The sequence below is a fragment of the Rosa chinensis genome, chromosome 6 (assembly GCF_002994745.2).
Source record: "Rosa chinensis cultivar Old Blush chromosome 6, RchiOBHm-V2, whole genome shotgun sequence".
Classification (NCBI taxonomy): domain Eukaryota; kingdom Viridiplantae; phylum Streptophyta; class Magnoliopsida; order Rosales; family Rosaceae; genus Rosa; species Rosa chinensis.
This window is the reverse complement of record NC_037093.1, coordinates 20,832,125-20,904,213: the sequence shown is the minus strand read 5'-3', so window position 1 is coordinate 20,904,213 and position 72,089 is coordinate 20,832,125. Positions and strand designations below refer to the sequence as shown.

Genomic DNA, 72,089 nt, shown 5'->3' with positions numbered 1-72,089 from the left:
TTGATTGGTGTTCCATGTCTCTTCATGACGATTACATTTGCGTAGCTTGAAGGTCAAGGCTTTAGCCTTGGAGCTCGTGGTCATGATCCTTAGAGGTCGAGGCTTCTAAGCTTGGGGGTCGAACTCTTGGTCTTGGGGATTGAGACTCTTGGTTCCTTTGGAGTGTGCTATTCCAGTAGTGAGGTCGTGATATGCTTTTCCCTTGCCATCCAAGATGGTGAGTTAATCACATGGTGACCGTCCGAGACTTAAGAGGTGGAGATCCAAGGTTAAAGACTTGGAGTACCAAAGTGAGGCATCTCACTAGTCATGATTATTTCCATCTTAGGGTTATCTTTTCTTTCTCGATGAAAGGTTTAAGTGCGTTGAAATGTCAGAGTCCTACGTGGACTCTTTGACATTTCAACGCGTACCACCTGGAATGGGTTGAAAAGTCAAAAGTATTTGTCGAACCAAATTATGACATACCAGGCATTGCTGCAATGAAACAAGGACCCGACTTGTTCTCATGTTCTTCATCGAGCTTGTTATAGAAGCCAGGCAGTGACCTAAACACCGTGTTGAAATCGTTCCGGGGAAGGTCATTCAAGAATGCTTGGAGGGATGGCGGGGGAAGGTTGAGCTTCCGAAACGTGTTCTGGATGATGGCTATGATGTCTGATACTACCAGTAGGGTATTGGGTCCCGAAGAGCATCCCAAGTCCGCTATTTTCAGGCACTCCGGGAAGAGAGTGCTGCAGAGCTCCTCTATGCTTGCATCCACTATAGGCTTCACCGTCGAAATCACAGCTCTCTAAAACAAATTGAAACAGCTAGGACCATGTTAATCTTTTTCATAAAGAAAATAAAATTGAGAGAGAGAGACTAACTTGAAGAAGCGAGTGGTTTGCGTAGCTTAATTTGCCATCTCCGCCATTCATGTGAAGAACTTGCTCTACCTCCATTACCTCTTAAACTCTATGTTTTTGATTGGTTTTCTCTTTCTGTTTTGGTACATATTTCAACTAGAACACTCGCATATTTATAGCGGCAGAATATGCAAGCTAACATCAGACAGCTTAGCTCAACTGGTAGGACCTGATCCATGTTTTTAACATTTATTAATATTTCATAAATAATTTATGTTTTTCTTTTGTTGGGAAGCCGAAATTATGTTTTTCACGTGTACTAGGAACAATTTGCTAAGCTATCACATTAGCTTGATTGATTTTACTAATTTCGACCTTATACGTACGTCGAACTTGAAATAGAACACAATCTAAAGTCAAGGACAATTTATTCAGAAGCTATCACATCTTCTTGAAGTCCTTTAATAGAGAATTTTTTGTTTAAACTTTTGTATCAGTATAACTAGAAAATTGGCCCGTGCTTTGCCACGGGTTTTGTTCTTGTAAAGAAATTAGAATGATCAAATAAAGGGAGGCTATGGACAGGAGATTATGGCTGTATGCATATCAAATAAAGTCCATATCAATTCAAAGCCCACACACCGAATAACAAAACTATTAAAAGATAGCAGCCTGTAATTAAGAAACAATTGAAGGGCAAAAACGTCTTTTCATATATATGGCAGACGTGTAATCGTGGTAGAAGATCAGGGGTAAAATTGTTATTTTACTGTTACATGAACAGTAGTAATAGTAAACTCATCTTTATTAGAAAATTTACTGTATCTAGTAAATTAGGAGTGAAAAGTAAATCAAGGGGATGGAGGGTTTTGATTCCTCCATCTTTTTGTCACCAAAAATTCCTAACCTTATTGGCTTTGGTTGTTTGCTATATATATGATGGATTGTGCTATTCAACAAGGTTTTATAACTTGATAAAGCTGTTAATATAGAGAGATATTCTCTGCCGGTGGTAAAGTTCTTTAATTCTTACAGCGACCGGAATTTTTTCACTGTGGGATGGTTCCAGATTGAGGAGGACTATGCAAGTACTCAAATTGTCGACATTAGACTACTTTATGTTTATGGTTCTTATCGTGTTAATGGTTTAATATCAAACCGTACTATTAAAAATTCATGTTCTTATCATGGTGGCCCTATACAGAATCAAACTAATAAACCTCATACCAAATTCTTATAATTTCATTTGTGTTCGTGTTCCTGTCGTTTGCAATTTTGCCCCGTCTAGTCCGATCCTAGAATTTATTTACTACTCTACTCATAATCACGGGCTGACCCAGTATGTACCAACTGGGGGCTGGTGCCATCACTAGCCTTTCTCCCTAATGCAATTAATAGGTATGCAAAAGTTTGCACAATTATTGACATAGGCGCCCCCCCCCAAAGCCTAATCTCTTTTGGTTAAAATATAGTCTTCATCCCACTATATAACCCATGTTAAATATTCATAATTAATTACATTTAAATATGTAATCTATAATTATTATTTTTCCTCAATAAATAAGAATTTTTTTTTTATATATATATACGGACTTATCAATTGAAATGTAATTAATATTTAAAGTTTAAATGTGGTGTTTAACTAGTAATTACTTCTATTATGTTTTTTTATTTTTCATTACGCCCCAGTATAGATAGAATTCTGAGTCTGCCACTGCTCATAACGCACTTGTTAGAGCAAGTTCACCCGTTGGGTCACCCACTATTAACTACTTTTTAGTAACCACTGCAAGTGGCCTAGTGGTTCTTGCCTAGTTGAGTGTGCTCCCCAACCTAGGTTCGAACCCCAAAGCTGTCAAAGTGGCCAGGCACTGTGCTGCAATGCACAGTTGAAATGCACAGTTAAAGCATTTTACATGCGCCGAAGGGGTTTATCTTAGGCCTAGGAAGCCTTTGGGTTCCCCTTGACAAAGTTAAAAAAATTACTTTTTAGTGTTATTTTCACCCTCTAAGTCGGGCACAGTTTCCAAACAGACCTGGGTCACTTTCATGACCTACAAACTGACCCGGTGACCCAGGTTAGTTTGAAAACTGTGTCGGTGACCTAGAGGGTGGAGATAAACACTAAAAAATAATGAATAGTGAGTGTCCCGGTGCAACGGGTGAACTTGCTCTTATAATCTTTCATAGCCTATGTGGTGCCACGTATATCTGGTTATGCATGGAAGGGACCAGATTCCAGCTTTTAACATGAGATTTTTGTAAAATAACGTAGGCCATCTCTCTCTTTCTCTCTCTCACAACTTCTAAGGCCAATAGCAACACAGCGACGAAAATTAGTAGTGTAGTTGTCATAAAAAACAAAAAAATTAAAGCAAAATTAATAGTGCAGTACTCCACGCCAAATAGAACAAGCTCCCTTTTTCTGCGCTTTCTGCTTTCAATTTTGACAATTTTAGTTCAGGTTGTTCTAGAGGTTTCTGTTTGTAATCTCCTTTTCCTCCTCAAAAAAAAAAAAAAAACAGCACCAGAAACCAAATTAGAACCCAACATATAGCATAAACACGTCTGTTCGATCTGCTAAGTTGACTTCTTCTAGTCATCAAATGCAAGGCACTGATACTACTTGATTATTAGAAAGCCATGTAATTGAATAAATAAACAAACAATAGCAATATACGTAATAAACTCAACGAACCAAACAACAATAATATGTTAATTAAAGCCCTCTTTTTCTTTAGCTGAAAGCCTGAAACGAAAAACTTTTCAAGGCAGATATATTGAGGTCCAGACTTAGAGTCAGAGGGATGCATGCATTATCCATATTCAAAAACTATTAGTAAATAGTAATTAACAATTGAGAAGTAATAATCAATTAACTACGGACAATTAAATAGGTTTTTTGTCTAGTAGTAATTGACAATGATATCATCCAGATGTAACAACAAATAATAAATAATCGGAGTAGGAGGTAACAAAACTCTTCACGTAATTCATTTATTAAGAGACAAAAATAGGATAAGTAGGCAACTAGTAAATGTACGTACTTATTATTGGTCCCATGGAAATGTACGTGTAGCATCACCTTTTTTTCATTTTAATTTCTGAACACACTTATGTACATGCATGCAGCTTTTTCAAGACTTTAATTTTTTGTTTTTGGGACTTTTCAACTTTATTTTCGTGGTAATAAATAAATAACTTTATTTTTATGGTGTGAACTTTGTTAATTAGCTGATCATGAATTATAAATTGATTGAAATGATTAATAATGTCAAAGATGGTTGTTTTTTTTTTTTCGAAAGTAATGACAAAGAATAGAGCGGAGCGGAGCTCCGCTTTGAAATTAACATGTGAAGTTCGAGTTTTTGGTCACTTTTCAGTCGCACATCCACATCTCGACTGTTCAGTTTTTAAGTACTAGTGTATAGATCATCTCTGCAAATTTTCAGCTAAAATGATGATCGTTAAGGCATTGATAACTGCCTTAAAGCTAGTACAGTTCAGGTTGATAGATTTAGTCCGTCCATTGGTTTAAGTGAGTTAGATACCTTAACGATCATCAATTTGGATGAAAATTTGTAGAAATGATCTATACACTAGTACCTAAAAACTGAACGGTCGAGATGTGGATATGCGACCGAAAAGTGACCCAAAACTCGAACTTCACAAGTTAATTTCAAAGTGGAGCTCCGCTCCGCTCTATTTATATATATACGTATATATATTTATTTATATAGATCATATCCAGAGTGAGGCCTCACTCTGAAATTAACATATCCACACCACACACACACACATATATAGGGCCTTCTACTAAGGGATCTATTTTTTTGGTCATTTTAAGGATCCCTTGTGGGACCCACTTTTTGATCACATATCAACATCTCGACTGTTCAGTTTTTAGGTTCCAATGTGTAGATCACTTTTGCAAATTTTTCAGTCAAATTGATGACAGTTAAGATATCGAACTAGATTAAATCAATGAACGACCATCAATTTGGTTGAAAATTTACAGAATTGATCTACTCATAGAGACCTTAAAATTGAACAATTGAGATGGCGATATGTGACCAGAAGTTAGTGTAATAAGCAATCTCTTAAAATGACCTAAAAAATAAATCCTTCACTAGAATGACCTTACATACATACATACATACATACATACATACATATATATATATATATATATATATATATATATATATATATATAGTCCGTCTCAGGAACGGACGTCCGTTCCTTAGCTAAGGAACGAATTTCCATATTTGACCCACCTTTTGATCACATTTTCACATATTAACCGTTCAGTTTCTAGGTCCTAATGTATAGATCACTTATGCAAAATTTCATCCAATTTGATGATCGTTAAGGCATCCAAAACTGCAATTTTCCATTATAAACACGAATGGTTCCGGTTTGACAGATTCGGTCCGTTCGTGTAAATTGCAGTTTTGGATGCCTTAATGATCTGATTGGCTGAAATTTTGCTGAATTGATCTATACATTAGGACCTAGAAACTAAACGATTAAGATATGAAAATGTGATCAAAAAATGGGTCAAATATGGAAAGCGGGTCGTGTCAAGGAATTACGTATGAGATCACTATGATTTGACACCGTCTTTTTAGAACACACATCGTATTTCGTTAAGGTGTAGAAATTGAAAAAAAAAAAACAAGTCAACAAACACACTTTATTCAATATTAACCTTTATTATCATCACGATAATCAATAGCTAAATGGTTTCCGATTGAGTTGAAATTTTGCATGAATGAACAAAGAGTGGTATCCTAAAAGTTGAACGGTTTGGATTATCGAAATCTAATTGCATAGGGGGTCACATACTAGACGGTACATACTGTGTAATTTAATTTTGATAATCTAAACCGTTCAAGATTTAGATCTTCAAACATAGATTATACAAACAAAGCATTTAGATCTTTACACATAAATTGTATATTCAAAAATTTCTTAAACCAAAAATCATTTAGTTAGCCATTATGATGACATAAACCTTAAAACCTAACCCTTAATCCCTAATCCCTAGTCCCTAAACCCTAAACTTATAAATATTAGAGGGGCGGGAGTGCTCGGCTGAATCTTTCAGCAAAAGTTCAAGCGCCAATATAAAAACAAAAATGCGCCCAAAGGCTAAAAAGAAAAATCAATTAAAAAACCCTAAAGGTTCAGCATCTACAGAATAGAAGAAATGGGTCTGGGTGCTCGGCTGGGGTTTGGGGGCAAACGGAAAAGCTAGACTGCATGGGTGATGAAAAGGCTTCCTGATGGTTATCGGAGTGGAACATCTCAATCAACGAAAGCTGTAAAGTTCAATTTTGTGGAAAATTTCTTCATCTACAGATTACGAAGCTTATATTGAAGAATCTTGGATGGATTCTGATTCCTTCAATATTTCGTTGGATTTTCTCTATCACTGGAGAACCTATTTGGTATTGAAAGTTTGGTTTCACTTTAGTCCCTCCCTTTAGGTATATCTCTCACTTATTAGGTTCTCTATATAGTACACCAACAAATTCAATGTTACGGACTAGACCATTATCTTTAAGCAAGGATAAAGATATACCTCAATTCAATGAGTTGCAGTATTGCCTACAACATTTACCAAACATGGTTTCGATCAATGTCACCAAATCTTGCCTCTATTCAATTAGCCAGGTACGTCCCTTTCTGGATGATCTTTCAATTCAATTCAATTATGTTTTTGTTCTGTATTTCAATAGGTAACAAGTTCTTTGACCCTATTTCTAATGACCTCAAATACGTCAGCCAAATCAAAAGGGTAATCACGATTAAATCCACTTGAAGGTGTGGAAGACGGCTGGGCAACTAGCTTAACCTCGGAGATTCATGAAGTTGAGCCTGTGGTGAGATATTTGATATGTTTAATGTTATATTACTTGCATGTCTTTTTGGTTTTTTCATTTGTACGTCTTACGTGCAGAGAATTTAAGATGTTCTATAAACTTAGGAATACAAAATAGTTTTTGCTTGGAATATGTAATGTCATTGGGGAATTTATTTGGTGGGTTTTTGTATGGATAAACAAATGGGAAGCATCTGGTTCCTCCATTGCATCTCAAGTCTGCAGTAAATAGTGAGCAAGTTGCAATTGCCATAGATATAGATCCTGGGAGCACTACTAGTAGATTGGAAGATGAAGAAGATGATAAGGGTAATCCTATGGCATAGTTGCCGCCATCTTTTACCATTCTTTTTCCTAATACCAAATGCTTATTCAAGGTGTTTCTAACTTGTATTGAGCTCTTCTCTGTTTATTCCTTTGCAGTTCATGGTTTCAAGTCACTCACTACATCAAGAATGGTTCCTAGATTTACAAGACTCGTGAGTGACATGGTCGATCGCCTCTGGTAGGCATATGGAATTCTTTCTTAATTGTTTATGATGTAAATGTACCTAGACTTTGTGAATGAGCTAAATCAATGGTGCTTTTATTCATAGATTAATGGGTTTTCTAACTTTCTTATTCAATTGGCTCTGTTACTCCCTCTTATTGTTGATAGGTGTTGGAAGTTGGAACTTCATAAGAAGAACCGAAACATGATTTTCAATTAATGAGGTATAAAATACAAAGGCTTGTGTCCTTTAAATACAGAGAAGCTAGCTCATCTTCAATTCAGACATTTCTTACATTGCTAAACAGAACACATAGGTTGGAGTATTTTTTTTTCTTTTTCCTGTTTTGGTTACATGATTTCTTATACCACTCACAGTTCAGAATCTATATGGCATCAAATTATCTTGGAACATATCGTATTAATTACCAGGTATCTGATCATCAAAATGAATTATTTTAGAACATATCATATATATATATATATATATATATATATTTGTAACACTACCAAATATCAAATAGAAACAAACCTCGATTAATACCCACTAAATTTTTTGTATTGTCATTGACTTGTATGTTCAGATATTTGAAGCAATTCACACTAATTGAAGGAACAAGAATCACATACTAGGATAATTTATTGCTTGTATTCTTGTAGATAAGGGGAGCTTGCACTGGAAGGAGATCATTATTTGACAACAGGGGAGCTTGTGAGTCTCAGTGAGCAGCAGCTTGTGGACTGTGATCATGAGGTTTGCTCATAATTTACAATCTTATGTATGTTTATCCTTAAAAGTATTGAACTTTTTATCCGTAGAACCTAAACGCTGAAGCTTTAGCTAATTTCTTAACTGAGTTTAAGGCTTTAAGCCTAGCTAATTCGACAGTGGTAGAATCTGACTCTCCGTCATGTATATTTTAGTATGTTGCTGATGGAATATTAAGTAGATCTATGATGTATCGTTACTTCAAGATATTGAACTTTTCCAGATGATTGAGTGAGTGTACATTTTGACATTACAGATTTCAAGTTGGTTGGAATTACTTACTTTTTTGAAGTTTTTATCTGCACTCTGCATACGAAGATCAAACAGAAAGCATAATGTTGATTGATATGGTTTTTTGTATATCCTTTTCCTGCTTAAAATATGAGTCTCCTCATAATCCTGTTTGTTAGGACTTGGGTGCTTCTTTTTTTTATGTGTATTGGGATTTCAAGTAGGATTCACATACATTCATTTTATAATATCTGCAAAGTTTTCAGTACTGGTGGTAGAAGCTGTGTTTGTTTAGGCAGTTGGTTGCTTTCTTATCTCTAATGGATTGATGATGCACTATAGTTGACTTGATTGTTATGATGGCATGGCATTGTCTTATGAGCCTGTACATTTTGCAGTACGTGATCCAGAAGAATACGGTTCATGTGACTCAGGCTGTACTGGTACAGTTAGTGTGACTCAGGTTGTACTGGTGGACTAAGTCAAGGCTGGTGGTTTGGAGCAAGAGAAGGACTACCCTTAAAAACAGTGGGACTGATCGTGGTACCTGCAAATTTGACAAGAGTAAAGATGTTGCTACTGTATCTAACTTCAACATTCTTTCCCTTGACGAAGATCAAATTGCTGCAAATTTGGTCCACAATGTACTTTTGCCATTGAAATATAGGTTTGGATCGTTTCCTTCAAGTCTGAGAATAATGAACTACTAAGAGAGTTGTGTACTCTAGACCATATGTAAACCATATTTGCTGCAATATAAGTTTCTTTTGTTCCAAAATCCCTGTTATGTGCTTTTATTTCCTTTATTATTTTATTGAATGTTTAACTAGTCTTGAATAAGAATCCTCTTTGTAAAATAAAATAATTGATATGCATCGCCAACAGGTCCTATTGTAATAAGTAGACAACAGCAACAAAAAGAATATTTCCCCACTATAGACTTTAGATCTTATACCGATGAAAAAAAAGCTTTCCTCGTTGTTGAGTATCTTTAGCGAGAAAATTTTTCTCACTGAAGGATACATGTTACAATGAAATAAATTTCCTCGCTGAAAACAGCTTATAGAAAGGAAAAACTTCCTCGCCCAAAGCTATTTATAACAACGAAAAGATTTTTGTCCCAAAAACCTGAGTTTAATTCTTTTATTATTTATAGTTTTCAAATTATTAATTATCATTAGCGAGAAAATAATTAATTTAGCGATGAAATTTAGTTTGTCGGAAAATATATTTAACGACTATTTTCTAATCCTCAAACTTTTTTAACGAGAAAAAAAATATGAGTTTGGGTGAGGAAAAAAAATGTTGCTAAAGAATAACAACGAGACAAATTAATTTCATCGTGAAAAGAGTTTGGCGAGGAAATTATTTTTTCGTCGCTGAAGATTTTCTTGATAAGCATTCTCCGACGAATTGAAGACGAAAAAAATTTCCTCGCAGAAATACTACAACGACGAAATGTCGGTTTTTAGCGAGGAATAAGTTCCTCGTAAATGAGGTTTTCTGTTGTAGTGTGTGTCCATTTAATCAAGCAAACAACTAGCAATAACATACTGGAAAGATAACTGTATCACGAAGAAGCATCATTACAAATAACATAGTTTTCCCACCATGTTGCTACACGAAAACGAATCTGCCGACACTTCATTTTGTCATGTCACTAGAAGGTTACATCCATTTAATCAAGCAAACAACTCGCTGTCTTGCTAGGCCTGATAAGACACACTGATTGTGCATACCGGGACAAAACCCATGTGGCCATACCCAAAAGTGGATAGGGACTTATTGCGGGCATAGAGTCACGTCTTACTAAAATTAAATAACAATAAAACAAAAAAGTAAAATTGGTCAAGGGTCAAAGCCCAGGCTCAAAAATCAGCAAGCTCAATCCAAGTTAGAAGGCTGCAGATGTAGCACCACCACAATCTCACAAGCACTCTTGCCATCACACCATGGGCAGTAGCTCCACCACTACACCATGTGATCGCTAGTCGTCCCTCCATCCCTTCATCATCCACATCCTTCCAACAAGAAGCGCCGCCCCTCCCAACCGCCCCATCCTTATACCGGCTCCCAGCACATCAGCTCCCAATATCGCCGCCGCGCGACCACACCTCCTACCATCTATGCTCCAATCTAGGGTGGAGCGACTCCAGGGCTGTCCTCATTCTATCTAACTGCTGATGCCCTTCCTCAACAAGGCATGCAAGCAATTTGAACAATGAAGCCACTCCGCCGACTTCACTCTGACTGATCTCTAGTACCACCAACCACCAGACACGAGGTTTCTTCTAGCCAGTCCAACGACGCCGCCACGAGATCGTGCCTTTGGATTAAGCATACACTCTCCTCTGAAGACCAGATGTGTCTTTATGGTTTTGAGAGAAAAGTTTTTTCTTATTAATCACAATATTTTAAAACTATTAAAATTGCAGCTCTTTAACATAGTGATGAATGATGTACTTCAACAATTCTATGTATGTTTTCTAAAAAATACAATAATTCCGCATAAAATAGATGTATATATAGTACGTGTTTTAGAATATTGAAAACAAAGAGAGAATTGGGAGAATAGTTGTGTCTTTCATTTATAATTATATAGTACAAGTACATAATCTTTGAGTATAAGAAATCATATTCTCTCCTATTACAACTATAGAAAGTAATCATAGTTTGACAAGGCACACCAAAGTCAAATATCCTTCAACACTCACCATTGTGCCATTCAAACTTGATGTCATCATGACACCATGGCACTTCTAACGTTGCCTGGTTAAAAACCTTGCTTGAGTAATAAAACTCTGTGGGACAAAAACAACCTCGAGGAGGAGAAAAAAAGTACAACACGCCCTTCACTCTTCAAGATCAAACATGTAGACATCATGCCTCCCCCTGATATTGAGATCTCCCCTGATGCTACAATCATGGAAATTCAGATAATTTTCTCACTCCGATACTCTTCACATGCTTCTCGAAGGTGGATTTAGGTAACGACTTCGTAAAAAAATCCGCTACATTTTTTTCTGATCGGATTTGATTCACTTCAATCTTTAGAAGTGTTTATTGTTGCTAATTGTAAAAGAATTTAGGCAGTATATCATTGGTGTTGTCGCCCTTGATGAAACCGTGCTTTATGTGTTTAATGCAAGCTGCATTATCCTAACAAATGCACGTAGGTTCATCTGTGGTAGACTTCAAACCACAAGTTCTTCGAATTTGTGCAACTATGGACCTTAACCATATGCATTCACGAATTACCTCATGAAGAGCAATAATCTCTACGTGGTTCGAAGAAGTAGCAACAAAGGTTTGTTTTGTAGACTTCCAAGATATCACAGTGTTTCCCATGGTAAAGACATAACCAATTTGGGAACGACCTTTGTGAAGGTCAAAGAGATATCCTGCATCAGTAAAACCCATCAAAATGTCACCATCATTGTGACGGAGGAGGGAGGATGCCAGCCACCTACGGAAGTGGTGGCGGCGGTAGCGCCGTGCTCCCCTGCCTCCAACTGGGGGCGCGCGGTGTTGATGATGGCTTTTGGGTCAATGGAGTCCGATTCCATTCTTTCGTCATTCTTTTCTCTCTATAGGGATAAAACAAACTCATATCTATCATACCCTTTAAGTATATAGATATTGTCTTTACACCAGTCCAATGATATTACGTTGGCGTAGGATTACATCTTGCCCACAAGTTCACAACAAATGGGGTGTTCGGTCTTGTATTGTGCTAAGTATAATAATGCGCATATTGTACTTAGGTAGGGCACTTCTGCCACTAACACGTCTTCGTCATCATCCCTGGGATGAAACAGATCGCTCTTAGAGTCAAGACTATGGACGACCAAATGAGTGCTTACAGGCTTGACTTTATCAAAATGCCTAAGCATTCATTGACACAATATACAAGTTTTGAATCTACACAAAACCGTGTTCTCCCAAGGTCATTCATCTTAAACTTGGATTTCAGGTGTTCAACGGTTTCCCTTCACTCATTAAGGGTTTCAATTATGTTCATCAACATAAACTGCGACAATTGTAAATCCAGAACTTGTCATGAAAACGCGTGGGCATAGTTCATCATATCCTTTCCAATTAAGTAGTCACTTAGTGAGCATTGCATCCTCATTGCAAACGCACTTCGTGGTCTAGAGCCACTTGATTTTGATAAATGAAGTCCATTAGGGACCTTCATGTGTATTTTCATATCTAGATTCCCATAAAGGTACGTAATGACCATATTAGTAAGCTACATGTTCAGTTATTAGGAAACTACAAAACTGAAAAGGTGGTGGAGTGCAATGATATCCATTCCGGGAGAATATATCTCCTCGTAGTCGATTCCAGAGTGTCGTGAGAAGCCTTGCGTCATGAGGCGAGTCTATAGTCTCTTTTCTCGCATCACGCTTTCTAATGAAGACCTATTAATGTCAATAGGTTGTATGTTAGGAGGTACCGGCATCTCAGGCCCGAAATCCTTCCTCTTCGTTAGTGAATCCAATTCAACCTAGATCATATCTTTCTATTTAGGCTAATTTTCTCTACATTGATATTCTTCAACGAAGCATGGTTCGATGTCATTGGTCTCAATAATCCCACGTCCTCATGTACACTAATGTAGTTTGTAGAGATCTCTATATTATGAGGAATTGGTTCTAACATTGAGGCATTCCCCAATGATGTCTCTTGGACATAACCACAATCTAGAATATTCTTATGAGACGGATTTTGAGTATCAATGATCAATAGATTAGGGTGTGCCAAACTCACTCTATCCATCGAACCTATGGGTCTCATACGCTCTCTAACGGAACCCACGGCCTATGGCGCCAGTATCCATGGAACCTATAGGGTCCCAAATTTTGGTCCATGAAAACCCAAAAAGCCTCCTTCCCAATCCCAATAAGCCGAACAAGCTTGGGCCTCCAATTGTATTGAACACCCAGAATCTGGGTACCTAAACCTTCGCTCTGATTGAGAGGAAGCATATTATTCTCTGTCTCGAAGCACCACCGCCTCTCCGGTTTACCCCCATCCGCATCCTCTACAGTCACTACCAAACCTCAATTCATCACTTCACCTTCAAAGCCATGCGCATCCATCATTACACCTCGGTTCGAAGCTGTCTCACAATACCTAGGATCACTCCCTAAATGCCCAATCGCCCTCCCTGCCAGAACAGAAGCAATCCAGAGGTGAAGATTTGAGTTCAAACCACGCCGAATCGAGATTGACCCTCGATGCATCACCGCCTCCCGGCACACTCTCTTCATTAATAGCTTCAGCCACATATAAAATTTAAGTTTCCCTCATTTGATGGGTAATCGTCGGGAAAGCTGTTTTGATGGGTGATCGCCGGAAAGCACCATTGCTGGAAGGCTGGGATTGGACAGCGGGCGGTGGAGAGGGTTCCTCCACTTAGAAGGGAGACCGGCAACGGTCGCCGTGGTTTAAGGACCGAGCACAGGCGGCTAGATTTCGGAAGTCAAAGCATCGTGTTTTTTAAAAGGGTAAATTCCTCCTATGGTACCTGAGGTATTGCTACTTGGACAGTTTGATACCTGATGTATTAAAGGGACAATTTGGTACTTGAAATTAGACTCCGTTTGACACTTTGGTACTTTTGTTAATTTTTCTGTTAAATGTAAGGATAAAATTGACATTTAGAATATATGTATAAAAACATAATAAAAAAAACATGAGTTTGTGGGTTGATTTTCTTCATAATTTTATAGGTATGAATTAATGCTTATGGGTTATGTTGAAGGTGAAATATTCGAATTTTATGTTTAAGAAATATAGTAATCATATAGTGAACACCGTACCCATGAGAGTACTCCATTGAAACTAGTCTCGTACAACTAAATTTTTTTAAACATAAAATTCAATTATGTCAACTTTAACAGAACCCAAAAGCATTAATTCATTTTCATTTTCTCCTAAATGACCCAAAAAATGATGAAGACCTAAAATAATACCAAATAATATCATCACATTGTGTTTATGAAGAGGAGGAAAAATTCAAGTTTTGGAGGAAAAATCGGTGGATTCATAGAGAATGGTACATAAAATTCAAATATTTCACCTTCAACATAACTCATAAACATTAATTCATACCTATAAAACTATGAAGAACGGCAATCAACCTACAAACTCATGTTTTTTTTTAAATATTTTTATACATATATTCTAAATGTCAATTTTATCCTTACATTTAACAGAAAAATTAACAAAAGTACCAAAGTGTCAAACGGAGTCTAACTTCAGGTACCAAACTGTCCCCTTTAATACATCGGGTATCAAACTGTCCAAGTAGCAATACCTCAAGTACCATAGGATGAATTTACCCTTTTTAAAATGCAATTTTTTTTGTGCCATCTCAACACTGGAATTTAATTGTATTTTGAAGGAAGGGAAACTCATCCAATGTGAAGGCTTATTTGATTACTCGGTGTTAAGCACCATCACTTGACTCCGCTAAAGTTAATTGTGATTGATTTTGGTGATGGAGTTTTGCTTTGATTTTAAGATTGGTCATGAAAATGGAGAAAGGTTGTGCTAGAGTTTGATGCAAGGTAGTGATTGATCAATCAAAAAGGGTGATGGTCTCTGACCTTATGATCAGAGAACTCACGTAATGAAAAGCTGTGGTACAGCCTTAGACCACGTACTAGTATAAATAGCCTTTGAAAAAAAAATAAATAAATAAATAAAATCTGACATGTAAATTCTTCTCTAAATTTTTCTTTTCATAACTTCTCCACATTTTAGTTATCCTCCAATTTTTCAGGGGCCCTCTCTCTCTCTCTCTCTCTCTCTCTCTCTCTCTCTCTCTCTCTCTCTCTCTCTCTCTCTCTCCCCCCTCCCCCTACTTCTGAGGCCAATAGCAACGCAGCGACCAAAATTAGTAGTGTAGTTCTCCACGCCAAACTACATCAGCACCAGAAACCAAATTAAAACCCGGCCATATAGAAGGCACTGAGTTGACTTCTTCTGGTCTTCGAACACAAGGCACTGATGCTACTTAATTATATAGAAACCCATTATGTAATTAACTAAATAAATAAACAAACAAACAGTAGCAATGTACGTAATAAACTCACACGAATCAAACAACTCATCCAGACTGCCTGTAACTCGAGGAGTGAAATCACTCTCGGATAATTCTGCTCTGGATCTACCCCGACTGGATTGTCTGACCAAAGGTATCTTGATCAATCTTTCCTACTTCATTGGCTTTTTCCTGCAAATAGTGGATCATTCTCCAGCTATGTCTCTGCTCAACCTTATCCATATCCACACCATTTGTTCAACCTGCGCACGACTTGACCAACTGCACGTTTCGAAAACGGATTCCTCATCTTGATCGACTGTAGTTCCTACCGCTTGCGAGATAGCGATATGTGGTGAATCTCCAGCAGTGCCGGTAAGATCATCCATTGGTCGAGAAGAACAGGCTTTAAGTTCGAGCCTTGCACCAGTCGCCTCATCAGGCTTGCTAGGTTAAAAAAGAGAGGCATACTTGATTGAATTCGTTGGTAGGATTAGATGTGTCTTCTAGACGAGGATAGAGGCAGTCAAGTTCTTTCACTCCGTTGGCGCCTTCATGCACTGGTAGAGGAAAAAGGACTTCTAAGCTTCTTGGTTGATAGTTCGATGTAACTGCGTGACTTTATGGATCCCTGAGGGATGTAGCTAACTATGGTAGTCTGGATGCTAGCCAAGAGCGGAGGATAGGGGAATACCTTTCCTTGCCTGCAAGCTTTATTAGAATATAGCTTTATTCGCTCGGATAGCTAGATAGGTTCTGAAAGACCCCGGAATAGTGTGAGTTCTTCTTTGAGAAGTCCTAAGGTCCTATGAAAGCTTAAGACGCGAGGTCTTAGCCTCTTTCTTTTCGTTCTACCCTCTTCTACATAGCTGTATAGGAATCTTCTATCTTTCATACTAGTTATTTCTATCAAAGAAGACGGCAAGCATTTGACAATGAAGTTGCATGACCTTAGAAACCAGCCCTTCGAGCCGCTTCGCAACCTTGTTTTTGCTACGGAGAAGTAGGTGCCAAAGGCGTTTTGATCCCTCTTTCTTTCAGAACGGGGTGCTCATAAAACGAGAGAAAGAAATTGACAATTGTAAAAGAAATTTGCCCCATTGACAAAGCCCCGCGATAAGTGTATGCTTTCACTCTGCCCAGACCAAAACTGCTAAAGAGATTCGCCTGTCGGATAATAGTTCTGAGATTGATTCCTCTAATTCTGACAAGGCTAAAGCTAAGAATGCGAGGAAATATCTGAAGGACATCCCCAACCCCCACCAATTTGGCAAGTTCTTCTAAGGATTCTGGTGGTTCTAAGTATAAGGCAGCATATAGAATTATGGAGAAAGTTGTTGCTTCCCCTGCAGCTCAAGTGGACTTTACTGATGTGCAAGGGAAAGTCAAAGAGGGGCTCTGTGAGCAGTCTTCCTCCTCCTTATGGATTGCTCTCCGTGCTATTGAATTGATGTCCCAGGTCCCAAGTTCCATTGATGAGGCAGATTGGTGACTCGAATGGAAGCAGTTCAAGTTACTGAGACTGTGGATGAAGCCTCTTATTCTTTGGAGGCTATGAATCTTGCTTCATTGGTTCCAACGGACCCTAAGGTTTTTCCTCTTCTCTCTTTGGGTTGTTGAGGGTGCTGGAAGAAGGGATGCTTTGCTTGCCATCAAAGATTTCGGTAGATTGAATCATGTTGACATTCTAGTAATTCTTGAACCTAGAATTAGTGGTAGGAGAGCTAAAAGGCTAATTGCTGAGATTGCTTTCTCTAAGGCCGGAGTTTCTGATGCCACTGCGGGGTATTTGGAATCTGTGGGATAATAATAAGGTTGATATTGAAATTAGACAGTGTCTTGAGCAATCCATTACTATGTGCGTTACTTGCAAGGCTTGGATGTTTAGTGCTGGCAAGCCTTGTCATTAGAAGAGGCTTGAATTGTGGCAATCCGCATTGCAAGCTCTCATAACTTGCCTTGGCTTCTTGCTGGGTACTTTAATGACATCCTTTTCTCACATGAGAAGTCTGGAAGATCCGTTGACACGAAATCTGTTTTCCCGCGTGAAACGTCTTTTCATCCCTTGCTTTTTTTGAAACCAAATCCATTTTCCCGTGATTTTCAATACAAAATTGGTAGATGTAAGAGGTAAAACCTCGTACTTTTGATGAAAGAATTGGTGGTACTCTTGATTCAAAAAGTAGAAGAAGCAAGGCACGAGGGAGTTTACTTGCTCGACCATAGGTAGTTTACTTGCTTAGTGTGAGGTTGCGAAGCAAAAGATATTTTAGGCATTGGAGGATTTTTCTTTTTCTCTTTTCCTTTGTCTTTGGCTACTGGGGGTTGACGTTCGGGTAGTGTCTTCCCTTTTCTGAGTTGCATCTGGTCTACCATCTTAGGCTCTTCTTCTTATTCTGGTAAGTGAAGCTCTTCGAGTTGCTCCCGAAGCCAACCATGTTACAGGTGCTGGGTCCTGCTCGTGAAGGATCCTTGTAGAAATTTTGAGCAAGGACAATGTTCCCCTTATTTTTTCTGGACCCACGACTAAAAAGTGTTGCAGATCTCGCCGTGGTAAGGGCAGTCATTTAGATTGTCCGTCATGTCTGCCTGTTCAGGGACGGTGATTGGGGGAAGTTCTAGTCAAGCCCAATTCCTAGAGCATGGGCATCTAATTATTCCAGAAAAGACTAAATCAATCTATTTTGGGGTTCTGGACCCCTGGCCGGAGGAGAGTTCGTATATCTGGAAGCTTTCTTTTGCTGACTGGGACAAGGTGGGCCGAAAGCTCATGGGGAACCAGGATTCTGATAGTTTAGACCAAAGGTATCGCCTGAAATCGGGAATCCGCTTGGAAAATGCAGGAGGAGGTGGAGGCCCTTTATTGGAGCCTGGCCCTGCAGCTCAACCTGGGAAGTGCTATAATCAAGGTAGAAACCTCGCTGTCAACTGGATGCCCTAGCCCAGCGACAAAAGACTTGCATGCGGAGCTCAAGAAAACAAGAAAAAAAGTGAATAGAAAAGAGACAGGCGCAAAATACGCATCAGTAATGAGGGATGGGACGGCAGTTATTGAACACAGCCCCAAATCAACTTGACTGAGAGAGTCCGTTATAACTTCTCGGTGTAGGGACGCATCCGTGTGTACTTCAAATCACCGACGCGGTTAAACCAAACCATTTCAAGCGCTCCCATATACAATCCAGTTCTACATCTTAGCGCTGAACTAATGAATAGAAATTGAGCTTCACTTCGGAATGGCATCATTTTTTAAAAGTTCTAGCGTTGACAAGAGATGAGCTAAAGAGGTGGCCGGGCAGTTGACCAGACCCTACCACATACAGACAGCAAGCAAGAGCTGTGCCGGCTTATCTGGAAAATGAAATTATTGTCACCCCCAATGCTACTACCTCTTTGCGGAATGCTTGATCAAGAAAAGCAAGCAAAGAAGCAGCGGGATACGGAATATGAAGGGGCTGGGGGTAGAGCCAATAACCAATTGAAGAGTTACAGACTACAGTATAAAGCCCTCAATCATGCTCTTGCCAATGACATACATAGATTGTATATACTTTCTAGATTAAGGCAAATTCTGCGCTCCACGAAAAAACATCGGGGGTTCTTCCTGGACTTAAGGAAGGCAAAACGAAAAGTGCCCCTATGACTCTGGTTCTAGTGAAAGCGATGAAAGTATAGCTGTGCTCCAGTTTTTCGGGTAAAGGTTATACGGCGGTCAAGGCGACCTTATTAAAGATAACATTCGGGACATAAAAGCCTATGGTAATCTCGTCCTTAGTTGCCGAATCTAATGGAGGTTTCAATCCGACGGATCAACCGTAATTTGAAGGTAAAACGGGGGGATGGGAACTCCTACTCTGACTATTGTTGGTTGCGATCTCTAAGCGGGATTTTCAGTCATCTATCCCCTGAAGAACGAGTGTTAAGCGAGTGAAGTGCCCCATAAGCTATAAGGGCGAGCTATATGTTTAAATTCCGTGAGCCGCGATTGAACTGAACGTTCCAAGTGCATCCAGCAGGAATCGAACCTACGAATTTTCGCCCCGGTTGGTATAGGTTGGGCGCTTTAACCATTCAGCCATGGATGCAAAGAGACTCAGCGAGTGAACTAGGTTTTGCTATTCCTTCTCGAGCTTCTATTTCTTCCGTTAAAGGAGATTCGGGAAAAGATGGAATAGGAAGACGTGTTTCCAGAACAAACAAGATACGGGTTGAGAAGGGGGAGTTAGCAAAGTTAGACAAGATTGGAATGGGCATAGGAACATGTATTGATGTACCAGATCGGCTAATGCTCCCAGGTTGATGCGATGTATTCCACCAGTTGACTGAAGACTTTATTATTGGTATATCGATATGTTATATTAAAGCCCTCTTTTTCTTTAGCTGAAAGCCTGAAACTAAAAACTTTTCAAGGCAGATATACTGAGGTCCAGACTTAGAGAGAGGGGATGCATGCATTATCCATATTGAAAGACTATTAATAAATAGTAATTAACAATTGAGAAGGAATAATCAATTAATTACGGGACAATTAAGTGGGTTTTTCGTCTAGTAGTAATTGACAAAGTTATCATCAGATCCACAGTAACAACAAATCATAAATAATTGGAGTAGGAGGTAACAAAACTCTTCACATAATTCATTTATTAAGAGACAAAAATGGGACAAGTAGGGCACTAGTAAATGTACGTACTTCGTCTCTATTCAGAATGATAGGCTCTGGTTGTTTAGGGATCCCAAAAACACAAAAAGTCTCAAACTTCAATATTTCTTTCTTCAATGAAAACAAAACTAGCCGGTATGGAGTTGCGTGACTTAGAACCCCTTCCTAAATCCTAATCACCACCCACACCCGGCCGGTCAAGCTTATCTGCCATGTAATTGCCCTCTCCGAAGATATGAGAGACATGGAAATTAATCTGTTTTGACTTTTGACATGTGAATGCAATTTAGCCACGAGAGCTCAATAGAAAACAATATGTTTCTTCTTCCCCATCATCCATCTTTTTCCCTCAACCGCCTAAGAAACATCGTGTCTCAAACTTCGATTCTTCTTCTTCATGAAAATGAAAACTATATACCCTAGCCGGTATGGAGTTGCGTCACTGAAATCCCCTCCTCATCACCACCCATACCATAATTAACTTTATTTTTCCATGGATTATTGGTCCCATGGAAATGTACGTGCAGCATCACCTTTTTTTCATTTTAATTCCTGGACACACATATGTACATGCATGCAGCTTTTTCAAGACTTTCATTTGTTGTTTTCGGGTCTTTTCAACCTTTTTTTTTTTTTTTGAAAAGGGCTTGCACAGCTGCCCTTAGGCCTTGATCATTAATGAAACTTTAGAATACATGGGGGGGACATGATACCTGACCCCAAAATTACAACGAGCATAAGAAGGACAACTCGAGATAATAACGAGAATCTCCACACAAGTGTGTATTCTAAATAGGCACCAACTAGCGAAGAGTGCACTACTAGCTACTCTATTCGCTTTACAAATGCGGCGACATACTGGAAAGTAAATGCTTACTCGAAGCCATAATATACTAATAAAATCAGCTTTCCCACTATGTTGCCACCAGAAAACTAGTCCGATGACACTTAGTTTCATCTTGCCACTAGGAGGTTGCGACCACTTGGGAACTCGCCACCTAACTAGGGCAAACCAGGCACACAAAAGGTGTAGTCCGGGACAGAGCCCACGTCGCCCTACCACCACTCGGTAGGGACTTATTACCGGCATTAAGCCACCATTAATTAAAAGTAAAAAACAACATAAATAAACTTTAAAGCAATCTGGGCCCAGAAAAAGATTCCAAGCCCATAAGCCACCTAGCCCAGGCCCATGCTTAGGTCTGGGAGATGCACAGACCAGGATCCTCGCCTGGTTTTCCACCGCCGCCGTTCTTCCACCGTCAACACCCCTACCGCCATCGTCCGCCACCGGAGACACACAATCCCACTCCGATTTGGGGGAGAAAGACAGGAAGCCGCCGTCATAGCCCAGCAACTGACAAACCCAGCAGAGATTGTATCCCATGCCGGTGCCGAAATCCCACATCGCTGCGTCCCCCATCTTCGGATATGTCACCACCGATGCCGCCCGGAGCGGGTGGGCTCCGTGATCTCGCCCCAGAGACCGCTGCCTCCCCCGCCAAGCCACCAGCCACAACCAATCGATCCCACAGTCCCCGGTGTATCCACGCGAAACAAAACCCGAAATTGGCACCTCCCGATCTCCACATGGACCAGGCACACTTGAGGAGACCATCACCTTTAGCAATCAGACACCCCGTCCGGCAGCAATCACCACACTCCGGCGAGGCCAGAGGCCTGCCTCGGTGCGAGGAGCCACCGGACGAGGATAGAGGAAACGAAAAAAACCTAGCTTTGGAGAAGAGCGCGTGGGGCGCGTTTCAACCTTATTTTCGTGGTGTGAATCTTGTTAATTAGCTGATCATGAATTATAAATTGATTGAAATGATTAATAATGTCAAAGATACATTTTTTTTTTTTCGAAAGTAATGACAGAGATGTGTTAGTTGAATCTTAATTATACGTAAGATACTAACAAAGACTTTAGATTTGATTTGAATATCATATACTAGGCTTAACTTAATTATGACGTGAGCATGTATGAAAGCTGTCTTTGATCATATAGCTACACTTGCAAGATTCTAATTGTCATTCAGCTAAATGGTTTCACATGTGAGGTATGAAAAAATTGCAGCACTTTTTTTTTTTTTTGAAGGGGCTGGTACAAATAAATTGTCATTCAGTGAAAAATTACGGCTGCCCTCAAGTTTTGATTAATGAAACTAAATAATACAGGGAGAGACGTAGAGCCTGAACCCCACATTATAATAAACATCAAGAGAACATTCTGAAATAATATCAAGAGTCTCCACAAAATCTATGTATTCTAACATGCACCAATTAACAAAGAGTGCACGAATGACTACTCCATTTTCTTTGACATAGGTATGACATACCGAAAAAATAACTCTATTACGAAGAAGCTTCATTACAAATAGCACAGCTTCTGATTATGTTGTTGCACAAAAACAAATCTGACAACACTTCGTTTCATCCTGCCACTAGAAAGTTGCATCCATTTAATCAAGCAAACAGCTAGTTGCCACGCTAGGCCAGACAAGGCACATTGATTGGGCATACAGGGACCAAACTCACGTGGCCCTACCCAAAAGTAATGGGGACTTGTTGTTGGCATAGAGTCACGTCTTACTAAAAGTAAGTAACAATAAATAAATAAAACATAAAAATAAAATGGGTCAAGGGTCAAAGACCAAGCTAAAAAATCAGCAAGCCTAATCCAAGTTAGAAGACTGCAGATGTAGCACCACCACCATCTCGCAAGCACCCAAGTCGTCATACCACTATCAATAGCTCCACCACTACACCACGTGATCGCTGGTCATCCCTCCATCCCTCCATCATCCACATCCTTCCAACCAGGAGCGCCGCCCCTCCCAACCACCCCCCTTCTTCATACCAGCTCCCAACACCCCAAACCCAATCGAAAAACCTCCACTCTGATCTACACACATCAGGTTCCAATCTAGCCACCACCCACTCGTCACCACCAGATGACCACACTTCCTATCGTCTATGCTCTGATCTAGGGTGGAGCGACACTAGCACCACCCTCATTCTATCTAACTATCGTTGTCCTTCCCCAACAAAGCATGCAAGCAATCTGAATAGTGAATCCACTCCTCCCATAGGCGGAGCTAGCCTAGAGCGAGAAGAGTCAATTGATCCCTCTTATTTTTTAAAAAATCTTTAATTAGTCTTAATTATCTTTAAACCTTAATTTAAAGAAATAAAATCGACCATTCTCAATTTTTGGAAAATCCTTAATTAGTCTTAATTTTTAAAATTTAATACTAATTTATCGTAATTAGTCTTAATTATCCTTGAACTTCAATAGAATGAAATAATATTTTACACTATTAATACACCATATATATCCGATAAAAACAATATACTGTAAATAATAAGAAGCGCAGTGAATCGAAGCTTGCAACAACAATATACTGTAAATTTGGGGAAAGAAGGAGAAGGAGAGGACTTACAGTGAGTTTGATTCGCTGAAGACAGAAACTTTAGGCTCAATATGCTGTTGGGTTTGAGAGAGAGAGAGAGAGAGAGAGAGAGAGGCGGTGATAGAGTGGTTCTTGGTAGGCTTGCGAAGATGTGATTAATTACGCGAAATTGATGGTTACTCGGTTCCCTGTGCCGCTCATGTCAGTGGGGTTTTCACCGGATTGTATGACTAGGTTATAGGAACTTAGAATGGGATGATATATGCTGAGAGGAGGAATAACAAGGAAGATCTGGAGAGTGGTTCTGATGAGGAGCTTACCAAGTACGAAAGGAGGTTGAAGAAGCTGGGGTCCGGGAATGCTTTGGGTTTGGGGCGTGTGGCTGAGGAGCGAAGGAATCAGGTTTTGAAGACACAGAAGAGATCGATTGATGAGTTGAGGTGTTTTGAGTTTTGACGGCAGAGGAGGCTGGGAAGAGAGAAGCTGAGCATAACAAGACCCTATCTAGATCAAGGTAAACTCATAGAAAAGATGAGGACATAAAAGGAAAAAAAAGTAAATTTCATTTAATGAATCCTTGTTCACTCCGTGTTTTCCCAGAATCAACTTCCCAAAGCTGGTACTTGGGTGCTTCTCAATTTCAGCTTCTAGGAGAATCAATTTGGACCAAAAGCCACTTCTAGACATTTTACCAAACAGCATAGCATAAGCCCAAAAGCAGAAGCAGGTTCAAAAGCACCTCCAAAATCAATCCCAAACTAAGCCTCTATTATCCACCTTAAATATAATGCAATTTTCTTCCAAACAAGGACTTACCTTATTGAGATCTTCTTCGAATGGTTTCACCTTATTGAGATGCTCTTTGAAGTGTTTCATCTTATTGAATTACTCCTTCAACGGTTTCACCTTATTGAGATCTTTCTCAAAGAATTTTACCTAGATTCTTGACATGCCTTGTGATGACTCAAACTCTTTTAAAACATAATGCATGATTTCTGCATGTTACATCTAATAACTCGTGTTGGAGCTTTTGGTTGCATGGTAGGAAATAGATTAGATGTAGAGCATTTTACACCTATCATACATTCTAAGAAAGAGTATTAGGTTATGTTCAAATGTACTGAACTTACTTGAACATCTTTAAATTAGGTTAAACAAAATTTCATGTGTGATTGTCAGTGGTGGATTACATCTTCGGGTAAATTTCGCAAACAGTACACCAAGTAAAGGCCACTAATAATTCTTATACACAAAGTTTCAAAGCAAACATTTCGGTACACGAAATCTGAAACTCGACCCACTATCAGTACACGACGTCAATTTTTGACACCAAAATGTCCATTATGCCCTCAATTCTTTTTTTTTTTAATAAATTTTTTTTCTGTTATTTTTTTTTCCTTCGTTTTATCTCTTTCTTCTTTCTTCTTCCGGGCTCACTCCCTTGCTTCCAACGCCGCCTTCCTCACCTCGCATAACAGAAAAAAAAATGACTCGAGTCATTTATAAACGAAGGAAAAAAAATAACATAAAAAAATTATTAAAAAAAAAAAGAACTGAGGGCATAATAGATATTTTGGTGTCAAAAATTGACGTCATGTACTGATAGTGGGTCGAGTTTCAGATTTCGTGTACCGAAATGTTTGGTTTGAAACTTTGTGTGTAAGAATTATTAGTGGTCTTTACTTGGTGTACTGTTTGCGAAATTTTCCCTACATCTTCGTTAGCCAGCCTTTTTTTTTTTTTTTTTTTTCCTGCGATAGAAGAAAGAGGACACAAAAGCTTTCTAAAATCATTTTCTTAATTTTCAGCTTCTGTCTTTACTTTTGTCGATTTTTATTCCCATAACAAATCAAATCCAAACTTCTCGTGCATTCTAGTCTAGTGCATCTCTACAATTTATTTCGTAATTTTTAGATTAGTATAGCTTAGGTAATTAATGAGATTTTCTATTGCTGTTCAGTACAAACAATAGTCAATCTTGTGACTTTGTTTTAAATAATTATCTTAACTCAACCTTCTGCAGGAGACTCTTGCTTACTCTTGCTATAATCAAATCGAGGTGGAATCGGGATTTGTAACTTGAGGGGTTGAGATATGATATAAAACTTTTACCAAAAAATCCTGCAGAAAGTTTTCTTTAGACATTGAACAAGCAAGCAACTCCTTTTTATAAATTATTCTAATTGAGAGTTAATGATACTCAAAACCAAAAAGAGCTCTAACAAACGAATGAGATATTAAAGAAAATGAACGATATACTAATATCTGGGGAGATCAAAACTAATGCCATGCCTAATTCATAAGTCTCATTAAATTTTATTTTTTCCTTACATATTAATGACAGTCATTAAATAAATTCTTATTAATATTAGTAAATGCATAATGAGAGATTCGTTTTTCTTTTTGAGTAGCAGAAAGTTTTGATAGGAGTTTTTCTATTGGAACCTCCTAATTTACTCACTTGACCTCCTATGCTTTTTACACCTCCTATCAACTTTGCAAGTACTAAATTTACTCACTAAACCTCACTAAAGTTCCTCAAATAACCTCATTCATATAATTTGCAAACAAACTATTATTTTTAAAATAAAAAACTTAGTCATTTCAATGATTTAATTACTCTATAAATCATAATTACATATTCATTCCTTAATCAGATAACATAAATATCTTTTTCAATAAAAGCAAATCAAACACAAGGTATTGAGTTTCAAAAATTAATTTCTAATCAACAAGAAAATAACATGAATTATTATGCGGTTTTTTTTTTTTTTCTGTTTTAGCTGTGCAAAAAAAAAAAGATTAATAATTTTTTCTTAATGTTTATTTTATTTTCTTTATTTTTTGTATCTCATGATTAATTATTTAAATATTTATTTAGTTTTCTTAATACTAGCTCATTTTTTATTTTTTACAAATATAATGGATAGACTTAGATTTAGGTCATAATATGATTTATTTTGTTTTCCCTCACTAATATGAGTTCAATATGTTACATGATCTTTACATTTTTTTGTCACATGATCTTAATCATAGTTTTAATTCTTATTAAATATATATGAATACTTTAATGAGTATGTAGTGAAATTGGAAAATGAAAATAGATAAGGAGAATAATAAAGAATACAATCTAATGTTATTGAATTGGAAAGTCTAGAGAAAATTAATATAATATTTCTTTGGTATAATTATTGTCCTTAGTAGTCATTTGATAGTAGGTTATATATGTCATTTAATAATTCAAAATAGAGTGAGGTCAAGTGAGAAAATTTGGAGGTCCCAATAGAAATACTCTTTTGATAGGGCTGTCAATTCCGACACAACCCAATAACACGACTCGAAACCCACACGAAATAAAGCGGGTTCAACCCACACGATTAAAAAAGCGGGTCGGCCGTGGGTCAACCCGCCATGACCCATTTAATAAATGGGTCAGCCACGGGTCAACCCGCCAACACGAAGTAAACCCGTATAACCCGATTATGTAATACTTCTTTTCGAAATTTTGGATGTTTGGAGTATTTGATCATAGGATTAGACAATTTGAAATATTTTTCTTATAATTATTGGATTTAATTATTTATGAATATATATATAATTACTTATATTATTCGTCTTGTGGAGTGTTTAGTGAATCTAATATGCATTTTTAAAGTTAAATGGGTTGCATTGTTAACCCTTAAATGAGTCATTTTGTCTAACATTACACAACATATTTGTTAAATGGGTTAAGCGGGTTGGAAACGAGTAACCCGTTTAATAAATAGGTTGGGTTTGAGTTTAAATTTTTGACACGATTATTAAATAGGTTGGATTTGAGTTTGTATCTTGCGACACGAAAAATACCTTGACTCGACATGAACTCAACCCGATATGACCCATTGACAGCCCTAGGTTTTGAGTAACTAAAGGGAAATATTTAATTTTTTTATAATTCATTATTTTTTTTTTACCATATCAACAACTTGTTTTTTGTGAGTCGAACTCACGACCTCTTATTTACAAATGAGAGATCTATGTCACTAGACCAAATGGTTTTGAAAGTAATTCATAATTTTGAGTTTTCTTCTTTAATCGAATTTTTTACTTTCATAATAAAATGTATTATTTATTATTATTACTATGGGAGTGAAATTCATACCCTCCATTTTACAATCCATACTCTATGTTTATTTTTTTAATATATTAAATTTTATCTTTTTATAGTGTGAATGGTGAAACATGTGATGTTAAGATACTAAAAAGGAAAACTTGGAGTGTGAATTATAACCGGAGAATCTGAATTTTATTCCTCGTTACTATATAATACAAGAGTTTTATCGAGAAAAAAAAATCTGGGAGGGGACCAATTGCTTGAAAATCAAAAACCTAAACTTTCATATTATTTTACAAAATCCATTCGTAATTAATTGATTTGTTTAATACTTTAGGTGTGAAGAAGAGAAATTAGTTAGCTTATAATTTGAGCTATCATCTGCATCGATGTTATGTTCCATCTACCATGTCAATGATAAAATATGCTTTTGTCTTCCTTAATTTCTTGGTATCTATCGTCCTTGTCAATGGTCAAACTCGCCGACCAGCAAAGTTCACGGTTTATTTGCAGAAATTTTACCAAAAATCATTTGTTTATCTAATGTCGATAACATGATGTTTCCAGTATTTAAATCGAGAAGTCGTTAATAAAGGGCAAAAAAAAAAAAAAAAGCCAACGGAAGGTACCTATGGAAGCCAGCTATCAGTCCATTAACGTTTTCCAGCTCTTCTAGAAGCAGAGCGTGCTGATATCATAGAAGTCAGGGCAAACATGGACAATATGGAGACATGTTAAATACATCTAGGCGTGTAGCTAACAAGAGGGCGGTTTGACTTGCTATTCATTCAGCTCCACCAATCATTACTCTTAAGGGAGATCGATTCGTCCAGAAAAATTGAGCAGCCAGCCCAAAGACGTAAACCAAGGAGGGTGCTCACGATTCGTATTATCCACAGCCACAAGGATTTTGAGCAAAGCTGGTCTTGATCGATCTGCAACAATCAAGGTTGGTTAAGTTTGGATTTGAAATTACATAGCTGCAATAATTTGCTCATTTTGTTTTAATTATGGGGTCTGTGGCTCTAAATTTTGTTGGAGGAATCCCTTTTCAAGGGCTGTATGATGTTGTTAAGGTGGCCATTCATAAGAGTAGGAAGTTTAAAATCCATCTTTTAAATCTCGAATTCACGCTACGTTGTATACATTCACCGACTCTAGAAGAGATACGAAATAATTACGTTCGTTTAAATCTTCTAACCGATACAGTAATAGATCTTAAACAAAAAGTGATTGAGGGGAAAACGCGTGTGGGTGAGTTATCCGAGCTTAGCATTTGGAACATCCGCATTTGGGGCAATTGCTGCAACTGCATAGGGCCTGATTACGCAAAAGAACTTGATGAATTGGATAGGTCTCTTTGGAGCCTGTTAGAATTACTACAGTTGGAGCAAATGAGGAATATGACCGAGCTCTTATGTTTGGCAAGAGAGGCCAAAGACAGACAAGATGGTTTGGAGAAAAAACAAGGTGAAGTGTTGACGGGGGTACAGGAATTGGGGAAAAAAGTAGATGAATTATTGGCTACATTGAAGGAGCAGCAGGATGCGAGACAGAGAATTATACCGAACAGCATGCAACAAGCTCCATCATCAAGCGGAGGAGGGGCTACTAATCTTGCTCTAGGAGTAGTATTCCGAGAGTTGATTGATGCTATTGCACAAGTGAAAGTTGAGAACATGATGTTTAAACGCCTCCTCAATACATTCAAATCCACGCTATATTGCTTACAACCATTGATAGAAGAGATAGCAGAACATGGCAGGGTAGTGCATCTTCCAAAGCAAGAAGTGGAAAAGCTTACTATACAAATAGAGAATGGTGTACATTATGTTCTCAGGTCCAAGGTTCGTAAGAATGCCAACTACAAAAAGTATAAATACACCAACAAAATCCTCAGTTTGGATGAATCTCTTCAAAGGCTCTTCATTGAACTGAAAGGGCAGGTAGAAAGGAATGTGAAGGAGGCCATGGATTCTGCAAACAAAATAGAGATGGCGATCAAGAAAATTGAAGCTGAAGGTTTATGTGACGTGCAGCTGCCTGAACTTCATTCACATGCAGTTGGGTTTGATATACTCAACATGCAAGGATTAAGAGATGTGATTGAGGAGACTTTGTTGGACTCGGCAAGTGTTAGAGAGGAGACTGAAGGTTCATCTAACATGCCGCCTGAACTTCCTTCACTTGCGGATGGAGTAGATGTACTGAATATGCAGGGATCATTGGATCTTAGTACTACAAATATCCAGGTGGTGGTCACAGAAACAGAAGGAATAGGGGTTGTTGATGATTCAACAAGGAATGTACAGGAAACAGCGGATCTACTAGATGAAGAGCGTAGTGAAAGTGAACCTGCACCTCCTACTGTTGGGTTTGATGCACCGGATGTTCACGAAACAAGTGAAGAGCTGGTTACATTGGATAAGCAGAATGAATGTGGAATTGCAACAGCTGAACTTCTATCTTCATCGCCTGCAGTTGGATTGACATCGGCTTCGACAACCAATACAAAGGCGAGGCTCAAACAACATACAGTAGAGGTAATTTCAACAAAAAAAGTAAAGTGTAAATTATAAATTAGTAGTATGGATTTCATTCTTCATCGAAAAAATAAACTAAAGAAAGAAAAAAAAAAAAAAAAAAAAGACGAATTTTTCACATCTCACAAAAAACAAAATTAAGGATTACAGATTAGATGCTATTTTGTATTTTTTTATATTCTCAGTAAGTAGTATTTATCATCCTTCGATTCTCAATGAAACTACTTTCGTTTTTGAGTTTACTGAACCCCACTATACACTTATTGACACCCAATCAAAAACCTTAAACCATAAACACTTTATTGATCCTCAATAAACACTTCATTGATTCTCAAAAAATAAAAAATAAAATAAACACTTCATTGATAAACACTTTATTGATCCTCAATGAACACTTGAAGTGATAATAGGAGCTGCCCTAAATTTCACAATGAGATCTGTAGTGACCCTGTGGGGCCCCCTTTAGGAAATATCCTACCTAAAATTCAGCATAATTACCCTTAAAAATAGATTACCGGACCATTCAAATCAAACTCAACACTTCTAATAATCAAATCAAACCTCAAATCTTTCGGAGCCTACCTGCTCCCAATAATAACAATCAATTTTTAACTAAATTACATTGAGTCACAGCCTCTCAAATCTCAATAATAAACACACATATCTCAAATCAATAATCATAACTACCACCAATTCATCCTCTCTCTCCTAGTACCACAACAACAATAACGGCCACCAATCTATTTGTCTCTTTTCGTGCCTCATCTCCAACCATGGCGACCAGTTCATCCCTTCTCTACTGGTTCCACAATAACAATAAGGTCACTAGTTCATTACCTCTCTTCTGGTGCCACAATTCGAGACCACTAGTTCATCTCCTCTCTCTTAGTGTCTCGAACAACATAACACATCCAATCGAAACAATATCAAATTTAAAAACATAAAATATCTCAATCAATGGTTATAACATTCATAATTCAATAAAAATCCGAGAATTCATAAATCACAACCAAAATTTAATCCTAGCATTTATCCTTAATCACACCCAAGCTCAAATCTGAGACATTCATCAGGAATCATAATTTCAAATAAAACACAAATCTGAAGTATTAATAGAAAAATAGTAAATTAAATATGAAATCACATTCAAAGGAATCACAGACCATAATCTACACTCAAATCCGATACTCTTGTGGGAATAAATTAAAGTTTAACTAAATTCGAATTCAAACAGAAGCCCGAAACCCTAATTAAATATTTCGTCAAAAATTTTGAAAATCCGAATTCACATCGGAATTGGATCAAACTTCTAGGGTTTTGTCAACTCAATGATTCTAACAACCTAAAAAAAAAACACGATCTAACGATCAAATTAACATGACTTCACACCCGAATTTCTAAAACTTTGGAAATTCTCATCAATCCTAAAGTTCAATACTTCAACGTATACCTACCAAATTGTATCCACATACTCATAATAATAAGCTCTATCTAATGAGTGAAATTATGAAGTCAAAAGAGGCGACACGCGCCCCCACTCTGTAAGTGGTTGCGCGTGGGCCCTAAGCGCTACCACCTCAAACCACCAAATTGTGGATCGAGAACTATGCCAAAATGATCATTCACTATGCCAATAATACCTTCAAATGATAGATATCATCTGTCATTTAATATGCAAATTATCTGTAGTGTATCCAGCTGCAGTCTCTTATGGAATCAGACGACTGATTTCCTCCGTCGTCTGTCCTCATTCACACAATAGAAGTTTTGCAAGGCTCTGTCATCTGAACAACCCAACTTTGAAGGATTTGGGACTTGCTGTTGTCTGAAATTAAATAAGAACACATTTATATGTTATCTAAGGTTACCAAAATAAAGGCCTATTTAACAATCTATTGTTTGAATGCATTTTCAAAGACATTTAATTATTGATATAAGCTGAGAACAATGTTATTATGAAATCGAATTCTGTTGTGTGATAATTAAATGAACTTCACTTTTATGTTATTTGTTAGAAGTATTTCTGTTGTTTGATAATGAATTCAACTTCAGTTTTATGTTGTTACAAGTATGTAAGAACGACAGATATGTGTTCTTTTTTTTTTGTTACTGTATTTGTGGTTCAACATATCATAAACCTACATGTGTTGGATTTGAACCATATCAAACCTCATTCATTCTGAACAATCATCAAAGCCATATTATAGGACCTAAAATCAACAAATTTCTCATTGCATCAATTAACCCTAGGGAAACCCTCCATAAAACAAACTAACTGTGAATTCTCTATTACAGGCCAAAGCATCAGAGTTCTTATACAATGAGGAGTTGAGAAAAAGAAAAGAAATTGAGGACACAGTAGCAAGAGAAAGAGAAGAACTTGAAAAGATGAAGAAGCAACGAGATGAAATCATGGAAGAATTCAGGGCCGCCTTAGAACAAAGATCACAACTCACCTTAGAACAAAGATCACAACTCGCCTTAGAACAAAGATCACAACTCGAGAGCCAAATTGCAGAGTCTGATCAGCTGGTTCAGAGCTTGGAGCAGAAGATCATATCTGCTGTGGATCTCTTACAAAATTACAAAAGAGAACGGGATGAGTTGCATGTAGAACGTGACAATGCTCTTAGAGAAGCAGAGGAGCTAAGGAAAAGACAAGGAGAGGCCTCAAGCACACAGATGCCTCAGTTCTTCAATGATTTTTCATTTCCCGAGATTGAGGAAGCAACTCGACACTTTGACCCATCACTTAAGATTGGAGAAGGTGGATATGGAAGCATTTTCAAAGGTTTCCTACGTCACACTGAGGTGGCTATAAAAATGCTAAATGATCATAGTTTGCAAGGTCCCTCTGAATTCCAGCAAGAGGTAGGTTCTACTCTTTTAGCAACAGTTGATTTATACATACATTAAGAACCTCTCTGATTGCAGATATTAATATGTTATTATTACATGGTAAGCAATTTTGATTGCCTTTAGAATCATATAAATGTGATGGCTTTGAGAAGCTAAAACTTGAGCATATGAACATTTTTCAAAATGCTCCTTGCCGAGGCTGAAGCTTTCAATTTTTGGACTATTTATTTCTTGGAATATTAATACATATTTCTTCAAAAAATTTGGTGGAAGAAAACCGTTTTTGAAGTTAATCACATGTTTTCCATTTGATGACATAAGCTAATTGTATATCAGGTGGAAATATTAAGTAGGCTGAGGCATACCAATCTTGTCACCCTCATTGGTGCCTGCCCAGAAGCTTGGACTCTTATCTATGAGTATCTTGCAAATGGAAGCCTTGAAGATCGACTAAGTTGCAAGGACAATACTCCCCCATTATCATGGCAAGCTCGAATACGCATTGCTACTGAGTTGTGTTCTGTCCTAATCTTTCTCCACTCCAGTAAACCACACAGCGTAGTACATGGTGATTTGAAACCCTCCAATATTCTCCTTGATGCTAATTTTGTTTGCAAACTTAGTGACTTTGGCATCAGTCGGCTTTTGTCTCGAGGTCAAGATTCAAGCAACAACACAACACTCTGTTGCTGGACTGGTCCAAAAGGTACTATCGCTTACATGGATCCTGAGTTCCTTTCGTCGGGAGAGCTTACACCGAAGTCAGATGTGTATTCATTTGGAATTATACTCTTACAATTGTTAACCGGAAAACCAGCTTTGGGAATAACAAAGGAAGTACAGTATGCATTAGATTCTGGAAAGTTGGAAACCCTCTTGGATCCTTTAGCAGGAGACTGGCCATTTGTACAGGCTGAACAGTTGGCTCGCTTAGCATTGAGGTGTTGTGAGATGAGCCGGAAGTGCAGGGCAGACCTTGTGTCAGATGTGTGGAGGGTACTTGAACCAATGAGGGCTTCATGTGGCTCCTTATCATCATTCCGGCTGGGTACTGAAGAGCACTTCCAACCTCCCTCATACTTCATCTGTCCCATTTTCGAGGTAACTTTAGGTCTTTATTAATTTGGATCAGCACGTACATCTTCTAAGCCCTACGGAGTTTCTTAGAACATTCATGACTTTTATCTATTAGCGAGTTTATGGTGGAATTTTTCATTTAAGAGTTGTTTATGCCATGATCTACCTCTCTATCGAAATTCTTACATATTAAACCTTTCTCTTCTGAACTTGCAGGAAGTCATGCAAGATCCACATGTTGCAGCAGATGGTTTCACTTATGAAGCAGAGGCTCTGAGGGGATGGCTGGACAGTGGTCATGACACTTCACCTATGACAAATCTTAAGCTCGAACACAAGAATCTCGTCCCCAACCACGCTCTTCGCTCTGCAATTCAGGAGTGGCTGCAACAGCGCGCTTCAGAAAAGAAGGATCCGGCTCTAGGGATGGCAAAAATCCCCAGCGGGGCGAAGCTTCATTGGTTACCCGCCCCTAATGGGGGGAGGATTCGGGGACAAATGGGGAATGAGGATGGGGATCCCCAATCCCCGCTATCTAAGATTGGGGATGGGGCGGGGATGGTATTGCAATCCTCATCCCCAAATCCGCCCCAATAATATATACATATATTTCATTTATACATTTTAAAATTATATATATATATATTAATTTTTTTTTATAATATAAATCACAAATATATACATTTACTACTTTACTTTGATTGTTACACTTTTACAATATAAAAGGCACCATATAAACCCTAACTTCATAAACAACAACCATTCATATTGTCCTCTATAACCCTACTTGAATTATGATTTATAAATTTAATTATGTTTTAATTTTATTTGTTGTGGATTTTGATTTAGAAAAGGCAATATGAGAAAAAATATTTTCTTTATTAAATTCTTATTAAGGATTTGAGGCGGGTTTGGAGACTTAGTCCCCAGTGGGGATGGGGATGGGGAATCCCCAATATATTTTTATTAGGGATGGGGATGAAGAATGACCCTAGGGATGGGGATGGTATTGTGATCCCGATCCCCAACCCGCCCCATTGTCATCCCTATCCGGCTCCTCTAAAGTGAGGAAGTTGTGAATTTACGTCAATTTAATTAAATCTTAACTCTCTGTCTAATCTAAGGGTCATTACAATTGACACATTACTTTTTTATTAATTTTTGATTTTTCATCTAAACCCTAGTTAACTATGTGGTTAACTCTAGGGGAAAAAATAAAAATAAAAAATCTCGTCAAGCGTTTCTCCTCTGCATTCGAGAGTTGACGGCAAGAGGAGTGCAAACCAGGGCCGGCCTTGTCCATGGGCATCGTTGGCAACAGCCCAGGGCCCAACATAGAGGGGGCACCAGATTTTATCAATAAGATTTAATATATATATATATATATATATATAACATGTATATTTAATTATATATAATTATATATGTATAGAGTGGAAGGTGAAAAAAAAATTCAGATTTCTAGACACAGATCACGTCTTTACTTCTTCTTCTTCTTCCAATGCACAATGTTGATTATCCAAGCATCTCTTGCTCTCTCCCAAGTCCCAAACCTTGAAATCCAGCAAATTTTTTCTTTAAATTGGTTTCAATGGTTACTCAATTCTTCAGTTCATTCTCATCTATCACCCAATCTTTCTCCTTCCATGTTTATGTTATTCTACGGTGATCATACGAATTTTTCTGCTCTCCATCGATGTAGGCTGAAGTGCAAATCAAAATAGGTATTGGGTATTCTTCAATTTTGATATCCCCTGAAAATTTGGATATCAAAAGTCTTGTTACTTGTTTTTTGAGTTCTGTTGATTTCTAACTACTTGCTCATTCATTGGTTTTCAATTTTCAATATTAGGTGCAATTGGAAGTTAGAGTTGCAAGTCAATCTCGATCAGAAAAGAAAGAACAAGAAGGAATAAAGCAAATTCCAGATTTCCAGGTATTGTTCTATGTTCCAGTGTTTATCAATTATCATTCAAAGTGATTTCTAACAACCTACTCATTCATCGATTTTAAATTTTCATTATTAGGTGCAATTAGAAGTTGGATTTGCCAGTCAATCCCGATCGGAAAAGAAAAAACAAGGAAAAAAGATGATTCTAGATTTGCAGGTATTTTTGTTCTATGCTAAAGTGTTTATCATTCAAAGTTTAGTGTTTTGGCTAGCCAACTTTCAGTTTGAAGCTTCAGCAAGATATCATATTTGGCTTGGGACTACAATGCTATTTTGTGCTTCTTTTCATGTTATAAGCACCCTGTTTATTTGGGGGGTCAGCCACCATATTCAAGATAAGGTAAAATACTAGTGCTTTTTCAATTGGTTTTATTGAATATAAAATTTCATGCACATTACTGATCTTTTGGCGTAATCCATTCGATTATAGAAATGGCAGCATACTATTCGATAGCATATACTTCATAGCAGACGGCCATAAGTAAGTGCATATTCGATAATTTCAATTTTTTTCCAAGTCATTTTCTATTTGTTTGTTTAACTTTTGAATATGGTTTTTTTTTTAATTCAAGAATTCTTCGTAAGTTTTACCAAGACACACATTGCCATGTCTGTTATTTGTGTGATTGTGTCGAAGTGCTACATTATGTGTGATCTTTAGGATTAGCTAGGAGTTTTTTGTGGCAAGAAAACATTTGTACTCTTTTTTATACGGGGTTTTGGTTTTATGTCCGTTGTATAATGTTTCTTTATGTAATAAAATCGGCATGGTGATGAGTCGCCCAACTTGACTGGGTTCAAACCCATAAAAAAAAGAATTTAGAGTATGATTTTTGTAAGAATCACTACATTTCTATTTAGGCTAGTTGGACACACACAAAAAATTTCGCCCTGGGCATCAAAAAGCTTAGGACCGGCCTTGGTGCAAACCAAAACCCACCACCATGACGAACTTGCAATCGTCCCAATACTTTACTAAAATTTTGACGATATTATTTTCAACTATTTTTCTGTTTTATTAGAGCAATTAAGTAATGAAATCTGAGGGTCTTTATGAACCTTGAGGACTTCAGAATTCAAATTACCCAGATCAAATTAAAAAGCCTGATGAATCACATACACGAAATAATTAGGGTTGGCAAGCTTTCAGTTTTCCTTTTTGTGATATTAAGTTTCCTGTTAACTTTCACTCATTTTAGTGCAATTCAGACGATGCTTGGAGAAGTAAAACTAGGTGGGGTGGTGTAGGTTGGGTGGTGAGGAATCATGAAGGCCAGTTTCTTTAAGGTGGATGCATCGGTCCATGTCTAAGTGATTATGCACTCACAGTGGAAACACTGGGATTGTGTGATGGGTTGGAAGGATGTCTTCTGGGAGGATGGTAGAAGGTTGTGATGGAAACTGATGCTAAAATGTTGATTGAATATTTACAAGGCAACTGGAACCTGATGCCTCTATTGAGGATGTCCTGTTTGATATCAAAGTCTTGGTGTCACGCCCTGAATTTTGAATAAATAAATTCAAATCCGAAACGCGATAACTTAACAAGCACAAGAAAAACACATAGAAAATTTTTCATTTAAATTAAGCAACTAAACAAACTGAGCTCACAATGTCAATACCGACTTGTTCTTTAGAGTCACATATTACATTACAGATAGTTTACAAATTAAACTGAATGACAATTCAATAAGTAAACACACCCACCACAACTCACTACACAGCGGAAGATTTAAAACTAAGATTACCCTTCGACATCCACGCTACCGAACGTACCCCTCAGCTTCGATGACGATTAATCGATATTCTAACCTGCACAATAAACCCTACACCATAGAATAGTGCACCGGGTTGAACAAAACAATCCCGGTAAGCTTTTTAAGCCTGTATGAGTAAACTCAAATAAAGTGACTCACGTCACGCATGCTTATAATTTCCCAACTCATGAGAAGAATTAAAGCAACAATATTTAATTCCACAAAATAATGCTTTCACCATCTTAGTCTAACAAAACAATATGCAATTATCACAACAAAAACGTCAAGTTCAAATTAAACAATAACATGCTCAATAATTTCAACCCAACTAAAAACCCACATGCTCTGTCTCTCAATTCATTTTCCAATCGCTACAAATCACAACCCACAACTGTACCCACAATAAGAATTAAGCAAAATCAGTAACCCCTGCATAGAAACTTAGTTCAGGAGATCACATTAAACCAAACAATACAAAAGGCAGTAATCTCTGCATATAACTCAGTTCAGGAGATTACATTAAAATCAACATATAGAATGAGAAGGAAAATCAATAAGGAAGTCAAACAACTCACACTAAAATCGATGATCACCCATCAACCCCAAACACTCGAAACTCTAATTTAAAAACATGTACTCTTGAGTGCCATAACACAAAGTTATCCCCCAAGAAGTACAACTGCAGACAGACTAGAGCTCTAACTAAATCGTAACCTGTCATCTCAGCCGAGGTTCAACCTTACGATATCTTTACACCCAGGTTTACCACTGTAACCTTCGGACTTCAGACCTTTCGGCCCTAAGAACAAACCCAGGTTTACTACTGTAACATTCAGACTTCGGACCACCTAGCCCTCAGAATAATACCCAGGTTTACCACTGTAACCTTCGGACTTCGGACCATTCGGCCCTCAGAACAAACCCATGTTTACCACTGAAACCTTCCGACTCACAATTGTCACATCACAACTCCAAATCACACTTTCAACAATATAAATCATCAAAAGTCTACATATCACAATGCCACACCATCCAGATATATATATTCCACGTAATTATATATATACGTAGTCATTCACACAGGAATGACTACTAATACTAACTATAGTTTTATAATTTATACTTCTCGAAAATCATTTTATATCAAAACATTGTTTTCACTTACCCATGAACCGTTGTCGATCAAGTTCATATATTTAAAAAAAAAAAAATTTATTTTGATAAATATGATTTTGCATACTAACAATTAAATCTACTAAATTAAAAATAACTAATTTATCGACCGAAACACTGTGAGATTTACTCACCTCCAAATCCTGCTGCATCTTCACACAAACCAAGACAAGCACAAAATCATCCATACTCCGCTCACACAATTTCGTCAATCACCTAATCACATCAAGGTCACATTCAATACAACACAAATCACACAATTCACAAAACACAATTATACGACGATCCAACAGTTGGATCGTCATCCGAGACCATCCAAAATCTTCGGAACACTTCTACGATCAATAAATCAAAATTACAAGTCGATCGGACGGCCAAATCCTCACGGATCGATAACCGAAACTATCGAAATCACAAAAACCCTAATATGCTCATACGATCTCCAAAAATTACGTATTGTATATCGAAATACTCGTATCGATGAGTAGATCAAAATCAGGAATAGAAACCATCCCTGAGATGGCCGGAAAACACCACCACAGTGGCGGCACCGCCACTGGCCCAAAGTTGGAATTTGGGAAAACTTCCAACATGAAAGTTCTTCATCTCAACTCCAATTGAAACATTCATAACCAGCACAAAGTCTGAATCGAAGCCATATGGCCTGAATTTACCTTGCAATCTCTAAAATTCGATGAACCCTAAAATCACAATCTTCAAAATTCAACCTCCACACTTTGAATCGTTGCAAGCTGTAAGACCTCGGAAATTTGTTATTAATTCCTAAATGTTTCTTGGGATTAATAAAGTGTTCGTTTGTTCTATTTCGTGGTTCGAGGGTGGAGTGGAATTATTTTCGGACGAATAATTATTCGAAGTGCACGTTTTAGGGGGTTACGAAGTTTGACTTTTTATACGTTTAGATTCTGTGAGAACTTCCTTCACTAAAGTTCTAGAGCGTGTCGATACGAGTTCGTGGACATGCAGAACACAGAAATCGGAGTTTGTATGAAGAAGTTATGGCCGTCGGAAAAAGTTTCCATTTTGGTATATATGGGATTTTTCCGAAAATTATCAGAAAAATCAGAGTTTCCATTTTGGGAAACTTTTCCCTCTCTTCGGTCCCAACCTCCGTTTCGCCCTCTCCCCTTCGCCGGCTTCGTTCTCCCTCCTCCGGCCACCTTTTGCTTCAATTCCAAAGGGAATCCTGCTCTCCTCAGTCCCCTCTACACGTCTGTGGTGGTGATTAGTCATGGGAAGCACTGTGCACGACGCTACAAGGCCGAGAAGCAGCACGGTGGAGCTGCAGATTGCCCAGATTGGAGATCACGTTTCCGACCACCATAGCCGGTGATCCTTGGGGGCTTTTGAAGCCCAGATGACGTAGATACTCTCCACAAAACGACTTGCAATGATTCAAAGTGTAGAGGTTGAATTTTGAAGATTGTGATTCTAGGGTGCATCGAGTTTCAAAGATTGCGAGGTAAATTCCAGCCATATGGCTTCGATTTAGACTTTGTGCTAGTTATGAAAGTTTCAATTGGAGTTGAGATGAAGAACTTTGGTGTTGGAAGTTTTGCCAAATTTTGACTTTGGGCCAGTGGCGGTGCCGCCACTGTGGTGGTTTTTTCTGGTGGTTTCTGGCCACCTCAGGGACAGTTTCTATTCCTGATTTCGATCTACTCGTCGATACGAGCATTTCGATATGTAGTTTGTAATTTTTGGAGATTGTATGAGCATGTTAGGCTTTTAGGGTTTTCGATTCGTTTTGATTTTCGATCTGTGAGGATTCGGCCGTTCAATCGACTTGTAGTTTTGATTTATTGATCGTAGAAGTGTTCCGAAGACGTTGGATGGTCTTGGATGAGGATCCGACTGTTGGATCATCGTATAATTGTGTTTTGTGAATTGTGTGCTTTGTGTTGTATTGAGTGTGACCTTGATGTGATTAGGTGATTGACGGAATTGTGTGAGCGGAGTATGGATGATTTTGTGCTTGTCTTGGTTTTGTGTGAATACGCAGCAGGATTTGGAGGTGAGTAAATCTCACGGTGTTTCGGTTGATAAAGTAGTTATGTTTTAATTTAGTATATTTAATTGTTAGCATGAAAAATCGTATTTATCGAAATAAATTATTTGTTTTAAAATATATGAACTTGATCGACAACGGTTCATGGGTAGGTTAAAACAATGTTTTGAGATAAAATGATTTTCGAGAGGAATAATTTATAAAACTATACTTTGTATTAATGGTCATTCCTGCGTGAATGATTACATATATATATATATATATTTACGTGGAATATATATCTGGATGGTGTGGCGTTGTGATATGTGGAATTTTGATGACTTATATTGTTGAAAGAGTGATTTGGAGTTATGATGTGACATTTGTGAGTCGTGTGGGATTTCTTTAAAGGTCTGAAGTTTGAAGGTTACAGTGGTAACCTGGATTTCTATTCTGAGGACCGAAGGGTCTGAAGTTTGAAGGTTACAGTGGTAACCTGGATTTCTATTCTGAGGACCAAAGGGTCTGAAGTTTGGTCGTAAGGTTGAACCTCGGCAGAGGTGACAGGTTACAATTCAGTTGAGCTCGAGTCTGTCGTTGTTCAGGAAAGGTTTTTAGGGTTTTTCGTTTGTGTTTACGTGATATTGGGATTTCTATGAATTCTATTGTTTTCTTTTAATGTTATCTCCAGAACTAAGTTATATGCTAGGATTACTACATTTTGAATTGTTTGTTTTAATATTATCTCCAGAACTAAGTTATATGCTGGGATTACTACCTTTTGATTTATGTGATTTTTGGTGATCTCCTGAACTAATTTCTATGCAGGGATTACTAATTTTTATCTAGTGTGATTGGATGTTTGGTTGTGTTTGTGGAGTTAAATGGTGTTGCTTTAATTATCTCATGAGCTGAGAAATTATAAGCATGCGTGACGTGAGTCACTTTATTTGAGTTTACTCATACGGGCTTAAGAAGCTTACCGGGTTTGTTTTGTTCAATCCCGGTGCACTATTCTATGGTGTAGGGGTTTTTGTGCAGGTTAGAATATCGATTATTTGTTGTTGAAGTTGAAGTGTGTGTTCGGTAGCGTGTACGTCGAAGGGTACTCTTAGTTTTAAGTCTTCCACTGTGTAGTGAATTGCGGTGGGTGTGTTTATTTATTGAATTGCCATTCAGTTTAATTTGTAAACTATCTGTAATGTAATATGTGACTCTAAAGAACGAGTCGGTATTGACATTGTGAGCTCAGTTTGTTTAGTTACTTAATTTAATTGAAAATTTTTCTATGTGTTTTTCTTGTACTTGTTAAGTTATCGCGTTTCGAATTCGAATATCTTTATTCAAAATTCGGGGCGTGACACAAGCCATCTTGGGTATAGAATCTACGTCTTCTGGGCTAGAAAAGCCCTCAAGGTTCAAGAGCTATGGTGGCCGGAGGAGGGAGAACCAACTGGGGCGATTTCAACGTCGGCAGCTCAACTTCTCGGCCTTGTACCGCCGTGTACGGTGCTTCCCACAACGAATCACCACCACAGACATGTAGAGGGGACTGAGGCGAGCAGGATTTTCTTTGGAATCTCGCCGATTGGTGGCTGGACGGTGAAGAAATCGGCCGGCGAAGGGAGAGGGCGAAACGGGGGTCGGGACCGAAGAGAGAGAAAAGTTTCCCAAAATGGAAACTCTGATTCTTCTGATAATTTTTCGGAAAAATCCCATATGTACCAAAATGGAAACTTTTTCCAATGGCCATAACTTCTTCACACGAACTCCGATTTTCGCGTTCCGTATGTCCACGAACTCGTATCGACACGCTCTACAATATCCGTGAAGGAATTTTTTTACAGAATCCTAACGTATAAAAAGTCAACCCTTGAATCAAAGTTTTCTAAGAGAATAATTGCTCGAACTAATTTCTGCTCCACCCTCGAACCACGAAACAGCTCAACGAACACTTAATTAATTCCTGGAAACTATTAGAAATTAATAACGAATTTCTGGGGTCTTACACTTGGCATCCAACTTTGAAATGGTGTTGTTCTCTTCTATATATATATCTCTCGTAGGAATAATAAAGTTGCTTATTTGATTGCTACCCCGAGAATCCCCTGATGGGATCATGAATGCCTTAGCTATGGATGTAAGTTCTTCTGGTAAAACTGCCTATTCGACTCAAAAAAAATTTATAATTGAATTCTTAACTAATTGATGGAAGCCCAAAAAATTGATGGAAGCTAGAAACTCTTGCATATAGACAAACGTCTATTTAAGCTTAAGCTAGTTATCAAAATCCCCAATTTTTTTTCCCTAAAGTGAACGGTAAAGTTAACTAGAGTTTAGATGAAAAATAAAAAATTAATGGAAGAGTAATGTGTCAATTATAATGACCCTTAAATTAGATAGAGAGTCAAGATTTAATGAAATTGACGTAAATTCAAAGCTTCCTCAATTTAGAGGAGCCGGATCCAGAAAAAGAAATAGGTTCTTATGAAATAGCACTTGAACAAAGGACAGCAGCCAGCATGCCCTCTCAACTCATTTTTGTACATCTCGAGACTCAAGTCCTAGATAAGTAACAACATATCGATATATCTAAGAATAACGATGTCTAGATAATCATATAGAACTGGAAATTCTAAGATTTCATCTAAAGCTAAGAACTATTTCGTAACTAATGAGTAGTTATATAGCTACATAAGTTTTGTATTCCAATAGTACCAACTAGGACCTAACATAGATAGATTGCCAAATTCAGTTTTTAGAGAAGGGCTTTTGTCCATTTACCCCATTTCTAGATATTTTTTTCCCACTCAATGCGTTAAGTTTTTTTAATTCACTCTTATCCAAAACACTTTAAGAAAGTCTTCCCTAATACCCCATAAAGTTTTGTTTTTTGTTTCTTTTTTTAATACTATTTTACCCTCACCCATGTGTTAGAGAGAAAGAGAGAGAGAAAAACCATAGGAGACTTCGCCGGAGCCCCGTCACCGGTAGTCTGATTCCAATCACCAGCCGCCTGATTCCGGCTAACTTTGCCAGATTTCGGTCAACTTTCGCGGGATTCCGGTCACCAGCTGCCGCCCACCGGACTTTTCTGAAAACCTCGCCGAAGGTTCCCAAAGAGGTCGTCGAAGATTTCATAAGTCATCGGAAATGTTTATTGCCCCCAATAGACATCTATTGGGGGCAATAGACATCTATTGTCGCCCAATACACGCCTATTGCTCCCAATAGTCTACTGCCCCCCCCAATAAATATCTATTGCCTCCCAATGGAGGGGCAATAAAACTTTTGTTAGTATGAATGAGAACTAATCTTCATAAAATTAGACAAATAAAACTTTGATTAAAGAAAAAAATTAAGAGATTATATCAATTTAAAAACATCTATTGCCCTCCAATAAACGTCGATTGCTCCTCAATAGCCATTTAACGTCTCTTTATTGGCCCCCAATTGACATTCAAAACATTTTTTTTTTCTTTTTTCTTTTTTCTTTCCTTCTGCCCCTTATTTTACTTTAAAAAAAATAAAAATATGATTTGGGCACCAAGAAAAATGATCTGGGCACCCACATCTACACTGGACGCCTTTCTCGCCTACTAGGTGTTAGACTCCTGCGAGATAGGTCCGACCAGAGCTGCTTTGTTGTCTTCAAGAGTAGATGCTACTTCTCCGATCGGCACCACAGATGGGAAATCGACCAGAAGCTCGAGGCTATAAACGGAGGCATTTGAGGCATATGCTAAGGCCTGAGGACGTCGGTGGCGGCCGCTCCTTGGCGGAGTCGACGCAGTAGTTCATGCTCATTGCCGTCCGATCTCAACAGAGTCCTCGATCTGCGGCGTCGTTCGGCCTCTGTGGCGCTCTCGACCTCCAAGGCATTATCGTCTCATGATTCTGACGGCGGTCGGGGTGGCGCGCGGCAACGGGCACCTTGCGGGGGCGGGGGGGGGGGGGGGGAGAGAGAGAGAAGAGAGAGAGATGATGGCATGAGGTAGTTTATTAATTAACTTGCGGGTAAAATTGTCATTTATCTGTTAAATGGGTTAGTGGAAATAAAAAATTATTACTGAGGTAAGTAGGATAATTTTAGCTCAATTCGGTGCTTTGAGTCAAGAACTCTTTAGACAAACCTACTCATAAATGTATCCTGCAATAAGAGATGGTATGCTTAATAAATCATGTTATTAGAATGATGATGACTCAATTTAGTCAGAGTCTTCAAACTTTCTTGCTAAAGGCTTGAGCGTGCCTCACATTATATGCTGCATTCACAATCTGCAACACAGCTATAGCATGAGAAGCAGAGCAACTCAATGAAGGTGCCAGTTTGATCCATTCCACTTTGTACAGAGCTAATTTACTGTACATTGTAATCCTAGCCTAAACCATTTCCTTTTTCTTGGCTATTTCCTAAGCCTTTTCAATCTCGGTCATGCTTATTAATTTTCTTTTGTTTTGTTCTAGCTATGTAATGATGCCAACATTAAGCATATGCACAAGAACACGCCTATCTTTGAAATTGAATGAAACCCGCTAGATTTCTCATTGGCTGAAAGAAACTCTGTTTTAGAAGATGAAACTCAATAAAGCTTGAGATACAACAAGAAACTCAAAAAAGCCTGCTAACCTAGTCCTAGCCCCAGTAAAATAATAATAATAACAAGGAGCAATATTAAAGGAGCTTAGAGTGAACTAGTACACAGCTCTTTAGATCTGCAGATACTACAACTCTGATTCAGAAAGCAGATTTACAAACCAATGTTAGAAACCGAGGCTGGGGTTAAATGATATTCATGATGGGGTTATTTTAATCTGTCAAATATATTAGCATCCATAAACTTATTGCAATAGCACTAGAAAACTGTTTTCAATAGAATAGGAGTGAACTTTAAATTGATCAGATCGACTTTATCAGTCTATGATCACCACCTCAATTCCATTGCTCGCTTTGACTTCAACTGCAGGCTTCTGCAAGGATGGAAAAGATGCATCCATTAATGAATCTGCTGCGGGTGATTCAAGAGCATCACAACCAAGCCTTATCAAGGCGAACTCATCCTCATAGAAGTCTAATTTCTCAAAGCCGATGAGTTTCATATAATCGAAGTCATCACTGATCCCTAGAGTATGACTGTCATGGGTATCATCATATATCCTCTCTTCATCATTAGCTCCATGCTGCATTTGACTGTCAATGCTGCAGTCCAAAAATGAGGAATCTATCATTGTTGGACCGGGTTGAACATCATTGTTTCCCTTAACACTGCTCTCTTTCTCTTGATCATTAGCACCATGCTGCATTTGACTATCAATGCTGCAATCCAATAATGAGGAATCTATCATTTTTGGACCAGGTTGAAAATCATTGTTGCCCTTAGCACTGCTCTCTTTAACTTCCTTAGTGGACTGAATCGTCTGTACTGTTGTAAAGGACTTCTGCAGTACTGAATTGGCTTCATCATTATCATCCTCAAGATTGATCACGATGCACGATTTGTCATCGTTATCATCATCACCAGCATCAAGATTGATCACTCTGATCACATTGTTGTCAAACTTGGTTGAGCTGAGCCCATCATTCAGGAAAAAGTCAGCGAGTTCCTTTATGTCCAAGCCATAATCAAGTTGGGTTTCATCAAGAACAGGTTCGATGTCATTCTTCCACTCAACGAGAGCTGTTGGGTTTGTAAGGAAATGTGGTTGAACGAGAGTGGCAGCGATAGAAATAGCAACATTATCTTCATCGGATGATGGCAACGGTGCCGAGCTGCTATCATGGTCACTACTGATTTCATCAAAAGATGAGAAATCAAACAAGAAGGTCTCAACAAGATGTAATTGGTTTTGATCTTGCACGGTTAGATTGTCATCGAGCTCAAGATAACTTGCAGCATGAGTGAGATTAGTTGGGTCTCTAACAACCTGTTGACTGAGACTAGTCTCTGTTACTTCAGACATGGAACAAAACTCCTCATGCTCTACTCTTTGAACCTTGTTTTGGGAGTACAGAGGAGTATCATCATGATCACTCAGCTTTCTCTTTTTGTAACCCACCGCAAGATCAAGGACAGGAGCACAAGCCGCCATAGATAGAATCTCTGAAGTCACTGGTTTTCTTGAGAAAGATAAAGAATGACTGATGAAATGCGTCTTCGACTCGGTCTATTGAAGAGAATCAAAAGTAGAGATCAACCGTGAGAGGAGGAAGTGATGGGTTTGTTGATGATCAATATAATGGAGACTTGATGAAATCAGTCAAGAAAGAGGTGAAATCTTCTTAGAATCAAGATCGGGAAGTGAAGAAAAATTCAGGGAAAGTAAAGTGAATAGACGAAGAAACTTTTTTGCAAGAACGTAGAGGAGGTAGGAGTTCCAAATAGTGTTGAAGGATATCGACATAATGTGTGCCTCTTCAAACTAGAGTTTAGAGTTGTAATAGGAAAGTACCCAAGGTATACTAGTTGTATTCCGATTCTGTTACCTTTTGTGTACTCTGTAAACTCCCTATATAAAGGGCTCCTATTATCAATAATAAACACAATTCTATTCTCCTACAACACGTTATCAGCACGAGTTCTAACCCTAGCTTCAGAAAAAGAAAAAAACTTTTCTCTCTGCCGCCAACCCAAAACAAAAAAAACAAAAAAAGGAGAGGCCGAACCTCAGCCTCACCGGCCTCCGAACTGCAGCACTCACGCACCCAGCAGCAGCCCACGAACTAGCCTGCAGCAGCCACGCACCCAGCCCCCCGCATCAGCCCTCCAGCGCCTCCCTGCAGCCCGCGCTGCACACCAGCTCGCAGCCCAGCCATCTGCCGCACGACCTGCAGCAATCTGCCCCTGCCCAGTCCGCACGACCTGCAGCGCCCCTGCGCCGGTACTGCTGCATCCTTCCTGCCAGCGACCAGCCGCGCACGCTCCAGCCACCCATCTCAGATTAGGAAGAAGAACGAACGAAAGAAACAAAGAAGAAGAAGACCAAAAAAAAAAGAGAGAAGGGCTGGGCCCGAAAAAAAAAAAAGAAAAAAAAAAAGGGCTGGGCCCGGAAAGAAAAAAAAAAGGGAAAGAAAGAAAAAAAGGAGGAAGAAGAAAAAAAGGGGAAGGGAGAAGGGCAGCCACCAACTGCCAATTTCCGACCAGATTCTAACTACACGCCTGCATCAACACGCGCGCGTCTTCAAGCTAAGAACAATCACGTAAGTTTTTATAATTAAGGTTGCTGGTTTCTTATATTTAAATTCATTTTATTTTCTGCAAATATTGGAATATATGTTGCCAAATGATTTTGAGTACTTAACAAAGCGGAATTGTGGGGATTCACGCTTAACGAACTAAGAGTGTTCGTATGAACTAAGAGTGTTCATAATTAAACGAACTAAGAGTGTTAGTGTGAACTAAGAGCGTTCACAATGCTTAGACTAAGAGCATCCGTAAGCATCAAATTGTGACCATATCATTGTTGGTCTAATCCAAAAGAGATTCTTGGAAATTGATTTCTTGGTAGCATAGCTCGGAAATCTTATTATTTTAGTTTTCGTGGAAGTTTAGCTCCGAAACTAATATATCTTCTCTTCTTATTTTCAAGATGTCGAATGAACCTAGACTCGACTTTCCCATACTTGACTCAACAGGCTCGGATTACCAAAGTTGGGTAACCGATGTTGAGAATCATCTCACTTCCAAGGGAATATTACCCATAATCCAGGCACCTAACTCGGATCTTATGTTCAACCGAACATCTACAAAGCATGCTCAAGCAGTTATCTTGATGCGACGCCATATGGATAAGGCACTCAGATTGGAGTATATGTCGATCAAGAATGCAAGAGAGCTATGGGTAGCGCTAGAAGAGCGCTTTGGCAATGTCCAAGATTCCCTCCTCCCTGACTTGAAGGTTCAATGGAACAATCTGCGCTTTGCTGACTTCAAGTCTGTTGCTGAATATAATTCAGAAGCTCTTCGCATACAGTCCATGTTGAGGTTTTGTGGACAACCTGTCACAGAGCAAGAGCTAATTGAGAAAACTCTCTCCACCTTCCCTGTTTCAGCCATTGTGGTATCAAAGCAATACCGTACTGAAGTCAATGCTGGACGGATCACGAGGTTTCATCAGCTTATCAATATTATATCTGTAGCCGAGAAACATGATAACATACTCGTGAGGAATTATAATTCAAGGCCCATTGGAACTAAGAGCGTTCATGAGGAGAATTATAATGCACCCAAAGGAGGGCGCAAGGAGCGGTACCCTAAGAATGGGGGACATGAGGGACGTATGGGCCCATATAACCGCCCTAATCAGGAAGGAAACCGCAAGTTTGGTGTGGATACACGTGGTGGTAATGCCACACGTGGGAGAGGGGGTCGTGGTATCCCTAGCCGTAATGGTGGCTTAATGGGTCGTGGTGGTGGCACCAACCCTCCTAGGGAACGCCCGCAACGTGCACAACGTGCACCTCAATTAAAGGGAGGCAGCCGCAATGATGAGTGTCATCGATGTGGATCAATTGAGCATTGGTTCAAGCAATGCAAGGCAAGTGAGGAACTAGCTGCAAGCTACAGGGCATATAGAGACATGAGAGAGCAAGAAGTGTACCTTGCAGAAGAAGAAGAAGATGGTGGAGATGTCAATCTCACCATAGAGGACTTCAAAGCTGAAGATGAAGTGCACATGGATGCAACAGACTTTGATTAGATTAGTCCTTTTTATTTTTCCAAGAACTTTTGTAATGGCAATTTGCCTTAGTCAATAAATGACAATTGTATTAACTCTTTCTTATGTGGCAGACCCAATAAAATGTGATGTCTAGGAAAGTCATTGAGATTCTTGGTACTTAAGAGAGCCTCGCTCCACCAACATCTCTCTCTACTTTCCTGGTCATATTTGATTGGAGTTACCAAACGGATAGAGTGACTACAATGTGTCTTACTTTGATTTTATTTTGGATTAGACTTTGGAAACCTTGATGTAATCATTGGCTATTAATAAAGTGTCAATTCTTTTACTTAATGTCTTGGACATACCTTAATTCGAACTTTATTATATAAGAGCCAATGGTTTTCATGTGGAAACACATTATGAGAATGGACAGAGTTCCTTTGCATCACTCTAATGACTACGGACGTGAACGAGTATTAGAGAAACTTATGTGTCGCTCTAGTGGGTTGTATGCAACCACTATTTGAGTTATTAAATCCAACTATCTCATGAGAGACGACTTATGAGATTTTGACACATATAGGCTTTGACATGATGATCCGTGTATTAAAGACTTTACACGGACATCCATTTTCAAAACGAAGAAAAGTAAGAACCAAGAGTTGGTTCGAGGAGCTGCACATGCGCCTCATGGCGCCATGATTGTGCAAAGACAAGCCATACATGGCCAATGCTGCCTACCCCCTGCGGCAAATACATGGCATTGACGCCATAAACTCCTCTCTCTACTTTTCAAGTCTATTGTGACACTATGGCTTCACCAAAACCTTTCTTGGTTGATTATAAAGCCCATGTTTCGTTCTGTAAAGCCTGTTATTTAGGATTGAGACCATCCTATGCAAAGGAGATTGAGGAAATAATTCCATTCTCACAAAGAATCTAAGGGAATTCTATGGATTTGATCAACTAACTTGCGGACCATATAGATATTTTATGGTGTTGGTTGATACGCAAACATGCTGGTCACGTGTTGTGCCATTATCCACTCGTAATGCTGCTTATACTACACTCCTAGCACATAACATATGGCTACGGGCTCACTACCCAGATCATCCCATTCAGTCAATTTGACTTGATAATGCTAGAGTTTACATTGACAGTTTTCGATGACTATTGCATATCATTGCGTATTGATATCAAGTATCATATTCCCATGTACACACCCAATTGGTCTCGCGGAAAAGCCACCATTAAACGACTACAATGGTAGCCCGGACATTGGTAATGCGCACCAATATTTCTGCTTGGGTTATGCAATAACGCATGCAGCTATGCTAACTCGTCTACGACTCATAGCAGCCACTCAACTTTTATTTGCGTTACAGCTAGTGACTGGGTTCGAGTTTAATATCTCGTATTTATGCATATTTGAGTGTGCGGTTCATGTGCCAATTGCGTCGCCACAGCGCATCAACATTAGTCATTGCAACGAATGCATATATATTTGTTGGACATGAGTCTCCAACTATAAGTCCGCTATGTAGAACCCTTGACAGGCGATCTCTATTTCGCTGGATTTGCGAATTGTCACTTTGATGAGACAGTCTTCCCGTCGTTAGGGGGAGATTAGAACGTCAATGTTCAACAGAAACGACAGGAATTGTCGTGGTCTGTCCCCACTATGTCTCATCTTGATCCCTTAAAAGTGACGAGATCACATATACCTGCTGCAAACATGCCTGCAAGGATTGATGTCCCCACAAGAGGACATGGTGCCACCCAGAGAAATGGGTACTGCACCACTACTATGGATGGTAGTATGGTGACGCCACAAAGGTGGCATAATGGTGTCATAGGCCATGGGTTCCGCTAGAGAGAGTAGGAGACCCATAGGTTCGATGGATTCTCGCCTTAAGAAGAGAGCGAGTTTGGCACAACTTGATCCATTGATCATTGATACTCAAAATCCGTCTCATGAGAATATTTTTGGATTGTGGTTATGTCCAAAAGACATCTTTGGGGGACGCCTCAATGTTAGAACCAATTCCTAAGAATATAGAGATCTCTACGAACTACACTAGTGTACATGAGGACGTGGAATTATTGAGACCAATGACATCGAACCTTATTCCGTTGAAGAATGCCAACGTAGAGAAACTTGGCCTAAATGGAAAGATGCGATCCAGGTTGAATTGGATTCACTAACGAAGAGGAAGTATCGTGTCTAAGATGCCAACACCTCCTAACATAAAACCTATTGACATTAATAGGTCTTCGTTAGATAGCGTGATGAGAAAAAGAGATGGTAATCTCACCTTATGGCGCAAGGTTTCTCACAACGCCCTGGAATCGACTACGAGAAGACATATTCTCTCGTAATGGATGTCATTGCACTCCACTACCTTGTCAGTTTGGTAGTTTCCAAATAACTGAACATGCAGCTTACGAATGTGGTCACTACGTATCTTTATGGGGATCTCGATACGGAATATAATGAAGGTTCTTGTGGACTTTATTTACCCAAGTCAAGTGGCTGTAGACCACATAGCGCATTTGCAACGAGGTTGAAATGCTCACTAAAATGACTACTTGATTGGGAAGGGATATGATGAACTATGCCCACGCGTTTCCATGACAAGTTCCGGATTTGCAATTGTTGCGGTTTATGTTGACAAACATAATTGGAACCCTTGAGAGTTTAGGGAAACCGCTGAACACCTGAAATCCGAGTTTGAGAGGAATGACCTTGGGAGAACACGGTTTTGTCTAAATTCAGAACTTGTATACCGTGTCAAGAGACATTTTTGATAAAGTCAAAGATGCACCATGGTCGTCTGTAGTCTTGGCCCTAAAAGGGATCCGTTTCGTCCCAGGGATGATGACGAAGACGTGTTAATAGCAGAAGTGCTTACTTATGTACAATAGGCGCATTATTGTACTTAGCACAACACAAGACCGGACACCTCAATTATTATGAACTTGTTGGCTAGATATAGCCCCGCGCCAATGCAACTCCATTAGAATGGTATAAAGACAATCTTTCGATATTTGAGAGGTACGATTGATATGGGCTTGTTCTATCCCTACAGAGAAAAGAGATGACGGAAGTGTGGAATCGGACCCCACAAGGCAAAATGCCAACTTCCGTGCTCCTCCTCCCCTCCATCGAAATGACAACAAGCATTTCTAAATATTGAAATGAACCAAATCCGATCAGAGGATAATGTAGCGGACTTATTTACTAAGTCGTTACCAAAATCCACTTTCGAGAAACATGTGAAGAGCATCGGATTGAGAAAGTTATCCGAACTCCCATGATTGTAGCAATCAGGGGGAGATATTGACATCAGGGGGAGGCATGATGTCTACATGTTCGATCTCGAAGAGTGAAGGAAGTGTTGTGCTCTTTTTGTCCTTCGACCAGGGTTATTTTTGTCCCACAGGGTTTTTGTTACCTGGCAAGGTTTTTAACGAGGCAACAATTAAAGCGTCATCACCAAGTTTGAGCGGCACAAGGGGGAGTGTTGAAGGATATCGACATAATGTGTGCCTCTTCAAACTAGAGTTTAGAGTTGTAATAGGAAAGTACCCAAGGTATACTAATTGTATTCCGATTCTGTTACCTTTTGTGTACTCTGTAAACTCCCTATATAAAGGGCTCCTATTATCAATAATAAACACAATTCTATTCTCCTACAACAAATAGAAAGTTTTAGGGCTTTCGAAGATTTCTTGAAAACAAACACACGCAGCTTGTTTAGGGATTTCAAAGAATTAACTTTTGAGAAACAAAGACGTAAAGTCTCAGATTTTCAGGGATGTCGAAGAACGGGAGAGAAGCAAAGACTCGATCAGGAGAACTTTGGATGTGGTGGAGAGATTGTTGGGGTTTTGACGAGTGAAATTGTTAAGAGCTTTCTATTTGCTATCGGCAGTCTGCGTCTTACAACCTCAGTTTTAATTTTTACTTCTCACGCACGCAATATATAGCGAATGGTTTCAACTTCTAAGTCCTATACTAATTGGGTATGGACTCTTACCTTTGTGGTTTCTTAACTAAAGTGGGTTCTGTTTTCCATGGGTTACAATATTGAATCCGAGAACATAAAAATTGTGATTTTTCTTTTTCTCACACTCTAGGCAGCTCTGTTGTTCTCCATTTCTTTTTCCAGTTTTTTCCCGTTGGACCAACGTCATTGTAGACAAATGTCCCTAGCTCATGGAACATACAAATGGCCTTCAGACACGCATACAAGTTTAGCTATTTCTTTGTGGCAAAATGAATATGATAAAAATTACTTGCCAAACTAGCTCAATGAATATTAATACTGAAAGCCTCTACAAAGGATTGAAAGCAACCACCGTGTCCGCCCTCTTAACTTATTTTTGTACATCTCGCGGAACTTGATGTCTTATATGTTCCTCATTCTACAAGAACTGAAGGATGTTTCTAGTTGAAAGTACAGGAAGAACTGAAACGTGATACTTGCCTATCTAAAGACAAAATCAGGCAGAAGCTATCCCCTAGCTGCCAATGCACACTGATTTTCCAGTTCTTTTGCCAAAATCAACTATAACCGCGCTGTCATTGTACTTGAGAAAGTACGATCCATTTATATAACTTTTCCATCTTCTATTGTTGCCTTCTCCACAACAATAACAATTCCCTCACGGATGTAGAACCCCTCTTCTGGCCTGTCTGCTTCTTGAACGCCCTGCACAGCCAAGATGGATTGTAAGATTGAATGTGACACTATATACTTCATTGAAAACTTTGTCCAGAAAAAGATTTGTTAATAGATCAAAGGAAATGATGAATGCATCCACGTTAGACCATGGATAGCCATGCTTACATCTTTGTTCATTATCATCACGTCCTTTCCAATCTTTGCATTCTTGTCGATTACACACTTCCTTCAATGATGAATAATGAAGACAGAATTAGACAACTTAACATTCTAGTTATTTTATCAGAAATGAAGAACTGTTTCTCAAATCACTAGCATACCTGATCTTTGTATTCCTTCCAATACCAATTGGGACCTTCCCACGTGCAAGCAAAGCTGCAATCTCAGGTTCAGTTTGGTAACTGTCTGCACCCATCATTATGGTATCCTGTAACAAAACATGGCTGCTCAGTAAACCATGTCACCATAGAGAAGTATATGAAAAGGCCCGGTCTTCAAATTATTCATTTTGAAAGTTATGATAATTCACCTTGAGCTCAACACCATAATTTAACCGTGATCGTTCACCCACTATTGAACGTTGGACAAGACATTCTTGCAAGAAACATCCATGTGAGATTATTGCATCCACAACCTGCAAATAAACACAAAGCATGAGAACCAACATGCTTGGTGAAGCTGCCAATACACCTAAGTACATTAGCATACCCGGCACTTGTCAATCTTGGTTGGTGGTAAGAACCGAGGAGAGGTGAAGAAAGGTGTCTTTGGGTCATAAAACTGAAACTTCGGAAACTGCAATTTTGCAGACATTAATCACATATCAAGGAAACAAAAGGCACTTATAGTCTGTTTACAAAAATTATTAGTAAGATAATCTTTAAGATTCTAAACCTTTACAGGGATTCATTTCTCCTGTGTGCGGTTTGAATAGACTGGATGCCCAACAAAACAGAACGGAAAGGCATGCTTATTTCATAACAAGCGTAAGTAATATCCAATTTACCCTTTCTTGGTCTACATGATTCTGTTTTGAACTAATAGTATATGCATATCAAACTCAAGGAATCAATGAAACCTACCTCTTCAGTGAGGGCCAAGTTAGCATCATAAAAAGACTTTATACGTCCAATGTCCTCCCAGTAGTCTCTGAATATATATGCCTGTAGGAGCAAAAGACAGCATATAATTTCACTTCTTCACTATGATCTCTAATTATAAACAGATGAGTACGCAAGTAGAGAACATGAAAAATTTATGAACTATTCATGCAAATAGCTGCAATTTAATTGTCTAATAGTTTAGCCTTCACTCTTCTTCTTTTTCATCCCAAAATTGGGTTAGTCAAGCTCTAATGGTAGAAAAACCCACCTCCTACCAAAATAGGGGGAAACTGAGAATAAGTAAATTAAGACGCTTAAACTGTGCTATTTTTCTTACTTGGACATTGCGCTCTTTCACTGCTGCAGGAATTATTTCAGATCCAAAGTCATTCGATGTTGGATATCTCGTTTTCAGAAGCTCTAGTAAAATTTCCGTCTTAAATACATACACTCCCATCGATGCAACATATGGGGATTTAAGAGCATCTTGTGGAGACAGTCCAAGAAGTGTTGTATCTGCTTGCTGTACAACATCAACCAAGGGTAAAAATTGTAACTAATATAAATGTTCATAAATTCATGTAATCTTGCAAGTCTAACTGCATGGGTAAATGCTTGAAAATAGGAACATCCAAACAAGATGAATATGATAAGAGAATTTCATATGCATAACTTCATGATGCCATTTTCATCCCTGTAATCAGAGTTTACTTCCAAATCATCAGCCTGTTATGCTCATGACAATGCTACAATTATGCACTTCAATAGCACAATACAAAATTTATTTTCAAAAGGGCAGAAAAAATATCAGTGCATGGTACCTCACTAAAAGTGAGAAAAATAAATGGGCTTAGCATAAAATCGCTGGTTCTTGCTCACCATTGCTCTTAGATTAGCTCCCCTTGGTTTTTCAGCAAACTGGATGATTCTACCTCTGCTGTCTATCTTCACCAATCCATAATCAGATGCACGGCTGGAAAATGTGGATTGCAGTTTAGAACAATTTGATAGATCTAATTAGGACAGCATAAAAAGGGATTGGGTGGAATGTGAATTAACAAAACCTCTACCCATTTTAGTTCTTGGTGCCAATAGTTAGCTTTAAAAAGTATAGCATGTACAAGGAAACTGCTACAAATGTTTGATGTTCCATAGTCTTGAAATACCAATTGTTAGGACTTAGGGCACACCCTCATAATTGTATGTCAACATCCCAACAAGAACAACTTAACACGAAATAAACACGGGAGATCCTGAGGAACATCCAACTTATGTTGAATATGACATATGGACTCTAATTTCTGAACTGATATTTTGAATTACATCCCAACAGTTTAAACTTTTGGTAGTATAAAAGTTGAAATACATTTTTGTCAACAAATAGAACAAACAGCGACTTACAAAGTTCAAAAGTTTTATGAAGATTATCAGTAGCCAAAACACACCTGTCACCCACAGCTGCACATGAAAGTGTGATATCTGCATTGCTATCAACGTGACTCTGTTACATAATAGAGAAAATGTAAGCAAAGTTCAACAACAATCACAACAATAAGAAGTCCTTTAAGAAGCGAAATGGTTACCTGCACAAAGTCCATATAGTCCATTCGATAAAGATGATCACCAGACAAAATCAGTATATTTTCAACATTGCTATTCTTAGCATCCTACAGGAACCAGTGTCATTTAGAAAACAGCTGAAGTGCAAATCAAAAGAACCTAAGATACATTCCTATAATTTATATCTCTTCCCTCCCCTGTTTTATTTAATGCATATCTAGATTGAAAACTTCTTTACCCACCTCAAATACCCATACAAATTGCCTCACAGCATCTGCTGTTCCTTGGAACCAATTCATTCCTGCTTCCCCAGGTGTTTGAGTGGCTGCCAGAACCTGCTCATGAGGTGTTCTTTCAGTCATGAAGAATCAAGGACTTGAAACATAAAGACTAAACAGATAAGCTTTGGAATGGATGTAACTTTTTACTTTAATCCTTTGAGAGGTAAATTATTATTATTATTATTATTATTATAATAGCATGAGAAATAATTCATTTAACTACAAAAGAAGATGAAGCTTCCTTATATCAGAGACTAATTTGTCAGCTCTAAACTTCATAGTTGCATTTAGCCCAAAAAGAAATTTAAAAATAACTTCATAGTTTCTGTAATCATTTACTGGGAACTAAATAGTTCTTCCTTGTATAACTGGAAACTTCAATCTCAAACAATATAAGCTCACAAAATTATACATGTATTCATTACCTCCACAAATCCATCCCCGAAGTTGATACCATGTCCAAAATAGGTGCGAGCAATGTGTCGATTGAGTGAAGCGGAATTAAACTGGGTTAGCACGAAAATTTTATTTATGTTGCTGTTGATGCAATTGCTCATTGGAATGTCTATAAGCCGGTAGCATCCACCAACCGGAACCTGCAATAGGTATTCAACATAAATTTAAAAATTTTGATAAATTAACAAATTTGGAACCAGTACAAGCCCAATATAATAACTATTCTTACTGCGGGTGTTGCTGCTCTGCTGGTAAGAGGAAAGAGTTGAGTCCCTGCCCCTCCTCCTAATATGATCGAAGCAACATTCTTGGGGTCTACTCTTCGTCTGTGGTAAGTCTGGACTTTCAGGGTCTGATCCAACCCAAGATCAACGATAACAGTGTTTTAGAAAACAGAGTCACAAAAATATCAAACAAAACTCTAAAATTTATGTTACCATACACAAATGGCAATGATCATAACAATTTCAGAACTCAGGTGATTGATGCAGAGGAAATGGGAATTTCAAGTTATATCAAATGGATCATAGAAACGATTTAACTCACCATAGCCTCCTCAAGGTCCTTCGATGTAAGAACAGAACGAACAACACCAGGTCTTGCCTTGTTGACACTCTTCTCAGTTCTCAAAGCCTTGGACACCCGATTTTCCCAAACCCTGTTACTAAAACTCTCTCTCATCCTCTCACCCAAAAACCCATTAGCCCCATTACAAAGACCACCCTGAGTTGGTTTTCTCAAATGGGTGTTTGGTTTCAAGGTCACACACAAAGAATCCATTTCAAAGTTGTCTCACTGATAGGCTTGTAAGTTGTAACTGATCAGTAATTAACTACTCAAACACACACACACACACGCTTGTAAACCCAAATCCCCGTAAAGTGAGAACTGTAATTCAAAGTCACCCGGTAAAGTGTAGATCACACAAAGATATGATTAAGTGACACTCAATCACATGCTCAAAGTCATCAACCTTAGGACATGTGGTAAAGGGTTCTCGGCAAAGTGAGAGACTGTGGATAATGATCCAAGTAGCCAGATGCCGAAGAACCAATATTGTTTCTAAGAGTGAGAAGGCCAATCAGAGTAGATGAGCAGAACAAAAGGGGTTTTTTTTTCTTTTCTTTTTTTGAGGTTTTGGAGTTGGAAGTACCGAAATTTTGGGAGTTGGAGTGAAGATTAGAAGTGGTTTAGTGAGTCTGTTAGATTGTTCTAAAGGGCAGTGGGAGGACGAGTGAAATGCGTGAGTGATCTTGAAAGAAAGTTTCGAGCTTTATTGGCTTGTGAGCCCCTTCACGAGAAAACCTGCAAAATCTAGTATTTATAGTTACGATATGTGAGAGAATAAATGGTATAGTATCCATAATGTTGTTATTGTCCTTTAGTTAATAAATTAATAAAAGAAAAAATATAATGGACGGTTCACTATGCCCGAGTCCGAGTTCCTAGGCTACTCTTGCATGATTATCAGCCGAACACCTGCACATTTTAAATTTAAAATATGCTTAAGAGTCAGTTTATGACCGTATATTTTATTATAGTGTCAATTTTTTGCTATCTTAAATTTTATTTCTGTCAATTTATTATCTTATGTTTTCATGGTTAGTAAGTTTGTTAGTATTAACTAAGCTAATTTGCTACTCTATATTTTCAAACAATTTCGTCATATTAGTTCCTCCATTCGTTCCATCTAAATATTACTTTTAACAATTTGGGGTAGCAAATGACTAATCTTTTTTTCCTTTTTTGAAATTACAAATGACTAATCTTAAAAGTTTTGAGAATTTGAAAGTCTGAAGTAGAAAAGTAGGATAGCAAATTGGCTAAAATAAAATCTAAGGTAGTAAATTAACTAATTTTGAAAACTTAGGGTGATAAATTGTCTAATTTTGAAAATATAGGATACCAAATTAGCTGAAATAAAACTTAGGATACCAAATTGACACTAGGATGAAACATACTGGCAATTAAGCTTTTAAAAACAGAGGATAAATAACATATAAGGCCACTTTTACTAATTTTATTATTCTCTACCTAGGTTAACTCATTCTATTCAATATATCAATGGGATGAAGAGGGACTTCCTCCATCCCTTACTTATACTTGAAAGGTGAAGTGGTATCGGAGCTTCCTAATCTTAATTTTCAACAACCGGTGGGATTCATAGGGCAACATATTCTGATTTCTTCTTTTGTTAATTAGTTTCAAGGTCTCTATTTTTCCTGTTATATGTGTTACAAAAGTTTAAATATGTAAACAACGTTATTATCTGATAATTTTGTATGTCACACATATAAGGAATGAATCATTTTTTGTAATATTTCACTGATTAAGACTAAACTAAAATTGGAGGGATTTATTCAAGTAAAACCTTATTTTGTGTCTAGCCCAAACTCTAGGTTACTTGACCTAGTGGTAATAGGGTTTAATTAGAAGAATCTAAAGATTCCTATTCAATGTATGATTATCTTTCCTTGTATGATTCAGACTCTATGCATTGTAATCCTCTATATAAAGAGGCCCCTATTATCAATGAGAATATATAGCAATTTTCTCTCAATTCCTGTTTCTCTAAAACACGTTATACACACGAGCCCTAACCCTAGCCTTAAAAACCAAAACCCTAAAAATCGAAAAATTCTTCACCGGATTAGCCTCACTGGCGCTAGCGCTACCACTACCCCCGCAGCCCCCGCATCGCAACTCAACGCTAACCCTACCAGGTTAGCCTCGCTGCCCCTGCAGCGCCCACAAGCCCGGCTTGCCTTCTGCCCCCGCGAACACTCATCTTTCCCCGCGCACGCTCATTTTTCCCCTCGCACGCTCACCTTTCCGAGCGAACGCTCGCCTTCCCCCGCGAACACTCGCCTGCCCTCACGCACGCTCGCTCCTGCCCTCTCGATCTCGCCTTCCCCTCAGCGGCCCCATAGCAGCATCCCCGCAGTAACTTCAGCGCCAACCACCGCCGGCCACAAGTTTTCAGGCGACCTTTTCCCAGCAAGTTTTCAAGGTAAAATTTTCTAAAAGTTCCCGTTTTTGAAGTTTTTATTCTTTTTTCTCTTTTTTTCTCGGGGACTTGCAACCTCTTTTCTTCTACTCCCCCCCCCCCCTTTTCTTCTTTATATGGGAGACCAAAAAGCCGAACAGTGGGGGTTCGTGCTTAATCCAAGCTTGGAGCTTGTAGAGTCCTCCAAACTTAGAGTTTGTTGAGATAAAATGATCGACCACAAACATCATTGTTTCGATCTAATCCAACCCCTCTTGGAATCAAATTTCTTGGAAGCGACTACGCTCGAAAATTCTCAATTTCTTGGAAGTGACTACGCTCAGAAATTTTTATTGTTTTCATGGTAGCCTATTTTGCTCAGAAACTAACCCTATTTTCTTGTTATTTTTATGGATGAGTAACCTGAACAAGTTGAGCTTCGCTCCACTAGAGACAACAGGTGCAGGATACCACAAGTGAGTCCGTGATGTGCGCCAACATCTTAAGGCTAATGGGATCCTGAGTACGATCCAATAGCCAAGTCAGGACATGATTACTCATCAACAAGCTGCTGCTTTTGAAGCAAATAGAGCTATGAGAGAGGCAAATGAAGCTAAAGTCATCATTCTTATGACAAGGCACATGAACGCGCTCTAGAATGAGTACCTCAATGAGGAAGACCCAGGAAAACTATGGGTAGAACTCGAGCAGCGTTTTCGCAACATCCATGACTCCCTGCTTCCAGACTTAGAAGTGAGATGACATAGCCTTTACTTCTGTGATTTCAAGTCCGTACTTGACTACAATTCGGAAGCACTTTGTATCAAGTCTTTGATGGAATTCTATGGGCAGAAAATTACTGATATGATGTTGATCGAGAAGACTCTCTCTACCTTCCTCGTCTCTGCATTGATGGTAGCCAAGAACTATCGGATTGATGTCAATGCTAGATGCATCACAAGATTTCATGAGCTTATTGGTGCCATGAACGTGGCTGAAAAGCACGATAACATACTTGTGAAGAACTATAACTCTAGACCCATGGGAGCCAAGTCAATTCTGGAGTCTAATTATAGTCGCGTCCCTAAGAGAGGTCGCAAGGAGCGAAACCCTAAGGATAGGGATAATTCTCGCCCTAAAGAGGAAGGAAACTGCCAAGATAGGCGTGCACGGAACCGTGGTGGTAAACATGTGAAGAGAGAGAGAGAGGCCAAGCCTCCGATTATGGTGGTGACGCCACCAAGGAAAGAAACTGTCCCAAAAACGCTTCTAAAGCGCCTCGATCAAAGGAACTTGACCATAAAGATGCTTGTCTTAGATGTGGACTACCTAGACATTAGGCAAGGGCGTGTAAAGCATCCAAGAATGTTGCTTTACTTATTTCTACCAATTTATTTTCTTATATTTTCATGGTTAGTAAGTTTGTCAGTATTAACTATGCTAATTTAGAGTATATTTTCAAACAATTTTGTCATATTAGTTCCTCCATTCCTTCATTCCTCGATCTAAATTTTACTTTTAACAATTTGGGGTAGCAAATGACTAATCTTTTTTTTTTTTTTTGAAATTACAAATGACTAATCTTAAAAGTTTAGAGAATTTGAAAGTCTGGAGTAGCATAGTAGCATAGCAAATTGGCTAAAATAAAATCTAAGGTAGCAAATTAACTAATTTTGAAAACTTAGGGTGATAAATTGTTTAATTTTGAAAATATAGGGCAGCAAATTGGTTGAAATAAAACTTAGGATACCAAATTGACACTAGGATGAAACATAGGGTGGCAAACTAGCAATTAAGCTTTTAAAAAACAGAGGGTAAATAACAACTAAGGCCACTTTTACTAATTTTATTATTCTCTAGTTAGAATGAGTTGTTCTATTCAATATATCAATATATGGGATGAAGAGGGACTTCTTCAATCCCTTACTTATACTTGAAAGGTGAAGTGGTATCGGAGCTTCCTGGTCGTAATTTTCAACAACCGGTGGGATTCCCATAGGGCAACATATTCTGATTTCTTCTTTTGTTAATTAGTTTCAAGGTCTCTTTTTTTTTTCTATTATATGTCTTACAAAAGTTTAAATATGTAAACAACGTTATTATGTGATAATTTTGTATGTCGCACATATAAGGACTAAATATTTTGTGTAATATTCCACTGATTAAGACTAAACTAAAATTGGAGAGATTCTAATTATATCATTCACATTTGTAGGATGATTTATCTTTTGAGATAAAAAAAAATTACATGAATGATGAATATTACTCCATTAATCTTTTATATTTTTGCTTGAGTGGAAAACTTTATTAGATAGCAAATAAATCATATATTATAACGCACCATTGAATATCTAATTTTAATATGTAGTAAATGTACCAAACAAAATATAGAGAATGCATACATATGACTGTTTTACAATATAATTGAACTCAAGCGTGTAAACTATCATTATTGTGAAATGTTTTTTTCTGAATCATTTTTTTAGATTGATCACGATATTACAAAAATTTTATAAATTTAATAATTAATCCGTTAAATCTCGGATAGCTAACAGAGCATTGCGTCCTCTCCTCTGGGCACTAGTGAAATTATTAGTGCTACAGTGACTTCTATTTCTATGAAACGGCCGGTCTCAAACCTGCCATGTGGGAGGGAAATACATAGAACATTTCGGTTCATGAGCCCACTTTCTTTACTTGATGGTTCTATGGTAAATGCAATTCTCCAAATAACATTTGATAGGTGAAGTCGTGAAGAGACGTTTATCGACCTGTAACGTGGATCTTGCGGTGCATGTTACTCGGCTCGACCCAGCCCCATAATTTCCAAACAAGATGTTTCATCTTACCAAAATGGGAAAGTAATGAAGGGACCTTTGGGCTTGGAATGTATACGTCTCAATATTTAAGCAACACATGCCGCATGCATGTTTCATGAGCTGCAGATACACACAGACTTGCTGTGTAATAATCCCCCAACAAATTCATGAGCCAAGAGCCAAAACTCTCACGTGGACGCCTTGGAAATTTTAGAGATTCATGTTGAGAACCGATGACAATATCCGGTGGGTGCATCCATGAGACAATTTTAACAACAGAAAATCATCTTTTTAGAGTCATATAGTTGTCTGTCGTTATGTATATATAAACGAAGAAGATCGAGGTTCAATAAGGTGGCAGCTCTTGCACCATTTCAGGATCGGCCTTGATCGATGAATTTATATTAGCTTTGTATTTATCCGATTCAGGCTCTATGACGAGGAATAATTGTACTATCAATTTAGAGATATTTATTTTGCTTTTGTTTTCAATCAAATGACAATGGTTTATCTTTGAGAAATGACACATTGAACTTCACAACTATTCACAACTATAATGTAAGGAGAGAAAATTCAATGAATTATATATAGGTTCCGTCAGATACTAGCATTACTTTGCATAATTATGTCATCTCTTGTGTGATATTTTGCAAGGAGCTAGGTCAATTGTTGCTTGGGGGAGCCATGAGCCAATATTCCAAACAAGTTGATCGGTATGATTCAATCATGGAGGAGTTGCATGCGGTCACCCGCTTGTGTTCAATTGTTTTTGGACGCACACCTACCTAACCCCATGGTCCATGGACGGTTCTTATTGCATGCATGTATAATGCCACAGAGGCCCTACTCAGGTTGGGGCAAGTGGCCCTTATCTGTCCAGCTAAAGTTTTGTGGTTGGTGGACCCTCCACTGATCGGACCTCTGTGTGTGTGTCACGCACGGTCAGTCTGTTCCGAAGCCACGGAGGAGGAGGAGCTGGCTGTCAACTTCTAGACCTGTAAATATAGAAGAAAAAAGAAGGTAGATTACTGGCGGAGTGCTCATCCCGAAACTTGAAGGGAATGAAGGATCCAAAATTTGCAATTTTCCATCGGCGTTCATTCACGAGATGAGATGAGAATCATGAGATGGTGTTTATGAAAGGGACTGTATGACGTTCTCTTGTGTTCTGTTCTGCACGATCGAAGATATTTTCTAGTACACTCAATGAACTATCACAAGTACATCTACAAATTCCACAAATTTAATAATTATTTTTTTCGGCAAAAATTTGTCACAAATTTATTGTAGTGTAAAACCATATGCTCAAATTTAATTAAGGTAGTAATTTTTCTCTCTCATAAATATTACTCAGGCTTTCATTAAGTAGTAATTTAAGATTCTAAGACAATCGGGCTCTTTATTTGAGCTCTATAGACAACATTTAGGACGAAACTAACTACATTCTCCCTATTACGCTTCTAAATTAGCGGAATCGCTATGTATGACTTCCTAAACTTGAGGAAAAAGGAGTCTCCTAGTCTTATTTTTCCGCAACAAATATTGCTTTTAAAATAACAGTGTTTATGGCTTCATAGAGTGTTGAGCATGCTCAAAGCAACATTTGCTAGACTCCCTAGAAGTGTTCTTCCCTTTTTTATTTTTTAGTCAAATAAGTTGTCCATGTTCAAAAAAAAAATTGTCCATATTGCAGAAGTACAATAATGATCTACCTCTGAAAGACCGTCAAAAAGAGTTCCCCTGATACACACACCTCTTTGAACAAATTCCAAAATAAAGAGAGCTAGAAATCTGAATGGAACTAAAAAACTTTTTAAAGGAATTTTTTTTTTCTTGTGATCCTCCTAACAAAAAGCCATATTATCCTTCCACAATAAAGAATGAAAGCCTAAAACTAAATGAAAATATAAAATACAAGGCAACTATAAAGGCCTAACTAGCTAGGAAAAACCCTAGTTTGAACGTTGGAGGTTTCGCCCTTTCCTAGCATAGTCGTCGACACCGTAAAGCAACCGCCACCATATCTCTCACTAACCCATGAAGACCAGCCAAGCAAAACGTAAGACCCCAGAAATTTTTTATTAATTGCTAAATGTTTCCTAAGATTAATAAAGTGTTCATTTATACGAGTTCGTAGTTCGAGGGTGGAGCGGAAGTGTTTTGGACGAATTTTTATTCGGAAAGTATGACTTTAAGGGGGGCGCAAAGGTTGACTTTTTATACGTTGGGTTTCTCAAAAAACTTCCTTCATGAAAGTTGTAGAGCGCGTCGATACGAGTTCGTGGACATGTGGAAGGCGAGAATCGGACTTCGTATGAGAAAGTTATGAGTGATTGAAAATTTGGGAAATTTCTATAAATAGGAGAAATTTCAGGATTTTTCATTAAATCCCAAAATTTCCCATTTTCTCATTTTCTCCCCCAGATTCTCTCCGTTCTCTCTCCTCACTCTGTGTGACCCGACGGTGACCCGACTCGGACCCGGACCCATCTCGGTTTTCCGGCCACTAGCAGCGGTGGACCCGGCCTGAACCGACTCGCCTCAGCTTCCGCCGTCGACCCTTAGTGTTGGTTTCACCGGTGGGGCACCCCAGAAGGAGATCGAAGGCGGCCTCAGTTGTACGATCGGGATCCAACTGGTTTTCCTATTTCCGGTGACTTTCCGTTTGATTTCTTCAAGGTTCTGGGTTCGCCTCCTCCTCTTGATCATCCCTATACCCGCCTTGAAGGACGATTTTGTGTGTGGAGTGAAAGATCTAGGTTTGAAGATCAGCGGTGCACATCGAATCTGGAAAGTGATCAGACGGCAGCAATTGATCGATCTTGCAAGTGTGATCTGGGACTATCTAGACTGATTCTCACTTAGCTCAAGGTATGAAAGTTGCTCATCTCTTCAATATGAACAAGGTTGTAGTTGATGATTTTTGCATCGGAGGTGGTTGACCCGACGTTGACCGCCGCTATTGACCACCCACTGACATGCCACTTGTAGCGAAGCGTGGCAACACGTCCGGTATCAGTTTTGGGTTCTGTTTTCAGTTTATTCATCTACGCATCGATACGGTTTTTTGGATATATTATAAGGTCATTTTGAAAAAAGTTGATGCATGCTAGGGTTTCGGTTTTACGCGTTATCTTCGGTTTGCGATCCACAAGGATCTGACCGTCAGATTTACTTATGATAATCGTAGAACGTTCCAATGACCTTGTGTGGTCACGGATGAAGATCTGACCGTTAGATCTTTTATAATTGTGAAATAGCAATTAAGAAGCGATCTGAGAGGATCCAACCGTTGGATTGTCATTTAAGTGTATTTTATGAATCGTTTGCTAAGTTAAGACCGTACTTGATTCGGTACTTGACGGTTTGAGTTGACGAGCGATTGGGATTTTGTGATTGTGGATTCATAGAAGATGCAGCTGGATTAGAGGTGAGTAAATCTCATGTGGTTCATTACGAATCGAGTTATTTAATTGTTTAATTGATTGATAATTGTAAATCGTTTTCAAAAATAAAGATTTTGTTTGAAATAATATGAACTCGATCGACTACTGTTCATAGGGCTACAACTCACAGGTAAAAAAATAAATTTAAGTATAAAATGAATTTCTTGGTTTTAATATGTATGAACTATAGTTGGTATTAGTGGTCATTCCTGCATGAATGACTACGTATATATATATATATATATATATATATATTTATGTGAAATATATATATCTGGATGGTATGGGTTTGTGATATGTAGACTTTTGGTGATTTCATTAACATTATTGAATTGAACTTTTACTTATGCCGGAAATATAATTGATGTTTTATATTATTGAAAGAGTGATTTGGAGTTGTGTTGTGACATGTGTGAGTCGGGTGGGATTTCTTTAAATGTCTTGTTCTAAAGGCCAAGTGGTCTGAAGTCCGAATGTTACGGTGGTAAACCTGGGTTATGTTCTGAGGGCCAAATGGTCCAAAGTCCGAAGGTTACAGTGGTAGACTTGGGTTTTGTTCTGAGGGCCGAAAGGTCTGAAGTCCGAAGGTTACGGTGGTAAACCTGGGTGTAAAGATATCAGATGCTTGCACCTTGGCCAAGGTGGCAGGTTACGATACAGTTAGAGTTCTAGTCTGTCTGCAGTTGTACTTCTTGGGGGATAACTTTGTGTTATGGCACTCAAGAGTACATGTTTTTAAAAGAGAGTTTCAAGTGTGTGCTTTCTTTTGTTGTCCGATGAGGGACTTGATTTTCATATTATGGTGTGAGTTAAGATAATATGATTTATTGGGAGTTGATGGGTGATCATCGACTTTAGTTTGGAGTTGATGGGTGATCATCGATTTTAGTGTCAGTTGTTTGACTTCCTTATTGATTTTCCTTTTCATTCTAATGGTTGATTTTAAGTGTAATCTCCTAAACTAAACTATATGCAGGAGTTGCTATAATTTGAATTGTGTGACTTTTGGTGATCTCCTAAACTAAATTTCTACGCAGGGATTACTAATTTTCACCTAGTGTGATTGTATGTTTGGTTGTGTTTTGTGGAGTTAAATATTGTTACTTTAATTAATCTCACTAGTTGAGAAATTATAAGCATGCGTGACGTGAGTCATTTTAATTGAGTTTACTTACACGAGCTTGCAAAAACTTACCGGGTTTGTTGTTTCAACCCAGTGCACTATTCTATGGTGTAGGGTTTATTGTGCAGGTTAGAATATCGATTAATCGTCATGAAAGCTAAGGTGTACGTTCGGTAGCGTGGACGTGGAAGGGTACTCTTAGTTTTAAGTCTTCCGCTGTGTAGTGAGTTGTGGTGGGTGTGTTTACTTATTGAATTGTCATTCAGTTTAATTTGTAAACTGTCTGTAATATAATATGTGACTCTAAAGACCTAGTTGGTATTGACATTATGAGTTCAGTTTATTTAGTTGCTTAATTTAAATGAAAAATTTTCTATGTGTTTTTCTTATGCTTGTTAAGTTATCGCATTTCGGATTTGAATTTATTTATTCAAAATTCGGAGCGTGACACAAAACCCTCAAGGCTATGTTTATTAAGCAGGATTGGATGGGACTGGATGGGCTTATCTATTATAACACAGGGATTCGATTAAATTAGACTATGCAGTCCGCAAGACACTCCCAACACCTTCTTACACAGCGACCCCAAAATTCACCGGACTATGGAAGCAAGTCTTCTACAGCTCTGAAATCTCATTCTTAGTCGCTCTTGGCTTGAGCCTCATCGTTCTCACTCACTTGCTTCTTTCGTCTCAGTCTCATTCGGCTGCTCTTTTTCAGGTTCAATTTCTCATGCTCTATCTCTTGTGTTGATTATTGTTCACTCTCCCCTTCCAATGCCCTCTACCTTATTCTTTCCCTGTCAACTGTAATTTGTTTAATAAAAGACTATGGAGTGATTACCTATTGTAATTTGTTTATGGGTTGTGATATTTTACAAATTGATTAAGGATTTGGTGTCTGGGTAGCTTGATCTGCTAAGAAGTATGATCAATTTCATGACTGGGTTTATTGATTTTGATGTTGGAATTGTTATACGTTGTTGAGTTAGAATTGCTATACATTTTCAATTCTTGACTCACAAATTGGGACAGTTCAATCTTCTCATAGGCAGTTTGTCTTCTTTACGTTTCACATTGTATTGGGTCATTTTGTTGGTGCAGGAATCAACCATAGAACAAATTGCCTTGTTCTGCTGAAAGTAAAGTTCCTTCACTTAGAAGCAGGACTTTCTGGAAGGCTTGGCTAACAAAAACAAATGAGATTACCACTTGTGTTCTGTCAATTTTAGTTTACTGGCTTGTTTATTTTGTTGTGTTTGTCAAATGTAGTCTATCATTCACTACACATCTATTCTAAACTCAACTGAAAATCCTTAATTTTAAATATATTGAGAATAATTCAACATGATATTTTAAATATATGTGAGAAGGTACTCATATATGCTGGTTTATGAACAAAGGAGAGAGTTAAAGCATAGGAAATTTGAAACCCATTGTTGATGCTGTTTTCCTATCAGATTTGGCATGCAGGAAGAGTTTCAAAGAAAGAAGAGTCTCAAAGAGTGGTAATACACCTTTATGAATTCTCTTCCATCATAAAAAGACCTGTAACCATAATTGAAAAGTTAGACCATAGAAGCATCAGGAATTAGATGTAAACTTGTTAAACAATGTGAGGCACTTGACTATCTGTAGAGTGAAATATACAAAGCAAGTGCATGTAGAGTGATATATGCGTCATAAGATGTAAACTGTTCTGTATGATGGTATTGCTGTTCAATATGAAGTAAAGATTATGTGAGGCGCTTGACTATCTGTTTCTTGTAATTGAGGATCCATTTTTTTTTTTTTTTGAGTCCTCTAACTAGTTGTTTATGTAATTGACTCTCCAAGCACATAGACCTTGCTTGTTTATTGTTTGTCTATGCTATTCTTGCTTTGTCTCTCAAGTTGGTTTCTTTTCCATAATAAAATGGATCTTTACAAGATAATATTCTCAGACCACGACAAGCTGCTTCCCTGCATTACTCTTTCAGGCATTTCTCTGCCTTTTGGGTTGTTATAGCCAACAGAGCTATAAAAGTAGATAGCATAAAGTTTTGGAAGGAATTTGGACCTCCTTTGTTCAACGAGTATGTATTAGCTGATTTGTTTGCTTGATGAATAAGGGTGGCTATCTACTTTGCAAAGGCCATTTTGACCCTTTAGGATGCCTTGGATGTCCACAGGTTATTAATGAACTTATTTCCTATTGATAAGAGAAAAAAAAAGGTGCAAAACTACATTAGAAATATTATCTTTTATTAATAGATAACTTTTTGCTCAAAAACAAAAATCTTGTGGTATTCAAAATTAATTTAGTCCAATATGCCATCAAACATGGGATATCACTATTGTGATTATTCTGCTCTTTAGTCCTACGCTTACCAAACATGGGTAAGGTATTAGTATAACATAAGCCAGACTAGTGGAGTCCTAGACTGTTATAGAAATTAATGCATGTAGGGGATAATAGTCCTGTGAAACAAACATAGCCCAATGGAGCTGACACCATCTTCGTCATACACCGACACGAGAAGACAAGCATCACTATCAGCAACACCATCCCCAGCCGCATCGATCTAGACTAATTAATAACCAAATCAGTTAGCAGAGCAACAACCCCTCCGGTGAATCACTAGGTCACCACCGATCACCATACTCCAGTCAAAGACCTATGTGAACACCCTATAGTGAGGAGACCCACCACAATAGCGTCCCCTAAACCAGAAACCAAAAGCATCACTAAGAACAAGTGCAGCGGTTGTGTATTGACCGAGCACCACATAGGATTGCTGAGTTGTTGACTGGGCAAGTGCATATTTTTCCCTCCACCGGGCCAGTTTTAACCGGGCAAACATTGGCTTTCTTTGACCAAGGCCAAGAAAAATTCCAAGCCCATGCCTTTTGTCTTGCCCAGGCTTGGCCGGCTGCCAGCTCGGCTCGCAGCAGAACTTGGCTGACGTCACAGGGGGCGGCGCAGAAGGAGACGCGAAAGAGAGAGGGCGTGAAGAGAACAGACGAATGGGGGAGCGCGCCACGTCTGTTGTGCCTTCTGATTCGGTTTTTTGTCGCGTAGCGACAATTAATGATGATAGTGGGCACATGTGGCTGAGAGCCGTTGGCTGCTTTGGGAATTTGAACCCAACGGTCAACAAATCTGGACCGACCAAAAGAACAGTAAAAATGGATCTGACGGCTAGGAATTAATATGAATGTAATATAGCTAACTGTAAGAAAACGGGCAAAAAAAATATGTAAAAAATTCTAAAAATCATACAAAAAATTTCTCTATAAATACCTACAATTTTTTCTAACATCTCACACCCAAAATACTAGAGTTTATAGTTACACCTTCCTCTTCTTCATATAGCTCTCATCATCCATATTTTTCATTATCCACTATGGCCGAACAAAGGGGAAACACACGTCCAGTGGCCGGATAAGAGGGAGATCAAAGTGAAGATACCCAAGATAAAAGGAGATGGACGGATGAGGAAGATGTTCAATTGTGCAAGTCTTGGAAAGTTGTAAGCCAATGTCCAGCTGTGGGCACAAATCAGAAAAAAAACGAATTATGGTTGCGCGTGAAGCGACACTTTGACGCAAATTGGCCCAAGAGCCGATCGGCCCAATCTTTGCAGGGAAGGTGGAAAATTTTGAAGATTGAACTCTTTGAGTGGCATTGTGCATTAAGGCAAGCGAAAAATTGGTACAAGAGCAGTTCGAATGCGGTTGATGAGGTATGTATTTGTTGATAAATCATTTAATTTGTTGATACATTATAGTAAAATATTACATGATAAATAATGTAGTAATTATAATATCGTTTTAATTGTAATAATTGTTTTTCGTTATAATTAAAATAATTAGTTGATAAATAATGATGTAATTACCACGATATTTATATTTGTACTTATTGAGTTTTATTGTAAAACGGTGAGATACATTCTTATTAAAATTATGAACTTTATATTTTTTGATAAATCATTTAATTTGTTGATACATTATAGTAAAATATGTCTTGATAAATAATGTAGTAATTATAATATCGTTTTAATTGTAATAATTGTTTTTCGTTATAATTAAAATAATTAGTTGATAAATAATGATGTAATTACAACGATATTTATATTTGTACTTATTGATTTTTATTGTAAAACGGTGAGATA

The 72,089-nt window shown here is 38.2% G+C and overlaps 3 protein-coding genes and 1 long non-coding RNA gene across 4 annotated transcripts; 2 read left to right on the top strand and 2 right to left on the bottom strand.

The window, feature by feature from the left end:
• Nucleotides 1-457: 457 nt before the first annotated feature.
• On the bottom strand, nucleotides 458-985 carry LOC112171026 (probable caffeine synthase MTL2). The gene is made up of 2 exons (XM_024308270.2): nucleotides 870-985; nucleotides 458-793 (listed from the first exon to the last, which is right to left on the bottom strand). Exons 1-2 carry the CDS (start codon nucleotides 942-944, stop codon nucleotides 458-460), a joined length of 411 nt encoding a protein of 136 aa, XP_024164038.1. The 5' UTR covers nucleotides 945-985.
• A 27,105-nt stretch (nucleotides 986-28,090) lies between these two features.
• Nucleotides 28,091-34,992, top strand: LOC112171025 (U-box domain-containing protein 33). The gene is made up of 5 exons (XM_040508484.1): nucleotides 28,091-29,988; nucleotides 32,284-32,859; nucleotides 33,184-33,948; nucleotides 34,141-34,465; nucleotides 34,895-34,992. Exons 1-5 carry the CDS (start codon nucleotides 28,456-28,458, stop codon nucleotides 34,990-34,992), a joined length of 3,297 nt encoding a protein of 1,098 aa, XP_040364418.1. The 5' UTR covers nucleotides 28,091-28,455.
• Nucleotides 34,993-35,470: 478 nt separating this feature from the next.
• Nucleotides 35,471-36,084, top strand: LOC112168843. Its single transcript, XR_002924443.2, has 3 exons — nucleotides 35,471-35,648; nucleotides 35,777-35,860; nucleotides 35,952-36,084. It is a non-coding gene; the product is annotated as an uncharacterized LOC112168843 (long non-coding RNA).
• A 17,676-nt stretch (nucleotides 36,085-53,760) lies between these two features.
• LOC112172955 (glucose-1-phosphate adenylyltransferase large subunit 1) lies at nucleotides 53,761-58,866 on the bottom strand. The gene is made up of 14 exons (XM_024310478.2): nucleotides 58,109-58,866; nucleotides 57,792-57,914; nucleotides 57,532-57,702; nucleotides 57,068-57,160; nucleotides 56,849-56,932; nucleotides 56,711-56,766; nucleotides 56,145-56,238; nucleotides 55,603-55,788; nucleotides 55,245-55,325; nucleotides 54,871-54,957; nucleotides 54,692-54,796; nucleotides 54,483-54,589; nucleotides 54,328-54,388; nucleotides 53,761-54,189 (listed from the first exon to the last, which is right to left on the bottom strand). The coding sequence occupies exons 1-14, from the start codon at nucleotides 58,340-58,342 to the stop codon at nucleotides 54,088-54,090; spliced, it is 1,584 nt and encodes a 527-aa protein (XP_024166246.1). The 5' UTR covers nucleotides 58,343-58,866; the 3' UTR covers nucleotides 53,761-54,087.
• Between the last annotated feature and the right edge of the window lie 13,223 nt (nucleotides 58,867-72,089).

Excerpts from the sequence above, each read along its gene's own strand:
- LOC112171026 (XM_024308270.2), bottom strand. The coding sequence starts at position 944 with ATGGAGGTAGAGCAAGTTCTTCACATGAATGGCGGAGATGGCAAATTA. Across the intron at positions 794-869 it reads CAAACCACTCGCTTCTTCAA|AGAGCTGTGATTTCGACGGT; the intron begins GTTAGTCTCTCT and ends AATTTGTTTTAG.
- LOC112171025 (XM_040508484.1), top strand. The coding sequence starts at position 28,456 with ATGGGGTCTGTGGCTCTAAATTTTGTTGGAGGAATCCCTTTTCAAGGG. Across the intron at positions 32,860-33,183 it reads CCTCTGAATTCCAGCAAGAG|GTGGAAATATTAAGTAGGCT; the intron begins GTAGGTTCTACT and ends ATTGTATATCAG. Across the intron at positions 33,949-34,140 it reads TCATCTGTCCCATTTTCGAG|GAAGTCATGCAAGATCCACA; the intron begins GTAACTTTAGGT and ends CTGAACTTGCAG.
- LOC112172955 (XM_024310478.2), bottom strand. The coding sequence starts at position 58,342 with ATGGATTCTTTGTGTGTGACCTTGAAACCAAACACCCATTTGAGAAAA. Across the intron at positions 57,915-58,108 it reads AGGACCTTGAGGAGGCTATG|ACCCTGAAAGTCCAGACTTA; the intron begins GTGAGTTAAATC and ends GGGTTGGATCAG. Across the intron at positions 56,239-56,710 it reads TGTGCAGCTGTGGGTGACAG|CCGTGCATCTGATTATGGAT; the intron begins GTGTGTTTTGGC and ends CACATTTTCCAG.